Source organism: Vulpes vulpes, chromosome 5 (genome assembly GCF_048418805.1).
Source record: "Vulpes vulpes isolate BD-2025 chromosome 5, VulVul3, whole genome shotgun sequence".
In the NCBI taxonomy this organism is placed as follows: Eukaryota; Metazoa; Chordata; class Mammalia; order Carnivora; family Canidae; genus Vulpes; species Vulpes vulpes.
The window spans coordinates 91336645-91408299 of record NC_132784.1 but is presented as its reverse complement, the minus strand read 5'-3'; the positions used below and the strand labels follow the sequence as shown (position 1 = coordinate 91408299).

The 71655-nt window shown below is 47.3% G+C and overlaps 1 protein-coding gene across 1 annotated transcript; it reads left to right on the top strand.

Moving 5' to 3' along the window:
* Window positions 1-47683: 47683 nt before the first annotated feature.
* Window positions 47684-58007, top strand: FMOD (fibromodulin). Its single transcript, XM_025991471.2, has 3 exons — window positions 47684-48018; window positions 50709-51696; window positions 56179-58007. The coding sequence occupies exons 2-3, from the start codon at window positions 50718-50720 to the stop codon at window positions 56328-56330; spliced, it is 1131 nt and encodes a 376-aa protein (XP_025847256.1). The 5' UTR covers window positions 47684-48018; window positions 50709-50717; the 3' UTR covers window positions 56331-58007.
* Window positions 58008-71655: the final 13648 nt, after the last annotated feature.

Below are 71655 nucleotides of genomic sequence, written 5' to 3'. Positions count from 1 at the left end.
AACATACAATGAGGATTTAGGGTAGAAAAAAGGGTAATGAGGGCTGAATGAAGAGGCATCTGGGCTTCTCAAAGGAAAAGATGGCTGATGTGGGCTGCTCCTGATAACGGAGTCAAGGAGAAGAAGGAAGGAAGGAAGGAAGGAAGGAAGGAAGGAAGGAAGGAAGGAAGGAAGGAAGGAAGGAAGGAAAGAAGGAAGGAAGGAAGGAAGGAAGGAAGGAAGGAAGGAAGGAAGGAAGAAGGGAGGGAGGGAGGGAGGGAGGGAGGGAGGAAGGAAGGAAGTTCCTCATTTTATCTAACCAAGTCTCCTTACAGCTGATGCTCAGCAGCAGAGAGCTGCCAGCATGGCAAAAAGCCTAGAAACCACAGTGTATCAGGAAAAGAAGGAGCTTTGGAGTCTGCCCTAGAGAGGAGGTTTGGAGATAAGGAAGCACGTCATCGTTATTTGGACTGATGGGTGATATAAAGACAGAGTGGTTGCTCTGTGTGACTGCAGCAGGGAGAACCAGGCCAGTGGGTGGAAGGGAAATAGTTGAGCCCAGCAGAGAGAAAATAGGTGAAGCAGTGCAGACAGCTCAACCACAGGTGCTGCCCCTTCCCCCAGGAGAACATTTGGCAACGTCTGGAGGTGATTTCAGTTGTCATGACTGAAGGAGGAGGTGTTAACTGGCATCCAGTGGGTGGAGGTCAGGGATGCTGCTACATATAACCTACAATGTTCAAGGAAGGTCCCTCGACAAAGAATTCTCCATCCCCAAATCCTAATAGTTTAGATCAATGTAGTGGAAAGAACACAGGCTTGGATTTTAATTTCAAATGCCAGCCTTGAGACCTTGGGCAAGGGATTCAAGCTATCTTGTTGGCAGTACCCTCATCTGTGAAATGGGGTAATAAAGCTGAATTTGCTGGCCAGAGTGCCATGCAGTGGAGTCTTTCTGTACAGTACCTGCTATAGAGAAGGTGCCTTGGGATCCTGTTTTTGTTTGGTTTTTTTTTAAGATTTTATTTATTTACTGATGAGAGACACAGAGAGAGAGAGGCAGAGACACAGGCAAAGGAAGAAACAGGCTCCACACAGGGAGCCCGACGTGGGACTTGATCCTGGGACTCCAGGATCATGCTCTGGGCCGAAGGTGGCACCAAACCACTGAGCCACCCAGGCTGTCCCAGATCCCTGTTATTATAATATGAGGGAGATGCTTCCTTTAACCAGTAATACTGCCCACTACTGGATCAGAGCCCCAGAGAGGCCTGAATTGTAAAGAATTTTCTGTCCCTGGGAATGCCCAACTTCTAGCAGGGGTATTGTCAAGGGTTTTCTCAAAAAGGGGGGGAATTAGGTTACATCATGTGGCAATGACTTGGTCCTTCCATTCTGGCATTTCTCTGGAGGGGAATCCTGACATCTGCCCTATAGTCCAACACACCCACGGATCAGAGAAATGTACTGTTCTGGAAACCAAAGAACTGATGTATAAGTCTGATAAAAGTCTTTATCAGAGCCTTGCTCCCCACATCCTCAACAATGCCTCTCCCCAACCCTAGCCCACCCGCTGAGTTCTGGCATTTATTTATTTATTTATTTATTTATTTATTTATTTATTTATTTTTAGATTTTTATTTGTTTACTCATGAGAGAAGACACACAGAGAGAGGCAGAGACATAGGCAGAGGGAGAAGCAGGCTCCCCGCAGGGATCCCAATGCGGGACTTGATCCCAGGACCCTGCAATCACCACCTGAGCCAAAGGCAGATACTCAACCCCTGAGCCACCCAGGCACCCTGGTTCTGGCCTTTAATAGAAGGTGGAAAATTGAACAGCGTTCCCAAAACGGAATGCAAAGGATGCAAAGTTCAGAAGAGGATCCAGGAAGATGGGGAAGAGCTCTTTTTGGGAAGAGGGAGGTCGAGGGGAGCATGGGGAGTCTCAGTTGAGGCAATTGAGGCATCAAGTGGGATATTAGCCACTGTTCTCTGCCTCCTCAGAGGCCAGAAGGAGGAAAGAGCTTCCCCTGTAACAAGAGGAAGGTGAGACTCAAGTGCCTCCTTGTCAAAAAAAGCCAGGATCTATGACCTGGGTACACAAAGACAGCTGCATCTGGCCATACCCTGTGCTGTGCAGGGATACTGTCTCACTGTCTCACTGTCTCAGGAACCTCTAGGGAAAGTCCAGCAAATGGCTAAACCACCTCCTAGAGCTGGTGTCAGCATCCCCATGCTGATCCCTCCATGCAGCCTGGGAGGGCCAGACTGGGAGGAGGGATGGGGAGAGAAAGAGTGGCAGAACTCCACAGACCCTAGGCAGGAGGCTGATGCATTTAATTGTACAGTTTATTCAGGGAGCAATGAGAGCTATAGAATTTTCTTACCTGAAGGCCAGAGACTGGACCGGATGACCCCTTGTGTTCCTTGAGTCTATAGTCTAGAGAGGATCAAATGAAGCCTCTAAAGCCACCCTTCCCTCACACAGCAGTCTTGTGAGGGCTCACAAGGAGGAGACTCCCAGGAGGCCATCTGCTCTCCTAATCCTGCTCCGTAGAAGGGGTGTGTGGGGTGGACCTCTCCCTCCCCACCCTTGCCTCACTTCCCTGGAGGAGTCCTGGCCTGGAGATAAGTTGAAGGCCACGTTCAGGGAGCATGGGCAGTTAGTGGAGAGGCCCTATAGCTTCCAGAGCAGAGACGATGCAAGGTATCTCTTCAAGCAAGACAGGCAGACACTAGCCTATAAGAGGGGCCTGGTGTTAAGAGTGGTTGAGGTGGTTCTGAGGCTTGGTGGCATGCTGCCCAATGTCATGAGGGGTCCGGTCAGATTCTGGTCTGGAGTTTAGAGGATGTCACCTTGAAGGTACTTCCCCTCCTATGGGACTAGGAGCTAGAACAAATCTTACGTTTGTCTCCCTACTAATCCTTAAGCTCCTTCAAGACAGGGCACATCTTAGTCCTATTTTGTTTCTACCACATAACAGGGTACTTTGTACAAATAAGATGCCTGATAAATACTGGTGGGGGGAAGGGAGGGAAGGGAGAAAGGGAAAGTGGAGGGGAAGGGAAGAATGCCTTAGATGAAGTCATCATGAGTAGCTGACCAGCATGCAAGCCTTCCCTTCCCCATCTGTGCCCAACCTTCCTTTGTGGTGCTTGTCTTCAGATGTTGCCCTGATTCTTCCTCTATTCCTCATGTCCTGGCCCATGTAGAACCTCCTTTCCCTGAGCTGCCCCCCATCCATCCTGTGCTCCAACAGCATGTTGGATACTACACTACAGCATTTAACCCACTGAACTGGGAGTCTCTGCTCTTCCTCTCTAGCCATGGATGGAGCTTCCTGGGGTTAAGGATGAGGGCCTGTCCCTCAGGCTGGCTGAGAGGGTGTCCAAGTCCCTCAGGTCAGAAGGCAGCACAGCAGGGCAGCTAAGATGAAGATTTAGGTGAGACAGCTCCCTCCTAGGATGAGGAGGGACATGTGATGGGGTGGAAGAAGGCTGCCTTGGAGGAGGTTCTGGCAGCAGCATTTGTATATGAAGGGCCCTCAGGCCAGCAGGACTGTGCCATTTGGATAGGCTTGTGTTTCATAAAGGAAATGAGGTAGTTTCTGGTATTGGAAATTAGAACCTGGCCTGGGAGCAGGATGGAAAAAACAGCTCCACTGGTTGCTAAGGGGTATCATGGAAGACAGGATTGGACCCTGGTCATCTCCTAGCCAGTGGCTCTTACAGGGAATCCCTGGATTGCTACGTGCCCTCAAAGATAATGTAAATCTCTTTGTTTCTTCCAATCTTCCCAAGTTGGCCACCCAACAAAAGCCTTGTGAGTGTTTCTACCACAGTCTCCATCTGTAGGGAGGTGGTGGGGAGCACGGATAGTCATGAGGAATGGCCATGGGACCCTGGACTGAATGATTCACCCAAAGCAGGAGCACCCTCTGGAAGTTTGCAGAAAGCTTGAAATGGTCATTAGGCTTTGCAAAATCCAAGGCATTGTAATGGTTCACATGGCACTTGCTCTGATCTTCAAGGTCAGTATGACTGTCTGGTCTCCATGAACAAGTTCATGTGTGTTTCAGTTGCAGTATTCCTAAAAGAAGCGTGAGCTTTCCTTGCAGAGTTGATGGCTGTGTTTGCAGCTATAATGAAGGTGTGTGTGTTTATGCATTTATTTTATTTTTTATTTTTTTAAAGATTATTTATTTATTTATTCATGAGAGACCCAGAGAGAGGGGCAGAGACATAGGCAGAAGGAGAAGCAGACTCCTCGCAGGGAGCCCAATGTGGGGCTCAATCCCAGAACCCCACGATCACACCATGAGCCAAAGGCAGATGCTCAACCACTGAGCCACCCAGGCGTCCCTATGCACTTCTTTGAGATTTATGTATGGATATGATTGCATGTTGTACCTTTTTGGGAGATGCTGTTAAATTTCATGCAATCATACTTGTTAAAATTTTTGAGTAGAGTTGACACACAATGTTACATTAATTTCAGGTGTACAACATAATGATTCGATAAGTTTATGCTATGCTCACCACAAGTGTAGCCACCATCTCATGAGATCATACTTTTCTTCCTCATTGAATCTTTGCACAGGGGAACAGAGTCCCCTCACACCCTATGAGGAGCAGAGGCCTTCCCAGGATCCATCCATCTGTCTCTGAGCCCAGCCAAGTAACATGTATTCCGGGTCCCCATCTTCCCTTCTCCTGCCCCTGCCCCATTTCCCTGACTTCTGTTTCCAGCCCTAAGCACAGCCAAGGTCCTTAACCGAGAATAGGAAAACAAAAATCAGGTCACCAGATGTTTCCATTCCATCCTCTCCCTCCCCATCTCTCCTTACCACAGGGCAGTAAATTCTGACTATATATATAGCAAGCACCTGGCATCTCCCAAACCCAGTTGTGGCTGCCTAGTGACAGACCCAACAGATGGAGCCGGGGGGTGACCACATGAGCCACCACACAGCCCACCCATGTCTCTAGCACCATGGTGCAGCTCATCTGCTTTGTCTAGGCAGCTCCAGCCGACCCCAGAATGATTTTCCTGTCTGACCGAAGGGTGGTACATCTGAGGCGCCAGGTCTCCTTCTCCCTGTGTAGACACTGCCCATCAGTGCAGAAGGACACTGAGCTCTCCCAGGCAAGAGCCCTGTCTGGATCCTGGAGGAATGAGAGACAAGCAGCACAGGGGAACTTGTGCACAGGGCTCCCTGGAGCTGGCCCCACCTGGAGGCCAGAATGAGTGTCTGGGTCTCTGGAATGAACCAAGCATCTGGGATTCTCATTGGAGACTGTTTACTTGTCTATTTGCATGGCTAACAGCCCACAGCTGCCCCCTTCCTGCCAGGGACTTTTAGGAACAATGTCTCCAAGCCAGCGTGGCCTAGCCTGGGCATGAGCCCTTCCCACCTCTCTCTCCCTCCCTCTCCACACCAGCCACGTGGATGTGACTCACACAGGCTCTTGGAGCCTCTGCCAATAGCAGACAGAAGATTGCTCGGATAAAGTCGGATGGGTTATTTCAGGAGCAGGGACTAGTCCAGAGTGCCTTTGGAATCCCGTGGGCCTCTGTATCATCCTCCCATCGCGGTTCCTCAAGCAGCCCTCCACCCCAAATCTACCACTCTGGAGTAAGATCACCCACCCCATCTGGTTCTCTCTTTCCTCCAATAGCATGCAAGACAATCAGGAATCACTGCAGGAGTGCTCTTTGCCTTTCACTGGAATATTACATAAATAACACACCTAAAGCAAAATACTCATATAAAGTATCTCATTTTGTCCTCACAATCTCCCTGTGAGACAGTTATTTCTCCCATTTCAAAGAAGAAATTGAGGATAAGAAGATTAGATGAAGACAGAAGGCAGAGCACAAAGGATTTTTATTATTTTTTAAAGATTTATGTATGTATGTATGTATGTATGTATTTGAGAGAGAGAGAGAATGGAGAGTAGGGAGCAGAGGGAGAGGGAGAGAGAAGTCCCAGATTCCATGTTGGGCAGAGAGCCCTATACAGGGCTCGATCTCACAACCCTGAGATCATGACCTGACCCAAAATCAAGAGTCAGATGCTTAACAGACTGCGTCACCCAGGTGCCCCCAGAGGATTTTTAGGGTAGTGAAATTATTCTGAATTATATTGTGATGATAGATACAGGTCATTAAATATTTATCAAAACCCATGGAATGTACATTACTGAGAGTGAACCTGAAGGTAAACTATGGACTTTGGCTTGTAGTGACATGCCAGTGTAGGGTTGAGGACCATAGAAAATGGACTGCACTGGTGCAGAACGTTGATGGTCGGCGAGGCTGTGCATGTTAGGGGTGGGAGGAATGGGGGAGCTCTTTCTACTTTCTGTTCAATTTTGCTGTGAACCTAAAAGTGCTCTTCAAAAAGGTCTATTTTATAAATAACCAATAATAATAAAGCAGTTACATGACTTGTTATGATCACACAGAAAAGGGTAGACCTGGGATCTGAGGATGGGCAGCCTGCTCCCACAGTCTGTGTTCTCTCCCACTGAGATACTCTCCCTCAGTTGGGACAGGAGAGGTTATGAGTGAGGCTGCCCTGGAGGTTGTCTAAGGCTAATCTCCTCGGTCCCACGTCCTAGACATGCTGCCTGCACCACTAAAGGTACTTGGAGACTTACCAGTTAACTCTTTGCCAATTGTCACTCCTCGCCCCAGCCTGTCATCTGTGCACAGCCCTCTCCCCGAGCCCTAGACTATAAGAGCCTCAAGCTTAACTTTGTCTGTGTTCTTAGCTTGTAGCACAGTGTTGGACACACGGCAGCTGCTAAAGCAGCGGCTGCTGAAAAATTGCATGAATGCAGGAGCAAAGAGGAAGGAGGGGGAGAGGAGATGAAAGGCAAGAAAGAGTGGGAAGGAGTAAGGTGCAGGCTGGAGTAGGGAGGAGAAGAGGCTTGGCCTCCCTGGTTTGATCTTACGCCCTCTGTCCTCTGGGGGGCTAGAGAGCCCTCTGATGTTATTCCTCCTCCCCTCCCTCCCAACAGGAGAAGGACTTCGGCCTGAGCCCCGTCCATCCCTCCCTCCCCCCACTCACGTGTTCCTTATAAAGTCTTTAACCCTTGGAAGGAGGACTGCCCCGTCCCCTTGCCACAGAATGAACGTGTCATTTGGGCAAAAGAGAAAAGGAGAGAAGTTGAAGTGGAAAAAGCTCTGATTTGGAAATTCAGCTGACTGCCCTCATTTGAAATAAAAGCTCCTGCAGGCTCTGGCTGCATGGCAGGCGGGCTGAGCCAACAGTAACAGTGGCTGCCGGGACACTGGGAGGAGGCCTGGGGCTCTGCGGAGCGGCCGCCAGAGCAGTATGAGCTCTGAGGCCAGGAAGACCATGAGGGGCTCTGCTCTGGAGGCCGAACCTCCACCCTCTGCTTCAGGAGGGCTGGTGGTCAGTCATCCTGAGGGACCAGTGGAGTGCTGTGCTGGGGGCAGGAAAAGGAGCAGAAGAGGCAGACAGTGAGGGAGGGCAGGGAATGGGTCTGCCTTGCATCCTCAGTACCTACCTCAGCGCCTGATACATAGAAGTTGCCCCCAAACATACCAGCTGGGGAGATAAAAAGTAACCTTTGTCCAGAGGTTGACAGGATACCCAGCCCATCCTTTCAGGTTGCTCCCAGCCTAATGGTGGAGGAAAAACATATATAAAGAAAACATGGGATCCAAAGTTTGGATATGTAGAAACCAGGGTCTTATTTTCAGAGTAGTACTGTGGACTGCCTGGCTTGGAGCCTGGCGATGTTAACTGAGAGCCTCCTTAGAGCCGATCTTAAATAACCTTCAAAGGAGCAGATGGAAATTCTTTGGCTGCAACAAACAGGATAGGTGTCTAAGTGGAGGTGGGGGGACAATCCAGAGGCAAACTGGGGGAAGGAGAATAGGAGGCTGAGGAGGAGGGGCGGGGTGGTGCTCCCTGGCTGGGGTAGGTATCTGACAGGTATCTGCGGGTTGGCCATGTGCAAACAGGGCTGGCGTTACACTGGCTCGATTGTAACCTGGGCAGCAGGGGACATAGTAGAAGACAATTTATACACCTTAATGTCATCCTCCAGATTCTTTGTTTTCAGTCTTGGTTGTGCTTAGAGGGGAGATATATGGAGGCCTAGATGTGTGAAAGCCCAGGGCTCAAACTGATTTCCACAAGAAGGGCACATGAATGAATGAGGGAAAGCATGGAAACACATGAGAGGAGGTTGGGAGGCTGAGGCCAGGCTGTGCTTGATCTTTTTTTTTGTTTTGTTTTGTTTTTGCAAAAGAGGGATATTGGGACAGCTATTGAGAGGAGGCAGAGGAAAATATAAAGAGACTTGTAAAAAAAGGTTGGCTGGACAACGTGTGCTGTACTCCATCACACACATGAACAGCCCCCTTCAGTAAAGGGCTGCCATTGAGGCTTCTGGAGCTGGGCCAATTGTCCTGTCATGTGGGAGCCTGCTTTGGAGCAAGGGGGAACCAAAAAGCCTCCAGTCGATTCTGGTTATACCTTTCTGGTAGACAATGGTTTCTATCCAATATCCATTCTTTTCTTCCTTATTAATGAAACCTCACTTTGCCCCCCAGACACAAGATGACACCTCTCAGCCTCCCTTGCAGCTAGAAGCAGCCATGTGACACAATGAGTTGTCTGTAGAAGCTGCTGGAGGGTTTGCGGGAAAGTTTAGATTTCCTCCTAGAGACCACTCCCACTTTGAGTATCATTTTCTTTTTCCTTCTTCCTGCCTGGAGTGTGTGATCAGAAAGCAAAGGTGAGATTGGAAATCACATGTGACAGGTGGCGGAGCAGGTAGGGGGAGGAACCTGGCTCAGGCAGCTGATTCCTGCTTGGTGAAGTCATTAAGCAGCCACAGGAATGTGGGGCTGTTTAGTGGCCATGGAGTACAATCCTACCTGATTCAGGGGCCTCCCTCGAGGCCGCATAGGAAGAGAGGAGCAGCCCCCAGGCCACAGCAGCCAAAAGGTGCATCAAAGCATTGGGGCATTCATTATTCCAGCCTTGGCCACTGCTGAGTGGTGACAGGGAGGGCAGGACCTCACCCAATGGACTCTGCATCCAGAGGCGGCCCAGCCACCAGGTGGACAGGAGGCAGGACCGGGACTCAATGGGGCCAGTGTGGGGAGGGGAGTGTCCCATGGCTGGACCAAAGGCAGGAGGAAGGAGTGCAAAGTGCTTTGCTACTTCCCCACTCCCTTCCTACATGGGGACTCCCATGCCATTCCCCTAGCCCCAGGCTGTAACCTACTCATTTTCATCTTCTCCCTGGTTGAAGGACAAAGGGGAGCCGTAGAGGCCAGATTCCCTGGTCATCATGCCCTGCTACAGTGTGGGCTTTTGCGCTCCCACGGAAACGACCTGCACACTTGCCCACAGATTCCGGCCCCACCCCCAGCCCTTGGCTACCTTCATGGAGAAAAGGGTTGCTCTACTGGTGGCTCCCAAGGACCAGTTTATGAAGGCTTTGCTAGTCCCTGCCTATATGATAACAATGGCTATCACTTACTGGCTGGTTCCTGTGTGATAAGCGTTTTTCACATATCAGCTCATTTAATCCTCACAACTACTTAGGGAAAGTATGTACTACTATTATGACCTTCACTTCATAGATGATAAAACCAAGGCTGAGAAGTTAAGTGATTTATCTGAGGTTCTTCAGATTGTAAGTGGCAGAGCCCAGATTTGAACTCACTATTGTGGTCCAAAGTCCATGCACCAAATCGCTCCACTACAGCTGCCTATATGATATGGAAAAGCCAAGGAGAAGGAGGATAAACATATGTGCATATTTATACACGTGCGTGCACACACATATTTTTAAAAATCTTATAATGTTGGTATAAATTTAACACCAACTTGCTGGGGAAGGACTGGGATATAAATTCTTTACGTTTAGAGTGAGAGAATAAATCTTTCTTTTTTTTAAGATTTTATTTATTCATTCATGAGAGATGCAGAGACAGAGAGAGAGGCAGAGACACAGGCAGAGGGAGAAGCAGGCCCCATGCAGGGAGCTCCATGTGGGACTCGATCCCAGGTCTCCAGGATCACACCCTGGGCTGAAGGCAGCACTAAACTGCTGAGCCACCCAGGCTGCTTCAGAATAAGTCTTTCATATTTTGTACGTTAAAATGTCCTTTTTCTGAGATGACAGAAGAGGAATATTTTATTTGGTCAACTGGCAAAATGATGACTGACAGCTTGCTATTTTTTAAAGTTATTTCTCCGCCCTGAGTTGTGATAGACCATGGAATTAAAAGTCTGGGGGTTCCTGGATTATAGGAACTCAAAGTCCTTTCTAGGTTGAATTGTCCCAGGTCTTCAGCTTCCAGATGATGTGATTTAGGCCATATACTGCCCCCACCGCTGCTGGTTTGGGGCCACACCAGCCTGGTGCCCTGGATAACTTAGCAGGTGAGCAATCGCCCAGAGGAGCCTGTTGTACCATGCCTGTTGGAGGCTCAGCAAATATTTTGATCTAAAAAGAAAGTGTACTTTCCTGTCCTGGCCTCAACTTCAGCTCCAGCTCCTCTGCACTTGTCCACCTCTCGGGACAGATGCCACAGAAAGTGTTAAATTACTCTTTAGCTAGGTGGAAATATTTTATTTGAGGTCAGGCTTTAGACATAACTTCCCTGCACCAGATCCTGTATACCAATGTACCACAGAAGACCTCGCTCGAACCTGAGTGCTGTAGGAGAGGAAGCAAAAGGCAAAATTATGGATTATCTTGGGACTGTCTGTTCAAAGTACCTGTTCTCCATGTCTATGGATTCTGTCAAAACCAGAAATAGAACAAGCAGTACTGGGGGCAGTCCACTGGTGTTTTCTTGAAAAGAAAGCTGGCAAACATTGGTGTAAATTGTATAAAAATTTTATTTTTATTTTATTTATTTTTTAAAGATTTTATTTATTTGAGAGTGAGAGAGAGCATGAGTGGGGAGGAGGGGACAGAAGAACAGAGGGAGAAGGAGAAGTTCTGCAGGGAGTAGGACACAGGGCTCCCTCCCAGGACCCCAGGATAGTGACCTGAGCCCAAGGCAGACGCTTACCCGACTGAGCTACCCAGGTGCCCCAGTATACACTTGTTTTGAAGCTAATATACAACAAACAATTTGGGAGAAAAGGAGTTGGGACAGCCCTGTGCTGTCATCTTTTTCTTACTAAAAGTTTCACAGTCCCTTATGAAGGAAGGAAGACATTTGCTAATGTCTATATAGCAGCTGGAGACATTCCTAGGAGGGGCAGCTGAAGCCACAGAACTGCTTCTGCTGTGGGGTCTACATAACTATAACCCAGTAAAGAATTAGACGAGGTGAATTGGACTCTGTCACAAACAAACTAAAACAAAACAGATTTAGGGTATTTGTGGAAAGTGGAGGGGGTCTTTTTCTTTCTGTCACACAAACACAGCCAACAGAAGATTGACAAAGGCTACCAGTCTGGCAGAAATCTCAGGAATTAGAGGAACAGGATATCTGCATTCCAGTTTTCAAACCAGATGTGAACTGGAATTGGGTGTAATGAGGAAGAGAAACAGTTGTTGATGATGCCATGTGGTGCACCCAATGATGGCATTCTTCCATCATCCAAAGAGCTTTGACAGCTTCACTACTCACTGTGAGATTAAAATACAGAAAGAGGAAAGAGCGGCTGGATCACAGCACTCATCTGATTTATTTGCTTTGAAAGATCCAGGCTGAGGGCCCAAATCTCAGCCATGGAAACTAGCTATTAAAACTGGTTCTCTTGGGATGCCTGGGGGGCTCAGCAGTTGAGCATCTGCCTTTGGCTCAGGTCATGATGCTGGGGTCCTGGGATGGAGTCCCACATTGGGCTCCCTGCAGGAAGCCTGCTTCTCCCTCTGCCTGTGTCTCTCTGTCTGTATGTCTCTCATGAATGAATAAATAAAATCTTAAAAAAAAAAAAAAAACTGGTTCTCTCTGGAGGTAGCGTTTTAAGAAATGGAGAAGTTGGCAAAGTAGATTGCTCTATTTAGAGAATGTTTGCAGCTATGGTGGTCCATTAGAATACCATGAAAAAGAACAAAAGAGAAAACATTTACTGGCAGGAGAGCTCTTAGGAAATCCACAATCCCAGTGTCAGGGGAGCAGCAACCGACTTGTAAATTGAAATTGGCAATTTGTGTTTTCTGAGCTTTTTGTGGGATGGAAGGTCAGGGAGGGGCTGTCTGCTTTTTATGGGTGGGCCCAAGGAAATGATTTCTGGTCTGGCTAGAAGCCCAGAGTTTAAATAGTCAATTACTCCCCCACGGTGCCTAGCCTCTGCCACTATAGGCTTTTCCCTTCAGCCTCACAGCGGCGACAGAAAGCAATGCCATGTGCTCTGCATGCTCGGTTGATCCCAGCCTAGACACAACTTTTTGTTGACCCGGGTGCCCTTCCAGCAATGGCTCTTAGCACTCATCTTTTCTTCCCACCTGTGCTCGAAAGAGAAGTCCACATGTTATGCTGTCAGGACTGTCCCCTAAGATATAGGACACCAAGTTAAACTGAATTGCAGATAAGCAATGAATAAATGAGACATGCTTATTTAAAATTTTTGTTTATCAGGGGGCCCCTGGGTGGCTCAGCCAGTTAAGCATCTGACTCTTGATTTTGGCTCAGGTCACGATCTCAGGGTGGTGAGATCAAGCCCCTCTATGATGGGCATGGAGCCTGCCTGAGATTCTCCCTCTCCCTCTGCTCCTCCTCCCACCCCCACACTCTCTCCCTCAATAAACAAACAAACAAACAAACATTTTTAATCTAAAATTTCGAGTTAATTCAGGTTTAACAGGACATCCTATATTTTCATCTGCTACATCTGGCAATCCCACTGACCTCAGATCCTCTTCCTTACTTTCCATTCGTGGCCCAGCCCATTAAAACCTGGATTCTCTGCCTCCTCTCCACTGCTCTTCCCAGCTTCCCCAAGGATCCCCTCATGGCCAAACCCAAAGGAGGTATTTCCCAGGTGTTACAGCAGGGACCTCTCTGGAGCAGTCGGCTATCACTGTTGGTGTTCCCTCTCTTATGGTGAAGCTGTCCGCTGTCTTGGCTTCTTGTTTTCTCCAGCTTTCACTGACAGCCCTTCTTTGCTTTCTTCATGCATCCCCCTTGTTAAGCCCTCTCTTACGTGCTTAGTGCTCCACAGGGTTCTGTCCTTTGATCTTCAGCGCTCTCTACACACAGAGCTGTTTGCTCCCATATTTCTCTCTCTGCTCAGGCTGCCTTGAACAGCCCTCGCCTGCTCATCCATCATCTTGGCTACAGGGCACCTGAGTACATCTGGAGGAGAAACCTTCCTGCCCTAGGCCTCCAAGGAGATGGGTTCAGCTGTCAGAGAAGAGAGGTGTTTCTGAAAAGGTCAGAGCACCAGACCCTGCAGGATTGATAGGCTATGAATTATGGATGTCATATCCCACTGGGTCCTAGTGCTCCAGAGCCAGAGAGGGATGTCCTTGCCTCCTTCCTTCCCTGAGTCAGCCCCTTCTCCCTGGCATCGCTTTAGCATGTACCTGTTTGCCAGCAGGTGCATTCCTGCTTTGCTTTTTTATCTTGTTGTTTTTAAATGATTATTATTTCTATGCCACCACCACCACCCCCACATCTGACTAGGAGCTCCTTGAGCTGAGCTCTCTTCCCCCATCAGACTGTGCCCTCCTAGAGATTAAGGACTGACAATGCCTCATGGGGAATGGTTAGCACATAGGTATAACTGTGTGATTATAAGGATTGAAAGGTGGGAAGGATGACATAGGGTTTTTTTGAGGGAAGAACTGGGAGACCGTGAGGGAGAGGATGTACTCAATCTACTGTAATATGACATCTCCACCCAACAACCTGAAAAGCTGCTCTCTAGGTTGCCAGTTCTCTCAATTGCCCACTCTAATAGACTAGTTTGGACATCTCTAATGCATTGGATTCTGTTGGTCATTCTCTTATGCTACTTTTTTTTTCTTTTAAAAATAATTTTATTGCATAACCAATGGCAATAGTTCTTAGTCATGCTTCCATGACACATTCTAGTAGAGATAGGAGGTGTGGATGAAGGAATGAAACAATAACATGGTAAATGGTTATAAATGTTTAAAAATGAATAGAATGAGAAAAGTGATAGAATCTCTTCTATAAGTTGACATTTCTAAGGTGACTCAAATGAAGAGAGGGAAGAAATCATGGGGCTAGCCAGGGGAAGGGTGTTCCAGAAAGAAGAAACAGCAGGTGCAAATGAATGAGGAAGGAGTGTGCAAGGGGGCCAGGGTGGTAGAATCAGAGATGGGATAGAGGAGTAGGTAATGATGACAAAGAATCAGTAGGAGTGACTGATCATGAATGGCCTCATGAGCCATGGCAAAGACTGCTCTGTGTGAGCTAAGAAGCTGTTGGAGAATTTGGTGGTGGCTCTGCCAGGCGTGTACTGGTAGAGATGGTGACAAATGGTTAGACTTGAATATATAGCTGACAGGATTTGCTGATGGGCTGCATGTGAAATGTAACAGAAGGAAAGACTAACTCCAAAATGTTTTTGACCTGCATGATTGGCACGCGAGGTGGAGATGCCATTTGTGGAGAAAGAAAAGACTACAGGGTACTTAGATTTGAGAGGGAAGACCAAGTTTAGTTTGAGACTTCAGTTCATAATACCCACTGAATATCCAGTGGAGATATGTGATAAATTGACAGTTGAGTTAAATGCAGGACAGGGGTTAGAGATGGGGAGGTAGATATGGAAGTCATCAACATATAAATGATATCTAAAAGCATGGACTTGGTGTATCTAAGGGGCTAAGTGTAGATAGAAAAGAGGTCAGAAAGAGGAGGAGGAACTAGGGAAAGAGATGGAGAAGGAGCTTCCAGAGAGATAGCAGGAGAGTGATGAGAGTGACTTCCAGAAGCCAAGGGAAAAGAACGTTCCTAAAGGAGGGCATGATCAGTCATGTCACATCTTAAGGAGCTACATCACATGAGGAATGGCTGTGGGGCCCAACAGTGTGGAGGACACTAGGGCCCCTGAAAAAAAACTGTTTCAGTGAAATGGTGAAATGCAAGCCCAACCAGACAGGAGTAAATGAGAGAGAAGATGAGATCAAGTTTAGGTAACTCTTAGTAGTTCAGGTGTACAGAACAGAGCCATGGGGCAATAGTTCAAAGTGGAATATGAAACCAAGGGAGAGATTTTGTGTTTTGTTTTTTAAATGGGAAATATTATAGGGTTTGGGACCATCTCAAGACTACCTCAGTGATACCATTACAACACTCAATTACGTATATAGTCAGGTAGGATCTTCTGAGTAGAAAGAAGGCAGGAGTTTCTCCCTCACTGTAGCTTATCCCGTGTGCTGCATACCTTATCTGGTCCTCTCCATAGGAGGCGCCACCCCCAAGAACTTAGTCAATAGAGTGGGTCACAGAAGTAATGTTAGCTCATATATTAATGGATTAGAATTTTGTCACATCTACTTCTGCAAATACATATTGTGTTATCTTAAAATATTTCCTAAGCAGTTGGGGTTTTAGACATGCAGGGAAGAAAAGAGAGCAAAGACTTCCATTTCTGTCTATAAAGGAGTAATGGGGACTAGATTTATCTTCTTGTCTTAAACAAATTAAAAAAAAAAACAAAACACCACAGACAGAATATATGAAATACATGGTTTTCAGACTTTGGAAAAGGACTTCTAAAAGAAGGGAAACAAAGTGATCTCTGAATTAAGGACCAGAGTTCAGAGTTTTGGAAGTCCAAGTTGGCCAGGCTCTGCAGGGCAGAGTGCTGCATCAACAGACAGCTTCTGAGCCTTCACCTGTCTTCAGCTGAGACTGATTAGCGAATGCATGTGAGGAAACAACCAGGCAGGACTATCCCTGGCGTTCACACAGCTCAAGGAAGTAGTTCCTGCTCTCACCAGCCAGAAGCGAAAGATCTCTTTTGCCATCCTCAGAGGGGCATCACCTCAGTAGTAGGGCCAAATTAGCCTTAGACTAAGGGATGTTCTGGACTGGCTCGGAGCTTGAAAGCAAGTCAAAGAATCAAGCTATTTCCACGCAACTTAACTGTATCTTAGAACAAAGCTCAAAATTATTTAAATACAGTTTTCTTTTTAAATCCAGCAACCAACAGTCTAAAGTTTACAATGTCTGGCAGCCAAAGAAACCTTAGCAGGCATGCAAAGAGGCAGGAAAATACAACCCTTAATGAAAAGAAAAATAATTGAAACAGACTCAGCAATGACAGAGTTGATAGAATCAAGTAGACAAGAACCAAGCTACCACAGGGCTACTACAAGCAAAGCCGCTTCTAAATGTTCATGTTCAAGGGGCACCTGAGTGGGTCAGTGGCTGAGCGTCTGTCTTTGACTCAAGTTGTGATCCCTGGGTCCTGGGATCCAGTTGTTCCACATCGGGCTCCCCATGGGAAGCCTGCTTCTCCCTCTGCCTGTGCCTCTGCCGGTCTCTGTGTGTCTGTCATGAATAAAATAAAATCTTTTTAAAAAATAAATAAAAGTAAATGTTCATGTTCAAGTCTTCATGAGAGGGAGTTCTCAGAGCCTCTTTTTGTCAGGGTACAAATCTCATTCCTGAGGACTCCACCCTTATCACCTATTCACATCTCAAAGGTTCCATCTTCTTTCTTTTTTTTTTTTTTTTTTAATTTATGTATTCATGAGAGATACAGAGAGAGGCAGAGACACAGGCAGAAAGAGAAGCAGGGTCCCTGCAGGGAACGGATGTGGGACTCAATCCCAGGAGTTCGGGATCATGCCCTGAAGCTGAAGGCAGACACTAAATCCCTGAGCCACCCAGGCGTCCTTCAAAGTTTCCGTCTTCTGGGGATCCCTGGGTGGCTCAGTGGTTTAGCGCCTGCCTTTGGTCCCAGGGCACAATCCTGGAGTCCTGCGATCCTGGAGTCCCGAGATCGAGTCCCGGGATCGAGTCCCGCGTCCGGCTCCCGGCGTGGAGCCTGCTTCTCCCTCCTGTGTCTCTGCCTCTCTCTCTCTCTATGGCTATCATAAATAAATAAATAAGTAAATGAATGAATAAATGAATAAATGAATAAATAAATAAATATTTTTAGAAAAAAGGTTCCATCTTCTAACACCATTACTTTGGGCATTAATATTTCAGCAGGTGAATTGGGGGCAGCGGGGGTGAGGAGTACAGAGCAGGGTTACATGAGGGCTGACAGGGGGCAGGGACAATCGAGGGCCATCTCAGAGTCTGTCTGCTACAAGAAGTTTGCTTGATTGTGCTGAGGACTTATGGGTATATACGTATTTTGAAACACACCAAATTTTACATGTTAAAAATGTGTAGTTTTTGTACATCAACTATACTTCAATAAAGTTGCAAAAAGCTAACAAACAAAAAACTTGACAAGCCAAATATAAAATTAATATGAAAAGGCAAAGAGCCAAGTTCAGCCCCAGCAGAAGGAAAGTCTTCCTCTAACAGATAGGAGGATTTGTTTTAAAAAAAAAAAAACTACCATAATTAAGACAGTATGGTGTTCGTATTGCTAGAGACAGTCTAGTGGAACAGATTAGAGAATTCGAAAACAGACGCACACATGTGGGAGCTTGATGAATAACAGAGATACCATTATAAATCAACAGGGACAAGATGGACTTCTATATAAATGACGCAGAGACAACTGGATATCCATATGGAAAAAAATAAAATTAAATATTCACTTCATAAACAGTCACAAAAATCAATTTCAGGTGGAGTAAATATCTAGATGTTTCAAGAGCAAAACTTTAAAACTTTGAAAGGAAAATATAGGTATATATCTCTATGCCTTTTGTGTAGAGAAGACTTTTGAAACAATAGAAACAATGGAAAATGTAATCATTTTGATTGCCTGGTAATTATAATCTTTTATATAACAAAAATATAATCTGTTAAATGAAAAACAAGCCACACAATAGGAGAAATTATTTTCAATATATATAACTGAACAAAGGATTTGTACCCATATTATATATATTTTTTAAAATGTCTGAGAATCAGTAAGAAAATTATAAACCCAATAGACAAATAATATGAACAGATAATTCACCAAAGAGAAAACCTCAAATTCTGTATGTTTGTGAAAATATTCTCAACTTCCACTAGTAATCAGGCAATGCAAATTAGAATTTTCTTTTTTTTTTTTAAATTCATGAGGGACACAGAGAGAGAAGCAAAGACATAGGCAGAGGGAGAAGCAGGCTTCCTCTGGGGAGCGCAATGTGGGACTCGATGCCAGGACCCCAGGATCACAGCCTAAGCCAAAGGCAGACACTCAACCACTGAGCCAACCAGGTGTCCCGCAAATTAGAAAATTAATAAGGATATTCACACCCATCAGACTAGAAAAATGTAAAAGTCTCACAACACCGGGCGCTGCCAAAGAAATGAAAAAATATGAACTTGTATTCTCCTAGTTGGAATGTAAACTGGTAAAACCATTTTGGAAAAATATTTTGGCAAAGTTGAAGGTGCACATCACTTATTTCACTGCTATGAACATATCCTAAAGAAACTTGCACAATTGCATAAAAAAATGTTTATTATAGCAATGATTTTCCTTCCTATGAAGCATAGTTGTATCTGTTGAGTTTTGTTTGCAATATGCATACGATACAGCACGGTGTTTAACAGCACAGACTCTAGGAACTGATTTGCCCTAGTCCTGGTTCCATCACTTATGAGCTGTGTGACCTCAGACAAGTTACTAAACCGTTCTGTGCTCAATTTCCTCTTCTCTAAACTAAAGATTATAATTATACAACCTCCTATAGAAACTCTGAGGATTACATGGATTTCAAGCACAGTGTTTAGAACACCTAGCCCTTAGTAAGCACTATGAGCGTTAGTTATCGCTGGTTTTTTTTTTTAACCTGAATAACTTTGTAAAGCATTTTGAAAGCAACCTTACTCCTTCCCCTTCCTGCACAATTCAGTCTTAAAGCAATTAGGTAAAGTAGAGCAAGGTAGGCATCCATGGAGAGGGGCGACCTAGCATGAGGTGTCGGAGCCAGAACAGAGTGAGGAAAGGATTCACCTGTGCTATGTGAAGGCCCAGCACTGGGTGTCTGAGCCCAAACAAGGTAAGGAGGGCATTCGCATAGCAGGGGAGGACGAGGACTGGCATGGAGTGTTTGAGCCTGAGCAGAGCAGGAAGGTGTCCACATTAGTAGGAGGAACAGTGGTGTGGGGAGTTAGCACCCAAGTAGGGTATGCAGCGTATGCATGTGAGAACAGCCCAAAAAAGTCTGGGGAGGAGGGCATGAAGAGTGCAGGGGAGGGGGCATTTGTGAGTAGAGGGTGGTATCTATCATGAGGTGTCTGTCCAAACAGGGAAAGTAGAGGTACCATGTAAAAGAGCAGCTTGCATGGAGAGTCAGAGCCCATGCATGGTGACCAGATGTCCACACACAAGGATGGCCCAGAAAAGAGCATCAGAGCCCAAACAGGATGAATGAGTGTCAGTAAGGGGCAGGGTTGGCAACAGGGATGGGAAATTGGTTACAGGGATAATTGATGGAATGAAATAGTCTTTTAATTATAGTGAGAGCCAGGGTTTTCTTCTTTGGAAAAAGGAGTTACAAATACAGGAAAGGAGAAGAGTGGAAACTGTCCTGCAGTATTAGATTAGAATCAAGGGCATTGTAAACACACACACATGTTCTAGCTCTGTCCATTGAGAGGGTCTGGGAAGAACAACACTCCAGCAGCTACAAGTACATGTGGCACTCAGATCCCAGCTTCTGAATATCACTCTCCACTGAAAGACATGAGGGCTCTTGGAAGAAATGTCTGCTTTCAAGGCTGAAACAGAGACAGTACAAAATGAGCCTGGAACAAGAAAGAGTTCAAAGAATGATGGAAGTCAAAGGGCACAAAAGCTGGCTTGAAGGGGCTTGTACAGTTGAATCAGGGATAATTTGAATATCCAAATACATGCTAGTAGCAGATTACAACCCACTGCATAAAGGCAAATCTATGAGTCAGCAGACTATGGCCTATGAGCCAAATCCAGCCCACTGTCTGTTATGTATAGCCCACAAGAGTGGTTTTAACAGGGGAACACTTGCAATCAGTTCAATAATAGGGAATGCTAATTTTGAGCCCCAATTAAGTCTAATCTTCTCCTAACCAAAAACAGAATTCCATCCTTATTAGGAGACCTGCATTATTTAAAAAAAATGTACTCAAGGGATCCCTGGGTGGCTCAGTGGTTTAGCTCCTGCCTTCAGCCCAAGGCATGATCCTGGAGTCCCAGGATCAAGTCTCACATCAGGCTCCCTGCATGGAGCCTGCTTCTCCCTCTGCCTGTGTCTCTGCCTCTGTGTGTGTGTATGTGTCTCTCATGAATAAATAAATAAAATCTTTTAAGAAAATGTACTCAATAATTATATTTTTAATTTTGTCACTGAAAATCTGTGGAGAATTTTTTCCCTTCTTGTTATAATAGTACCTATATAAGAGGATTTAGTTTTTGGCGAAAGCTGTAGGAGTGTTGCAAAGGAGGGAAAGAGAAGCTTGCCTCTCAAACCAAGTGATGAGGACATTAAGTGACCATATGGAGAATATAATGGGATAACAGAGTGGTGCAGTACCCATGCCTATAAAGATATTAAAGGCAAGATACTGTGTGTGGCTGGCTAGTGCTTTGGCATTGGGTAGCAGAGAGAGCTGTGTCGGGAAGTTTCTGTTCTCCATGATGATAGGACCAATATCTTGATAGGAGTCTGGAATAGGGATGGTGGCCTGGGGGCTCTCTATAATGGGACCTTGCCCAAGAAGACTGCTTGAAGGAACTTTAGGGCCCCCCAACAAGAATCTGTGTGGTTTGGACCCCAGGACACCCATGAGCTAAGGAAGGAATGGTAAGTGGGCAGCTAGAGGAAAGTCATGGTCTGTATCAAGGAAGCTGTCATCAGGGATCCCTGGGTGGCGCAGCGATTTGGCGCCTGCCTTTGGCCCAGGGCGCGATCCTGGAGACCCGGGATCGAATCCCACATCAGGCTCCCGGTGCATGGAGCCTGCTTCTCCCTCTGCCTACGTCTCTGCCTCTCTCTCTCTCTCTCTGTGTGACTATCATAAATAAATAAATAAAAATTAGAAAAAAAAAAGGAAGCTGTCATCAGAGGAACCCAACAGGAGCATCACCAAGAAACATGTGATCCAGGAGAAGAATGTCCATTTTTAATATGCACCAAGGCTAGAAAATACCAGCATGCTTACAGCTCACTACAATGGTCAGGTGAGACCTTTCTGTTTTGTAAATCTTTTCCCTATCTAAGCAATGGTCTTGAGTAGACAGGAGGAGAAGGGATCAGCCCAATGTTTCAGGGGAGGGACGTGTCTCAATAGAATAGAGGCTGTTCATCTTGTAGCTGGGGATGGTGGGGGTGGGGTGGGGGATCAACTAGGAAAGTGTAGCTGGATTTCCCAGCAGTACTGAGCTTCATTTAGAGATGAGTCATCTCACATTTAGGAGAAGACCAGGCCATGCAGGGGTGGCTTTCTTCTGACCATGTCTGCTTGCTTGGAAATGGTACAGAACAGAAAGCTGGATTGACCAAAGTTTGGGTTTTGCTGGGTAAATACACTGGAGGAAGACAAGTATGTGCTGTGTGTGAGTACCCTGAAGGGCCATGATATCTACCATGGGGCAGGAGGGAGGTGAAGACAAGAGGGGGATGAAGGGCACTAAATCACAGGGCCAGCATCACAAAGTGCTCATGAGTATGAAGAATTGTGGGGTTGGTTGTGTCTATAAGCAGCCATCACAGACAACCCTAAACTGGAAGACATAAATCTGTTAACACCACTCATACCCACCTCTCTGCCCTTTCAACCCTTCAGAGGCTTCCCACTGTCTGTCATCCGACCCTCCTGTCTTTGGTGTGCTCTGTATATCCTTCAAAAAAATGCAGGAGCTGTGAATCTAGCTCAGTTCTTAGCCCTGCAAAGCCACTAAAAGGATTTTTCCCCCAAGTTTCAGTCCCTATACTCTGTTTTTCTGCACACTGCTATTTCTGGATCTGCATACCTTGGATAAAGCTCAGTCATTTTTCAGAAAGAAAAATCTACTCAGAGCTGGAGTAGATGCCCAGGGCCCCCTCCACCCCAGCTGGGTGAAATGCCCTCCCTTTCATCTACAAATGTTTCCCATAAGAGAGCTTTGGGAAAGAAGTGGTATTCCAACTCCTTTAAGTGGGGTCCAAGAAATAGTAGGAGACACAATAGCCACAGACCCTCCAGGACCCTCCAGGTAAAATGGCAAGGGCCAGAGACCCAGATAACGTCAGGGAACTCCAGCCAGAGAACTGTCCTTTGAGCACAAGGCGCTCAAGAAGCTGTCACATCATCTTGACTCTATAAGCTGAAGTGTGTACAATTTGGAGCTGGCTGGGGAAGGTAGAAACTCCTGACGTGTGTGTTGAGCTGTTCTGGTCAAGTACACGTGGTAGGTAGACCACCATCCCACTCCCCACCAAAAATTGTTTTTCAACCTCTTTTCTCTCCCAGGCTGTTTCACCTTGGGAACACAGAATCTCCTTAAAGAAATGGAGCCCACTCTAAACCTCCCTTGGTGACGTGGCCATGGCTTCTAATGAGAGCGGTTCTAACACCAATGCATTTATTATCCTCAGACTCGAAGTAAAAGAGGAACTCCCACAGCATGCTCTGGAGCCAGCCCTCACTGGCTCACAAGAATGAACTGTCCAACTTTCCAGAACCTTGTGAGCTGCTCGTTAAAGTCACACAACATTCGGAATTCACTTATATAAACTGACAACGTCACATTAAAGACAAAGATAACAGATATTGAAAACTCATCACGTGCTAATTGTTCTACTGTATTTTATTATTATCCATGCTCTTGATGTTATGTACCTCTGTTGTATCTATATGGCAGAAATATTGTAAAATTAAGCTCTGATGAGCATCTCTTCCTAACTCCGCGTTCAGTGACTTCAGTTTTGGTAGCTCCAAATAGCCTGTGGGGATCAGCAACCACACTCCTACTTCCCAGAGAGTGGGGCACACTGCTGGACCCTGGGGACCCAAGGGAGTGCAGTTAGAATGCCTGCAGCATCACCCTGCCATGTTCTCTGGCCTCCCCCCACAGCCTCCTCTCTGTGGGGAGGGCACAATGCTGCATTTACTTGAAGGGTATCTTGGCCAGATGGTCTCCCTCAGACAGCGGTGCTGAGGAGCTGGCTGAGGAAATATTTTCCCAGCTCTGCCTGGTTTCCTTTCAAATGGGAACAAAATCAGTTCTAAGGAATGCAGCTGGTAGGTAAGTAAATAGGGCAGCTGTGATGTGAGTTCCAGCTGAAGTAAAACAAACTTATGAGTCTGGTTTGTATAAAACGCAAGCTTATAGATTCAGATTTTCCTCCTATCCTGCCCTCTCGTCTCTCTCCTATAACAGGACTTAGTCTGTGGCTGCACTGCCCTCCCCCTTCCCCAGGGATACAATCGGCACCTGGCTGTTCCTTGGCTCTAGGACAGGATAAACTTGCTGTTTTCTGGACACTTGTTTCCAGTGGTGGAGCTATTTATTTCTCCTTTCATAGTGGACATTGCTTAGGCACCATGGGACTCTCAAGGGCCCACATTCAAGGATCCGCTGTTCTGAATTAGAATAACCCTCCAGCCCCAATTCCCTTGGGGAATTTCACTGGAGCTCAGTCATTTCACTCGAGGGCCAAGTACAGGACAGGGAGGAGTGGGGGAACCTAGCAGCTTTGGGAATTCAGCTAGATTTCTGATCCTCCCTAAAAATACACAATTTTCTTTTTTATGCCAAAACCTGTTGGTGAATTAGCCACTCTAAAGATGCACTGTGGACATGTATTCCATGCTAGTACGTGCCAATGCTGCTCCAGAAATGGCTGCATCTACCAGCTTCTACTTGTTCATATGTATGTGTTAGTATGTAGTGGAATCATCTATCATGAATCCAAATGTCTAGAGATGTATATGTGTGTAGACAAGCTTATGTGGGTGCCATATTGTAGATATCTGGCGTTTGAATGTGTACAGGAGGACGTATGCAGCTGTGTGTGTTCCCTCTGCCTGCCCCTTTGTGTATGCAGACATGACAATGTGTGTGCAGGAGGAAGCCCAGTGACTTCCACAAAACTGATTCAAATGCTTGGAGAATGTCACAATCTTCTAAAAATAGAAGAACTGAAATATTTTGAAGAAAGGATTTCTTTTAATAGAAACACACCCAAACATATTTCTTTTTAAAGACTCCCCATGTGTAATGAGAAAATACCAAATATTTGCATTTTTCTATCCTGATAAGGATTGTTGATTTTCTCCAGGGACATATTTCATCATTCAATTTAGGCTAAAAGTTCTTTAGAGGGAAGGTCCTAAGGGGAAGGGGGAGAGGTCACAGGCCCTGAAGGGATAGGTTTGAATGTATCAAGCTTCCCTTGCTTCTTTCCAGCTGCTACCATCTGCCTCTAAAACATCTTGGCCCTCTTCCCACTGTTCAAAGGGAAGGAGCTTGTCTCTTGCTGTGGATCCATTTGGTACATGGGCAAGGGCCTAGGGGGCCATGACCTTCTTTCTTTTGAGGACAAGAAGACACAAAGATGACATAAAATTGTGTTGTAGCAGAATGAGATTAGAACCAGGGGGGAAATGTCTACTTCTTTACGGGCCAAGGATTTTCTGTGATGCTCGTGGAGTCTCCTCCAGGAGATTCTAAGAAGAGACTCATTGCTCTCTGATGTAGATTGAAAGTAGGGTCATGGAGAGGCATACAATTAGCAGGATGACCTCTGGAAGTTTTGACAGTACAATAACTTATATCTATTGGGCCTTTGTTATGGTGGCATGGATTGAAGGTTTTGTGTGTATCAACTCAATCTCCACAATTGTGTAAGGAGACCTCTACTTCACACATAAGGAAAATGAGACACAAAGAGGTAGGCACTTGGCCAAGGTCATGAAGTTGATAATAGATTATACGATGGGTCCAGGGTTCACACTCAGGTGGTCTGGCTCCATAGTCCATGCTGTTAGCCATTGGGCGACCCAAGTCCTGCCAATTTGGCTTCATGTTTCTGTGTTGCTTCAGAGAAGTCGATGCCTCTTCTTTAGGGCTTACATACAGAAGTTTAAGGTTAAAACAGGTAGACAGCAAAGGTTCCCAACCACCAGGAGTGCTTTTAGATGTGTGTGTTCATGCCATGAAAACCCTAAGCTGGAAAGGAATCTGAGGAGGTCACCTGTCCTCATGGGTCAAGGTTGAAAAGTTTCTGCAGGAAGGAAGCTAACAGTCATTGAGCACCTGGTATCTAACAGCTGCTGAGCTCCTTGCCTGTCTCAATGACTAGCATTTCTCAAGTCACCAGGTCTTGACACAAACCTTTTGTAACAAACCCTTTGCTCTGTATTTTCCCTGACTGTTGTAAAGTGTATCTTAAGTAAAAGCCTGCCAAGCACACAAACTTCTTCTAAGGAAGATTTCCTTGCTTACAGCCCCTGTAACCTTGTGATTCTGTCTCTCTGGATACAGTTGCCTAGAGGCAAAGAACCCAATGGCAGCCAATTCACAGGCTGGCCAGTCCAGGCTAACAAGGTGAACTGAGATAATCCTATATGGTTGTTCTCAGGAATCCAAGCTAGGAACTATTGGAAAAAGGAGATAGATAACAGTGGAAGTTAAGGTGGAAAGATATACAAAGAAGAGAACGGCCATGATGGTCATGCGCAAAATGAGGTTATAAGGGAGCAGAACTGGGAGTGAACAGAGGCTATGAGGAGAGAGAGAGAAAGAGAGAGAGAGAGAGAAATGTGGAAAGAGAGATAAAGAGACAAAGACCGAGAGAATGTGGCTGAATCCCAATGGCCTTCTGGTTTCAGAACAACCACAAGGCCCTGTACACCCTAAAGAGGCTTGAGTGAGCTCCTTGCAACCAAAAGGCCTGCTTAGAATTCCAAAGTTTTCAAATCATTTATTTTTTTATATTGTTAGAATTCAGACTTGATGTTATCCCATAATCAGTCTTTTGTTGATTTGTGTGTGTGTGTGTTTTAAGATTTCATTTATTTATTCATGAGAGACACAGAGAGAAAGGCAGAGAGACACAGGCTCCTCACAGAGAGCCCGATGCAGGACTCAGTCCTGGATCCCGGGATCATGCCTTAAGCCAAAGGCAGACACTCAACCTCTGAGCCACCCAGGAGTCCCTAATTTGTGTTTCAAAATGCCATTTTGATGGGTAGCCCTGGTGGCTCAGCGTTTTAGCGCCGCCTTCGGCCCAGGGTGTGATCCTGGAGACCTGGCATCGAGTCCCACATTGGGCTCCCCATATGGAGCCTGCTTCTCCCTCTACCTGTGTCTCTGTGCCTCTCTCTCTCTCTCTCTCTCATGAATAAGTAAATAAAATATTTAAAAAATAAAAATAAAAAATAAAAGGCCTTAAAAACCATGAACTAAAACCAGTACTGGGAACAGTGAGTAGAAGTTAAAGACGAAGGTTGTCCAGAGGACAAATGCTCATATCAGGGCTGCCCTTAAGAGACCAAACCTTGGTCCTTCAGCAAAGTGGGGAGCTGAACCCAATACTCTGAGGTTAAGCCAAGGACACATGGGGATAAAGCAGTCCTTGCTCAGGACTGCCCCTTGCTTCCAGCAGAAACTAATGCTAATTCTCACTGAGGAAACATTTTCACGTTCATTCTCCAGGTTTTTCAGAAATTCAATCAACCAACTAGGAGATCACAATCACAGATCACCAAATACTCAAGAGATAAACCACCACAGCACACATAGCCCCCTGTCTCCTCATAAGGGCTTCAGATATCGAAATGATCAGATACAGAATAGAAAGTCATGATATAGAAAATGTTTAAAGAAATTTGAAACAGGGTGACAAATATGAGCAGGGAACTACATATCACCAGAAGTGACCAGGCATGTTTGAGAAAAGAACCAAAAAGACATTTCACAGATGAAATACCATATTTTGGGGGGAACGTTTTTATTTTTAATAATCTCTCCTCTCAACATGGGGCTCGAACCCACATACCCAAGATAAAAAGTCACACACTCTACTGACTGGAGCCAGCCAGGCACCCCTTGGTGAAACACCATAAGAAGCTTAGACAGAAGATGAGTCATAGCTCAGGAGAGAATAAGCAAAGTATAAAATAAGACAGAGAGAGAACATATGAAAAGCATTAAGCAAGAATGGAGGATAGAATAAAAAAAACTGAATAAACATCTAATGAGAATCCCAGGAGACAAGAGAGTGAATGGAGGAGAGATAATATTTGAAGAGAATTTTCCAGAACTGAGGAAAGACATGAATCTAGAGAGGAATACAACATATACCATGAGGAATGAACACACAGAAATTCACAACTAGACACATCTCGAGGAATGTGAAGAATAATAAAGTCAAGGAGAGGATCTTGCCATCACTAAAAGAGTAAAGCAAAATCACCAGCAAAGGCATGAAATGTAGACAACCGCAGACTTCCCAACAGCAGTGATGGAAACCAGAAGTTGTGGAATCATATTGAGGGGAAAAGAAACCTCTCATCTGGCAATTGCATAAACAGAAATGTTATTATTCCTAATAGAGGGTGAAATAAAGACATTTTCAGGACTCAGACTCTAGAGTTCATGCTTCCTCCTCTGTCTCATTATGCAGCTACTGACAGTTCCCAGCTATGTCTAGATCTGCCATTATATTACAAGAATTCCCTTCAAGGAGATTGTTCTGGATTCTTCTATGTCTTCCTGCCTTAGCTAATTCTCCTAAGGTCAGAGCACATTGGTGAAGAAAACATGCTGTTTGCTTATTTTTGAGAGAGTTCCAGGCCTAAATCCTGGGAAGTTCTCTGTCAGGTTAAGGCCCTGAGGAAGTCAAGGCTTCCCCTGCTATACCCTAGGGACAGTCTGAGCCAAGGGAGGTAATCACAGAACATATCATGAAGGCCCCCAAGTCCTTCTAGAAAGCTTCCGGGCTCCCTTGGAGGCCACAGCTTGGTAAACCCTGAACCTTTAAATACCATCTTATTGAGTAAACAGACCCTGCAGGCATTGCAATAATCAGTTCAGTGTTCGCTGTAATCCTGGGGGCTGGTTTGCCTTCTATTTTCCCAAGGTCAGAAATTACTTCTGTAGTTCACTTGGCTCAATTTCCTTTCGGATCAGCACTAGGCTTTTAACTAAAAGTTTTCTCCCCCTTGAAATGCTCTGGACCCTCAGCTAAAACTCCTGTCCCTAGATCACAAACCCCCTCCTGCCTGTCCCCTGCGGAGCAACCCCAAGGGTGATTAATGTGCTTAACATTAGTTGGTCCAAATATTTGAATCAGCTAACATTTGAATCCAGTATATTATTTGCTTTCTAGGAGCTGGCATTTCTTGAAGGTCTTCTCTGGCTCTCACAGAAGAGGCAAGACCTTCCTCTAGCAGAAAATGGAAGGAAACGCAGGAGCCAAACAAGGGGGACAAATGGAGAGGTTGCAGAGGCAAAGGGAGATCAGAGAAGTTAGTGGAAGGGCTGCTCTGTCCCTCTCACAACCTGTATCTTGGCTTACCCAGGTGTGCTTGCTCTCTCTGTCTTCTTCCTGCTTGCTCCCCTGCCCTGCCCTGAGCTGACCTAACCCCTACTCCATTCCTGCCCTAACATTCCCACTCCTCCCCTTCTTCCAGCATGCCTGGATCAGGAAGGACTTTTCCCCTGTAACCTAGACCTTGCTGCACCTTCTTTTTACCCTTAAGTCTCTCAGATGTGGGCTCCTGGAATCCTACCCTCACTCCCTCTATTTGGTAAGATAATACTAACTGCTATAACAAATAAGCCTAAAAATACATACAGCTCAAATTTGATGGAAATATTTTTCTTATTCATGAAAAGTTCAAAATGGGTCTTACTTGCCTAGCAGGCAACCCTCCCTCCTCTGAGCTGTGGCTGGCATCCAGGGTCTTTCCCTCCTAAGGCTCCACCACCTCCACCCCTGCCACTCAGGGTGCTAGGATGGAGAGAGTCACACAGGCCTAGGTACCAGAGACCTTTATAGGCCAGGCCCCTAAATAGCGCTTAGCTCTTCCTCATTGCATTGGCTGGAACCCAGTCACATGGCCATGGGGCCTCCCCAGAGAGGCTGGCATAGGTAGGGTAGCTGATTCCCACCCCTGACCCTCTCAGTCTACTATTTTGCCTGCCACATCTTCACTGGGTACTAGTTAAGGCAGGGTCTACTGTTCAGAGAAGCTCAGATGCTTCACTCACTGTTCTAGACAGGGATGGTCCACTAGATGTACTCTCCATGTTGTGTTTCTGAGCACATGGGCAAGCCCCCCCCCCCCCCTCCCTTGAGAAGCATTCTGGGGCCTCACTGGCTCTTGAGTGCTGGGATTGATTCACACAGCGCAGGTGTGGTGGCACTGGTTCCGTTTATTCACTGTCCCCGCCCCCACAGCATCATTTTATGTTTATTTCCCCAGTGGCCTTGCATCTCACTGGCCGGTGCCATCATCCTCAAATACCACTCCCCCTTCCTGGTCCACTTTACCCCTCTGTACTCAGCCTCAACCTACCTAGCTGATATCAGTTGAGTTGCAGAGCAGAGCCATCCTATGTAAGATCAGGGACAAGGAACAGACCATGAAAAGCTTTAAAGGGCAGCCCTGTGATCTAGGCAATGCTGAGCAGTGGAGGGCACATGGGAGACAGCTGAGTCTTAGGAAGCAGCCTGGTGGGATGCCTGGTTGGCTCAGGTTGTGATCCCAGGGTCCTGGGATCGAGTCCAACATTAGACTTCCCTCAGGGAGCCTGCTTCTCCCTCTGCCTGTGTCTCTGCCCCTCTCTGTGTATCTCTCATGAATAAATAAATAAAATCTTAATTTAAAAAAAAAGAAGGAAGGAAAGAGAAAGGCCTATGTCCTCCAAGTTTGGAAGACGAGGCGGGAGCCAGGGAGGAGGTGCTGGTAAGGTCACTTCCCAGCTGCACTGCAGTAGGGTAGGTGGTGGTGAGAAAACTTGACAGGGCCCTGAGCCCCTGGTGAAGAAATGAAGAGCTTCTCAGGGAACCAGTTTGGGAAGAGGCAATGCTCCCAGTGGGTGATTTTCATGTGTGGGTGGAGGTCTAAGGCCACTCTCCATAGCCTATTTGCAGAGGACGGGGTGAGGGGGTTGCTGTGAATGGAAGGGGCTGCCTTTCTACTGCCGCCTCTCCCCAGCCAGCTCCACTCAGAGCCCAGGAGCCCTGAGACCAGATGTGTCCTCCAGGCTGCCACACGCTATTCATTTGGGTCCTCCATGCTGACTGGCTCCACGCTGAAGCTCTAGGACTAAACTGTGGGCCCATCACGACCCCTTCTGTCCTCAGATAGGAATGTGCATGCACCTATAGCAGCAGCCAGCGTTGCGCAGGAACCAGATGCCTCAGAGTGGCATGGATGGGAGGTCTCAGTGTTGAGCTTCGCCTGAATGGAGGCACACCGTCTTCTAAAGGATGAGATGAGGCAACAAGGTCAGGAGGCCTAGCCAGGGCCACAGAGGTCAAGAAGGAGGCAGAGGCATGGCATTAAATTTCCTCTATGGAAAAACTGATTTCAGGACGCAGAGTGGAAAAGTTAATGTATCTCCCAGATCCTGGCTATTTTATTTTTCTTCTGCTCTCAGGCTCTTCCCAAATGACTTGGCCAGACCTGGCCAGGCCCTCAGCAGAACCTAAGCAGATGAGGTTAGGGCCCAGAGGTCAGCACTGCCAGCAGGACTCGGAAACCCTGAGGAGCCCATTTGTCTTCTTTCTGGAATGAGTCAGTCCAGGTTGGCCCAGCAGGTGGCCTTGCCTAGTTCCCACTCCAGCAAGGGCCACAACGCAGTCTTGTGTCCCAGGCCTGGTTCTGGTCATGATGGATTAAAGCTGCTGGAGCCCAGTGCCTGGATCTGTGCATCAAGCCCCTGGTCATTAGTCCCCCTCTGACTGCAGGCTGGAGTTGTGACAACCAGCTTTCTACCTTTTTTTTTTTTTTTTTAAGGATTTTATTTATTTACTTGAGAGAGATAACACAAGTGGGGGCAGGGGGAACAGTGGAGGGAGGAGAAGCAGGCTCTTCACTGAGCAAGGAGCCCAATGTGGGGTTCAATCCCAGGACCCTGGGATCATGACCTGAGCTGAAGTCAGATGCCCAATCAACTGAGCCACCTAGGTGCCCCTCTACCTTGCTCTTGAGACCCCCTTTCTTCTACCCTGAGGACCTAGGTCTCTCCACCAGTCTTCTGGTGAATTCCTTCCTCTGGGAGCTGTGTGTTCTTGCCCAGGGATCACAAATCTTCCCCAGGGTCCTCCATGGTAGTTGTTGTTAATCAATCACACGACTCTTGCCTACTTTTTCTGCAGAAGCCAGACTCCAGACAGCCCCTACCAGTCCATTAGAGCAGATATCAATATATCCTCTCTGCTTTTTCCATTTCCTCCTCCTGACCTGGAGGCCTAACAGTGGTGAAGACCCCTAACAGACTGGTTCCACAGCAACAATGGACCCACCTGTGTATCCTATGACTCCTGTGCTGTGCCCTACTTGCAGGGGCAACCTGGCCATTTTGCTGTGGGACCCCCAGCTCTAAGGGTTCCCTGGGCCATCACCTGCTGTATCCCCTCTCCCACACTGTGTTCTCGGCTCCTGCTGGCCCCTCCAGCTCGCTCCCCTAACAAGTGCCTGGGCCACCCCAGGGGCAGACCCCAGTTCATTTCTGTCCCCTCTACCCTACAGAATTTCACCAGGCCAGGTAGGGTAAGAAGCTTAAAGCTGATAACTAAGAGTCCAGCTCCTTTTCCCTCCTAATCTCAGAGGGAAGTTGACATTATCCATTATAGGAAGAGGGCAATTGGGGAGGGGGAGAAGGAAGATACTAGAGTCTTACCTGGTTCTGACCTCAAAGCAGGGAAACATCCCTTAATCAAGCTGAGTGACATCCCCGCATGGAACCAGGGCCCCCAGCTCTATCCCATGTCAGTCCCTGTTAAAAAAACAAAGCACCTGGTTGCCACTTACCTCAGGGGGCCCCTGTTGGCACTGAGCAATAAACTCTCATTTCACAACTCTTTTGTACACTTGCTGTCAAATACAGAGATATATCTCCCTACACCACTGTCCTTGCCCTAAGTGGGCTCAAAGCCCATCTCCTCAGCATCCCCTGAGTGTGTTCTTAGAGGTCCTAGGGCCCCAACTTAACAATGCATATCTGAGGTGTAGGTTTCCCAAATTTTGAGCTTCAGCATCAACTGTAAGCCTGTTAAACAAGCAGAGTTGGGCCCCACTCTATTCTGATTAAGAATCCCCTGGATGGGGGCCTGAGACTCTGGCCCTAGACCTGTGTCCCTAACATGTGGTTTGCAGACTACCAAGTTTCCATTAGCACCTGGAAACTTCTTATTAATGCAAATTCTCCCTCTACCCCAGACTCACTCAATTAGAGATGCTGGAATGGGACCATGCAATCTTGTTGGGTTTTTTTGTCCCAAAGATTTAGTCATTTATTTGAGAGAGAGAGAGAGAGAGAGAGAGAGAGAGAGAGAGAGAGAGGAGGGGCAGAGGGAGACAAGCAGACTCTCTGCTCAGCCTGGAGCATGACATGGGGCTCGATCTCACAACCCTGAGATCACTACCTGAGCCAAAATCAAGAGTCTGACACTTAACCGACTGAGCTCCCCCAGGCGCCCCCATGCAATCTTATTTTAACAGCCTTCCAGGTGATACTGAAGCACATAGAAGTGGGCCCTGCCCTAGGTGATTCTGAGACAGATTTAAGTTTGGGAGCCATTGATCCATGAAGGCCTCTGCAATTCTGATTCCAGCTGTGGCTCCTTTGGGCACATCCAGGGCAGCCCAAGCAGTGGGAGCAAAGACCAGGACCTCTAGTCTTCCCTTGGAGAACGAGCTGTTAAAAGGGAGAGGGAGCTGCCATGGACAACTTCTCCAAGGCTGTTGATATACCTGGCAGTGGTTTCTACTGGCTGGCTGGCCAAAGGCCCTTCTGAAAGGTTCTATTCAGAGTTGGTGGATGAGTAAACATCACCACTTTTTTCCTTTCTCCGGAGCCTGGGGCTGTGACCAGAACTCTTGGCAACTAACTATAGCTGTGGCCCTAGGAAAGGGTCAGGGTAAGAGAAGATCAATTCTCACCTGCTGTGGAGCTGGGCCCCAGGGAAGGAGCTGGCCAGTGGGTTGGGAAGAGGAAACGTCTCCCGGAAATAGAGAGTGGGAAAACCAATCTCTTCTACATCCCTAGCACAGTGCTTACATTTAGAAAGTGCCAGAAAAGTGAGCTGTGCTGAATGCTCACCAGATGGTCTCTGAGGGTATCTCAGTCTGAGGGGGGGACACCTGGACAGGCTGACCACCCACAGATAATCCAACGGCAACATTAAAAACCAGGATGGGAACCGATGTCATAGACCTCAAGGGTCAGAGCACTTTGGGGCTGGAGTTGGGGACCTCTATAGTTGGTGACAGAGTAGAGATTTGACTCTGTCTTGTTCTTGGTGTCCATGTCACATAACCAAACAGGGTTCTGAGCTGAACTGGCCACTGCACAGAGGGCAGTACATCACTGGGCATCCTGTCTCAGGGTTTAGCACACTTCATTATTTCCAGAAGGCAGTAATGTGTCCTGGTTTCTGGTTTCAACTGCAGTGTATTTGTTTTAACCTCCTATCCTTTCATTCCCTAGGGAATAGGAATCAACTCTCCAGTATTTTATGAAATGATAAGACTTTAACTGTATTGAACTTGAACACTCCATCACCTCTCATATTCCTGGAAACCATTCTTATTAGAGTCGGATTGGGTAACCATCATGTCTTTTCCCAGCCTCAATCTCCTTTCCTGCAAAGTAAGGATGACACCAACAACCTCACCATGCCCTTATATCACGTCACAGGCATTCAACAAATTCTGATTTCTTACTGACACTCTCTCTTGAGAAGCCAGCCCTCATGGCCACAACATGGTAGATTCTCTGTCTCTCCACTCAGAATACTCATTACAGAGTCAGCTGAATTGTGTTCCCTAAAAATATATGTTGAAGTCCTAACTCCTAGTGCCTGTGAATGTGCCCTTATTTGGAAATCATATCTTTGCACCTATAACTAAGTTAAAATAAAGTCATTGGACCAGAGTGGGTCCTAAAGCCAATGACTTACGTCTTTATTTTTTATTATTTTTTTTTGCTTTATCTTTTTTAAAAAATATTTTCTTTTAATTCAATTTGCCAACATATAGTATAACACCCAGTGCTCATCTCATCAAGTGCCCTCTGACTCATGTCTTTATGTAAAGAAAGGAGGAGACTTGGATCTAGAGAAACACAAAAAAGAAGCCATGGGAAATGGAGGCAAAGATGGGAGTGATGAAACTGTAAGCCAAGGAGTGCCAAGGAATGCTGAGGGCCATCAGAATGGAGGCAAAGGTTTTAAAAAAGAGAAAGATATAGAAAGGAGGCAGAGGCAAGGAAAAATCCTTCTCTGAAGCCTGCAGAGAAAGTGTGGCCCTACTGATACCCTGATTTCAGACTTCCAGCCTCTAGCACTGTGGAAGAAGAAATCTCTGTTGTTTTAAGCCACCCAGTTTTTGGTCATTTGTACATGCAGCCTTGAGAAACTAGTACCCCATCCCCCCCTAAATCCAGAGCATGGCCATTGACCTTTCCTTGGTCCTGTTCCCATTAGCAGCCCCAGCTTTCCAGGGACATCCACCTTTATACAGCTCTCTCTAAAACAAAATAATATTTTACATGGAAATCATGATTTACAGCCTATAAGGCACCAACAACATCCAAGTTTTCACTCTATCCTCCCAGCCTTCCCGGGAGAGTTTTGGTCTGTTGACCCCATTTTGTAGATGTGGAGACTGAAGACCAGAGAGATTAGTTTAATCTGATCATCCTGTGATGTCATGACAAACAAGTAGAAGAGCCAAGACTGAACCAGATATTCTGACTCTTAGGCCAGGATTCTTTTTCTTTAAACTTTTTTACTGTAAAGTGTTATACATATATAAAAATGCACAAAACACAAATGTGAAAGCTTGAGGAAAGCAACACCCCCATAACCACCATCCAGCTCAAGGACTAGAGCATTGCCCACCTCCCAGGAGCCGCCTGCCAACTTCTCTTCCTTCCTTCTTCCCCAAGGTAGTCACTGGCTGTTGTTAGGCCACTGCTGTTTTCACCAGACCACACATTCCATTCCGATGACATTCATGTCCTTCAAGATCAGTGGAGCTGTAGTAAAAAGTTAGAAGCCTCTGTCCTTGGGAAGTCCTCTAGACTTCTTCCTTAAGGGTCAGGATTTCCTGAAGCTATGCCTCTCTGAGGCTCTTCTCCATCCTTCTCTTCAGGAGAAAAACAAAAACAAAAACAAAAAAACAACTCCCAACTGGTCTTGACATTTTCAGAACCATAAAATCTGGGAGTAGCTGCCACTTTTTTGAAGCAGTCAAACCACAGACTTTTTAACTAGAGGGGAAGGAGGAGGGAGGGCAGAAGCATAGGCCCAGCGCTGGAATCAAGGATAGGTTAAAGAAACAAAACAATTACCAAGTTGCCCAAGACAGGCTGTCTGCCACTTCTCTCTCCCTTCCTCCCTCCGGTCAGAGATGTCTGCTAGAGTGGCAGGAGTCAGCCTGATCCTCGGGATTTGGGTCTAATCTTGCCCCAGGCACTGGTAAACCACATGGCTCCTTGGATCCTTCCGGCCTGAGTTTGTGACCTCTCTCTTCTCCAAGAGCTTGTGCTCCTGTTCTTGGTATCTCAGAGCAGGGCAGGATCAGGCGAATGTAAGAGAATGGGGTCCAGTCAGAAAACTTCAGCCAGGAAATTGAGCTGTTATTCCCGTACCTGACTTCTGGAAAGTCACAGAAGTCCTCTGGGTTGCAGATCCAGCCCTCTGAAGCAAGGACACCGGTCAAGGCCCTTCGGGATGGTAGTGAGTTAACACCGATGCAGATATGAGGTGTTCACTTGAACTCCCAGATGAGAAGAGACAAGCAGTTGGATCTTTCTGTTGTGGACAAGCCTCTGGGTTGCACATTCCCCTGGAGGAGGCTCAACGCAGCTACTTTTGCAGATGGGCCAGGAGGCAGGAAAATGAGGGGCTCTGCAGAGACAGCAAGAGCTCAGGGGAAATGACAGCTCAGCCAGTTGTTGGTTACAATCATTGCCACTCCCCACCTGCTGTCCGAGCTGGCACCGTGTGGCCGAGGCCCAAGGAGAAGGCAGGACAGTGTGGTGGGCTGGTGGGTTTGGAGAGCTAACTACAAGTGTCCTGTCTCTTCTTGGGTTGGGGGGGCAGGACCCTGAGCTCATGGGGGCTATTCATACTCCTGGGGTTGTTTTCTGGGCAAAAGTTCTGGCCTGAGTTCCTGAAATCTGCTCTAAGAAGATAGGCTCTATAGACTAGAGACCAGAAGGCCTCAGTTTTGTTCTGACTCTACCAACTTTAGTGTGCTTGAGCAAGTCATGTCCACTCTCTGAGAAGTTTCCACATCTGATAATAATATTTTTAAATTTACCAAGCACATATTATATGCAGGGTAATAAGAAGGATGCTTAATATACATCCTCTCTGATATCTACCCTGTGGAGCATGCAGGGATGCTGTGAGGGCCAAATAAAACGCATTTCCTTAAAAAGTGAAACATAGATTTACCACATGACCCAGCAATTCCACCCCTAGGGATATACTCCGAAGAATTGAAAACAGGCACTCAAACAAATACTGATTCACAGATGTTCACAGCTATTCACAATAGCTAAAAGGTGGAAACAACCCAAAGTCCCCCACTGGATGGGTGGATAAACAAAATGCCGTACATCCATACAATGTAATATTACTCAGCCTTAAAAAGAAATGAAGTCTTGATGTTGCTACAACACAGATGCACCATAAGGACATGATGCTAAGTGAAAGCCAGACACATAATCATATATTGTATCATGTCTTCTATATGAAATATTCAGAATAGGCAGATCCACAGAGATAGAAAGCAGATTTGTGGTTGCCAGGGAATGGGAGGAGGGGAGAGGGGGAAGAGATTGCTTAATGGGTAAAGGGTATTCTTCTGCGGGGAAAAAGTCTTCTTGAGACTAGGGTGTGGAGCTGCACAATACTTGAAATGGGCCAATGACCCTGAAATGTACATGTTAAAATGGCTAATTGTGTATCATGTGACTTTCATCTAATAAAACATTCATACATACATACATACATATATATGGAAGTGGTTGCCATGTGTAAAGTTACTCCTCTAAAATGGCTAGCTTACTCCTCTAAAATGAGAAGGGATAAAAGCAGCTTGCCTTGGCTCTCTTCTAAAGCATGATGCAGCCACCCTCCTCGGCATGTGGTTGAATTCAGCCTCCCGGGCTAGTGGTGCTGCCAAACTGCACGGGCTTATGGTATCCACGCGTGGCCTGATGTATCCGAGGGCGGTGTTGCTCCTCAGGGTATACAGTTCCCACACAGAGCGTCCATCCCTCTGCAGGGAGTGAATGTGCCCAGAGCTTCCCCACGTACCCATCTCATCAGGTGGCAGGGAATTATCAGCAAATACAGTGGGTCCCTATTAGCACGGAGCCTCCTCCTATACAACAGTGTCCTTCAAGGTTCACTGAAAGGTGAGACAGGCTCCAGCTTCAGAGACAGTAGCAAGTGGCAGGCCAGTGGGCTGTGGGAGGCTGCGGGGGAGGAGGGTGGGTAGCAGCCAGAATGCATTGCTTTTAGCTAATGAGCAAAGCACCACACTCCCTTAGTGCCTCCTCCCCCTCTGATCTCCAAGCACTTAAAGGGCACTGCTTTCCTTTGGGAAAGTCCACAGAGAGGCAGGGGCCAGGAGGGGAGGTGGGGCTGCACAAGCACCATAGGGAAGGAGGGGGCAGCATTCCAGATTGGTACCCAGACCACCTCTGCTAATTGCCCTGGGTTTATCACTTTGCATGGAGATCCCAGAAGGGCTGTGTGGACAGAGCAGTATGTGTGGTGGGAAGAGAAGAGTCTCAGGTGCTGTGAGCTCAACAGGAAAAGGCCAACTTTCTTAGACTGCCAAGCAGGAGGGACACCGGCTCTCCTCCATCCATGCCCTGCTCTGACCTCCAGAGGATGCCAAGGTCCCACAGGCCCCAAATTACCAACCTCTGGATGAGCCACCTGCTGCCCCTGAGGCCACCCTCCTAAGGACCCTAGATGACTGGAGCCAGGTGACCTCTCTGAGCCGCAAAACCTTAAGTGGAAGTGGGCTCAAGCTGCTGGGCTCCTTGGCCCCAGGTTGGTGCTGCAGTTACCATGGGAGCTGCCAGGGGCCCTACCAGCAGTGCTTAAGTCCCTGATGGACTTAGGTAATGGCTCCTTAGCATTCCCTTGCATTTCGCCCAGGCCTGGCTGGTGCTGGCACTTCAGGAGGAAATGCTGGCTGCCCCGAGGACTGGGCCCAACCTGAGAACGCCATGTGGTTGGCCCTCTGCAGGGGTGCAGACAGCAATCTGAGTAAGGTTTTATGGGAAGGGAAAGGGGGTCAGCGCATGTGCCCATCGCACCATCTGCGCCCACCCCCCTCCTCAGCCCCATGCACACATGCTCACACCACGGGTGGCAAACACTGGTGCTCAACAAAGGAGGGACAATAATGCAGAAGGGGGTAAGGGCTTTTTTTTTAATTAATTAATTAATTAATTAATTTTTAATTGGCGTTCAATTTGCCAACATATAGCATAACACCCAGTGTTTATCCAGCCAAGTGCCCCCTCACTGCCCATCACCAAGTCACCCCAACCCCCCACCCACCTCCCTTTCCACTACCCCTTGTTTCTTTCCCAGAGTTAGGTGTCTCTCATGTTTTGTCACCCTCACTGATATTTTCACTCATTTTTTTCTCCTTTCCCTTTATTCCCTTTCATTAATTTCTATCTTCCCCAAATAAATGAGACCATATAATGCTTGTCCTTCTCCGATTGACTTATTTCACTCAGCTATATGCCAATAAATTAGGCAATCTAGAAGAAATGGACACATTTCTAGAAAACCACAAACTACAAAAACGGGAACAGGAAGAAATAGAGAACCTGAACAGGCCGATAACCAGGGAGGAAATTAAAGCAGTCATCAAAAACCTCCCAAGACACAAAAGTCCAGGGCCAGATGGCTTCCCAGGGGAATTCTATCAAACATTTAAAGAAGAAACCATACCTATTCTACTAAAGCTGTTCAGAAAGATAGAAAGAGGGATCCCTGGGTGGCGCAGCGGTTTGGCGCCTGCCTTTGGCCCAGGGCGCGATCCTGGAGACCCGGGATCGAATCCCACGTCGGGCTCCCGGTGCATGGAGCCTGCTTCTCCCTCTGCCTGTGTCTCTGCCTCTCTCTCTATCTCTCTGTGACTATCATAAATAGATAAAAATTAAAAAAAAAAAAAGAAAGAAAGATAGAAAGAGATGGAGTACTTCCAAACTGGTTCTATGAGACCAGCATCACCTTAATTCCAAAACCAGACAAAGACCCCACCAAAAAGGAGAATTATAGACCAATATCCCTGATGAACAGATGCAAAAATTCTCAACAAGACACTAGCCAATAAGATTCAACAATACTTTTTTCTTTTTAAGATTTTATTTATTTATTCATAGAGACAGAGAGAGAGAGGCAGAGACACAAGCAGGCATCATACAGAGAGCCTGATGTGGGACTCGATCCAGGGTCTCCAGAATCACGCCCTGGGCTGCAGGCGGCGCTAAACCGCTGCTCCACTGGGGCTGCCCAGGATCCAACAATACATTAAGAAGATTATTCACCAGGACCAAGTGGGATTTTTCCCTGGGATGCAAGGCTAGTTCAATATTCATAAAGTAAAGCAATTAATGTGATTGATCATATCGCAAGAGAAAAAACAAGAACCATATGATCCTCTCAATAGATGCAGAGAAAGCATTTGACAAAATACAGCATCCATTCCTGATCAAAACTCTTCAGAGTGTAGGAACAGAGGGAACATTCCTCAACATCTTAAAAGCCATCTACAAAAAGCCAACAGCAAATTTCATTCTCAATGGGGAAACACTGGGAACCTTTCCCCTAAGATCAGGAACAAGACAGGGATGTCCACTCTCACCACTGCTAGTCAACATAGTACTAGAAGTCTTAGCCTCAGCAATCAGGCAACAAAAAGAAACAAAAGGCATTCAAATTGGCAAAGAAGTCAAACTCTCCCTCTTCACAGATGACATGATACTCTACATAGAAAACCCAAAAGACTCCACCCCAAGATTGCTAGAACTCATACAGCAATTCAACAGTGTGGCAGGATACAAAATCAATGCCCAGAAGTCAGTGGCATTTCTATACACTGAGACTGAAGAAAGAGAAATTAAGGAGTCAATCCCATTTACAATTGCACCCAAAAGCATAAGATACCTAGGAATAAACCTAACCAAAGGGGGTGAGGGCTTTTTAGAAGTGGGCCTCTAGCCGGCAGAACAACAGAATCTGAATCCCCTTGATCTACAGCCAGCAGTCACTCTCCCCCATCCCTCCTGCTACAGTTGATTAGCAGAGAGTCTCACACCACAGAGGAGAGGACTCTAATTAAAGCATCAACCTTGGGCCTGAACCCAAGTTGCTTTTCCCATTCACTTTAAGTGACACCCAATGACACCCCACACACAGCTCTGAGCCTCCAAGGGGCTCTCAGGCCGGGGTTGCTGACATGGGGTCTGAGAACAAACAGCAAGACTAGACAAGAATATCTCCGAGCTCCTGAGCTTTCCGTTCTTTCCCTGCCAAGGAATAGCACTTTTTCACATCAAATCCCAGTAATTGGGGGCAGCCCAGGTGGCTCAATGGTTTAGCACCTGCCTTCAGCCCAGGGCGTGATCCTGGAGACCCCGGATAGAGTTCCACGTCAGGCTCCCTGCATGGAGCCTGCTTCTCCCTCTGCCTGTGTCTCTGCCTCTCTCTCTCTATCTATCTCTATCTCTCATGAATAAATAAATAAAATCTTTAAAAAAAAATCCCAGTAATTGGTGATGCTGGTACCTCTCCCTTGACTAACCCACAGCAGCCAACTAAGACCAAGCTTTGGGTGGCTCAGCAGTTGAGCATCTGCCTTTGGCTCAGGGTGTGATCCCAGGATCCAGAATTGAGTCCCACATCGGGCTCCCTATGAGGAGCCTGCTTCTCCATCTGCCTGTGTTTCTGCCTCTCTCTGTGTCTCTCATGAATAAATAAAATCTTTTTTAAAGATTAAAAAAAAAAAAAAGACCAAGCCTTCTACCTCGGGGTCCTCTTCCCACTTCCCTCCTCCCCCCACCGTTGCCCTCCCTTCTTCCCTCCTGTGGAGGCAAGATTGTGTGGCTGCCAGCTGTCAATTCAATGTGACTTATCAAACCTTACCAAATATCCACAATGTCTTAGGCGTGGGTGTGGGGTTGTGAGGGAGCTGTTCCTTCAGCAATGTCAGTATATGCCAGGACCAAAGTCAAAGAAAACTAGGCATGAATACAGAAAAAGAAAGAAAGAATAAAAGAAGGCCTCATTCACTTCCATTTCCTGTGGGCTTGGTTTTCTCATGGAAACCTGGTTCTGGAATAGAACAGACAGGGTAAAGAGGGCGTGTTTCAGAAGGTGATGTGACATCCCAGACTCCAGGGCAGAGACCTCAGAAACAGATCTCCCAGAGCTGGGGCATTCCAAGAAAGCTTTTATTTATTTATTTTTTAAGATTTTATTATTCATGAGAGACACAGAGAGGCAGTTAGCCCAAAGAAGTCAGACTTCGCTTCCCAGTTGACTTGACCTACTCATTGATTCGCTTGCCTAGGCAACCTTTCCTTCACACTGTACACTGATGCTAGGCTGATGCTAAAATCCCAGTTGACCTCTTTATACCTCAGTTTACCGTACATGTTAAATGGAAATAATTGCAATTGTGTATCAGGGTTTTACAAAGATTAAATGTTGTATGTAGAAGACCTAGTCTAGAGCCTTCAAAAATATCAGTTCCCTTCGTCTTCCTTTTTCTGGTTCTCCAGAAAGAAGGCACACTCTTCTAATCCTGCCCCCTACACCCCGGTCCTCCCCTCAAAGCACAACACATGACTCCTGGAAGATGCTGTTTTGTTGAAGAGGATGAAAAAGGGCGCTAGAGGAAGAGAGGGTCAGGTCCATAGAAACATCACAGGTCAGATAGAAATGCTTCAGGGGACGAAGTTGGAGACTAGGCTGCCCTGTGGGGCTGGCTACAGGCAGGGAGGTGGGGGGGGGCATAAACTTTCCCCCAAGGGTGCATTACTTAACATGGCTGGCGATCTCAGAAGTGGGAGTTAGAGAAGGGAGAGAATCTTTCTGTGTCTTGATTGAAGATCAAAACAATTTCTATTCTTACAAATTCCCTTAGAAATATAGCCCCATGGGGATGAGAAAAGGAATTCAGCTCTTTGCAAAGCTTAACCAAGCAGCCTGGCTGGGAGCCATTTGGCAGTTTCTCCAAAAGGAAAAGTGGTGAAGAAGCAACAGTGCCACCTCTTCATGCTCCAGCAACAGATGGAGGGAGCTGGTCTGTCAGTTCCCGCCCCGGGGGGAATTCAACAGCTGGGGTGTATCCCTGCATCCCATGAGATGCGAGATGTGAAGATGCACAAGCAATGTGTAGGGGCAGCTCCCCCAGCTGTCCTTCCAGTGACCAGGGAACTCGCCAGCCAAGGTGAATGGCTGCTCAGTCTGTGAATGCCCGGGTCCAGAGAGCCTCTGGAGAATGGTGTATCTAGGGCACCGTTTTTACCCAAGGATTTTTCATGGGGAGGAGGAGGACTGCTATGGAAATAAACATGGGTGTTTTATGGGACAAAATGCAAAAATCACATGACTTTTTAACATCAAATGTGAGGTTTGATCCTGAAGTTTTCCATGCCTCCTCCCCCAAGAGTGTTCTACACTGACCTTGCAGGCACCTCTCTAGTTATTCCATGGTGGGGTGGGGAAGGGGGGGTGAAAATTCTAGGCACTGAAATTTCCACTTCTATCCTTGGTTAGCTTCTCTCTGATTGGTTTAAGTTACCAAAGTAGATTTACTACTATTCAGTAAAATCCAACTTTCGTTTATTCAACCAATGTTTAGAAAGGGCCTAATAAGTGTCAGGCACTTGGCCAAGCATTATGCCAACTAATGACATTGCCCTCTCTCCCAAAGAATTTGCAATTTACTAAAATAAACAACAGAGGCTGCCATTTATTGAAGGACCACCACATGCAGTCTCCCTACCAGGCACCTCTATTTTTTTAATCTCATTTAGTCCTTCCAAGATTTCATGAAGTTAAGTTTATTGTCTCCATTTTATAAATGAAGTCTTATTGATGCTTAAGCAATTAGCCCAATGTCATGGGGACAAGAAGTGGTAGAGCTAGAATCCAAACGGATATGTATATGTTCCAAATCCATGCTTTTTCTTTTACGCTGGAGATTGTATATGCATAGCAGTCAGGAATTCAGACTCTAGAAGCAGATAGACAAGTTTAAAATCCCAGCTCTGCCGCTTAATTACTAGGCAGTCTTATACAAATGTATCAGCCTTTCTAAGATTCTGTTTCCTCATTTGTAAAAGTAAGATATGATAATACTTATTTGATAGGGTTGTAGTGAGAATCTCAGAAATGGTAGCTGGTATTTTAGAGTTAATATCTAGTCCTGGTCATACCTAGAGCCAGGTAAGCATAGGCAGTGCCAGAATCCTGGGAATTGGTCCATCGTATATGATTCTCTCCCCCAGCACAGTCTCAGGAACATCATTAGTTCTTGGCTCATTTGTAAAACAAAGAAGGATGTCCTATACTGAGTGGCCTCTAGACTTTAGATTTCAGGTTACCTCCTTTGCCTCCTCCCTCATGTAGGTGTCTCTCCCTAAACCAACCCTGATCTCCTAATTCAAGGACATTCAACTTTCTAGAAGATGATCTGGAATCCATCAGGTCATCATCAGGTTAATGATACCAAGCATGTAGTAAATACACAGTCAAAATAAGACATGCTATCCATTAAAAGAAGAAAATTGTTGTCTTGTTTTCTTTTTAAGGAGCTTATTAAAAGAAAATTCTGAAGCCCTCAATGCATTTTCCAGAACTCCGAAATTGAGGTCTTCCTCCTATTGATTGATTGCATTTGAAAGAAAACAAATCTTTTCCCCAGCTCCAATATCTTTGTCTTGTCCTTCTGGAAAGAAGAGACTCTCCATGGTGAGTTCTAATGACCCTTCAATGCCAAGGGAATAAGGAGAAGCATCTCCCTTTGAAACTTTGGGACACTACTATTGGGTGCCAGGGTAGCTCAAACTTTCCATCAAAGCATCAGACTAGTAAATAATCCCTCACTGGCATCAGGAGTTTTCAGGATGGGCCAGGAGTAGAGCCTGGATTTTATTCACCATGATCATCTTTCTACTGACCTCTTTATATTCAATTTACTAATCCTGTTTGGGTGGATTTCCACTCTTTTTTTTTTTTTAAGATTTTATTTATTCATGACAGACACACAGAGAGAGAGACAGAGACAGAGACAGAGACAGAGAGGCAGAGGGAGAAGCTGACTCCATGCACAGAACCCAATATGGGACTCGATCCCGGTTCTCCAGGATCACAACCCCGGGCCGAAGGTGGCACTAAACCTCTGGGCCACCGGGGCTACCCCTGGATTTCCACTCTTATCGCCACCATCCCTGGTTGTTTAGGATCAGAGGCTGTGTTATAAAAATCAGGGGTATTGGGTCCTAAGGGAGAGAAAGAGGAAGGGGTGGTGACCACCAAAGCGTCACTGTGTCTTTGAATTCCAGTAGGAATTTGAGTCAGAAGACATCTCATCCTTTCCAGACAGGGTGGGTCCAACATCAGAGACAATCAGCTTTGCCTAGTGGTTCTGGTCTAACCTGTACTTTTTGGGGTGGGGAGGAAATACCAGTGGCTTGCACCCCTGGAAAGTCAAATAGGCTTGAAGGCCAAATGGTTTTCCTGGCCTTGTTGGTGCTGGTTATGCCCTGGGGCTTTGGGTACTGAAGACAGGCTGACTCTGTAGGGAGCCCAAAATACCATTCATTCCAGAATACTTTACTGATTACCTACTAAGCACAAAGCATTGAATGCCCAGCTGGGGTTAGGGGTTACATAAATGAATAACAGAGCGTCTCTTTTTAGTTTGTTTGTAGTCTGGTGACTGGGCAGTGCTGGCTTGACACCTCCCGAAAAGCACCCGTGTCCCAAATGAACCCCTTTCACATGTGGACTCCCTCAGCAATCTGGAGAACATCAGTATCCCCTACTTGGTTTTCCATATTTCAGCCAAGCTCTGAGGGCCTGGATCCAGGACCCAGACAAACAGAGCAGTAGTAGTCAAAATGGAGATTAGAGTCCATAGACGGTGGGATCTCTGAACAGTGGGTCATCCCCTGGAAGTTGCCCCCTGGCCTGGTCCCAGTCATCCCTTCTTTATTCCTTCCAAGCCTACCTTGAAACAGGATAGATAATTAAAGATGTGGTACAATCTCTGCTTTAGAAATGATCAACAAAACACATGGAGATACTGCCTTTTGGGGTGGAGCTGCTTTAGGAAGGATCCCAGTCAATGGTTGGTCCTCAGCCTCCCCTGACTTTCACTGTTAGTAAATTCAGTATAATTCAGCATGTTGCAATTAAAAAAAAAAAATATATATATATATATATATATATATATATATATACATCTGCACCCGGTGGGCAGATGTGTCTGGCTATCTAGGGCCCATCTATCTTGGGCCCTATTGCCAAAACCAGTGTCTTCCTTTGAAAAGTGACTACTTTCTGGACTCAAAATGATGAGAAGGTTATCTGTGCGTTATTGACAACCATCTTCACATTGAGACCACTCTGTCTCACTCATGGAATCAGAGTGTGCTGCAAAGGCTTCTGCTTTATTTTGAGCAGGCATTATACTGGAACCTTCTTTGCATCCCTTATACTAAAGATCATGCCAGGCACAAAGTAGATGCTCACATTTATTAAACTGAAATAAAATATGTCTGGGTTTGGAAAGAGAAGTCCTGTATCTCAGCTCCCTCTCACTGTTACCATGCCCTGTCCCCAGATTCCTGCAGATTGGGCCACTCTAATTAGTTGGGTTCAGTATGAATTGAATCCAAGTGCATTATCAGGATAGTCATCGCCCTCTCCACTCCATCAGTCCTCTGGTCTTTTGTTGTGAGAAAGTCTTTAGAGTTATGCAGCTCAAGATTCAAATTCTTGTTTTAGGGGATACCTGGGTGGCTTAGCAGTTTAGTGCCTGCCTTCTGCCCAGGGCGTGATCCTGGAGTCCTGGCATTGAGTCCCACATCAGGGTCCCTGCATGGAGCCTGCTTCTCCCTCTGCCTGAGTCTCTGCCTCTCTCTCTCTCTCTCTCTCTCTCTCTTTCTCTGTGTCTCTCATGAATAAATAAATAAAATCTTAACAACAACAACAAACCCTAAAAACCAAAACCAAAAAACCAAATCCTTGTTTTACCACTTTCTGGCTAGTCACACCATATCTTTGTGCCTCTATTTTTAATGCAAAGTACCTACTGTGGCCATTAAATGAGATAACATGAGTTAAACCACTTAGTTTATAGCAAGTGGTCAGCAAATACCCATTCATTATGTTTAATCTTTTAAAAGACTCTTCAGAAGTCCTGAGAAGAATGGATTTCTAACAAGGACCTTTCTGATGGCCTACACAGTTCAGAACTTTTGGAGCAACCAAAAGTTGCATCTGCCTTCACACCTCTAAATTCTTCAGATTCAAATCTGAGCCTTTCTCAGTTGTTTTGTTTTGTTTTGTTTTTAAATAAGGAGTGTTTCAAACTTGAACCTTTGTGCCCTGTTGGCATTCTCACCTACTATGGAAAATAGTATGGTGGTTTAAAAAATTAAACATAGAATTACTGTATGATCCAGCAATTCCACTTTTGAGCATATATCCAAAACAATTAAAAGCAGGGTCTCAAAATGACATTTGTACACTCATGTTCATAGCGGTGTTATTTACGACAGCCAAGAGGTGAAAACAACCCAAATGTCCGTCAGCAGATGAACAGATAAACAAAATGTGGTCTACACATACAGTAGAATGTTGTAGGAAGGGAATTCTGCTGCACGCTACAACAGATGGATTTGAAGAACATTATGCTAAGTACCAGTCACAAAAAGACAAACGCTGTACAACTCCATTTATGCGAGGTTTCTAGAGGAGTCAAATTCATAAAGACAATAGAATGGTTGCCAGGGGATTATATGAAAGTGTGTGGTGGTAGTGCATAATAGGTGATCACAAACGTGAGCTCCCCTTCCTTTCCATTAATTCCAGTGAAGGAAAGAAACCTTGCCCAGATGAGTCTACACCGATAAGGGATGCAACCAGAGCCAGAGCCAGCTGTCCTGTGTCATGCCCTCTCATGCAGTAACCACTGGCATGGAGGGGGAGCCAAAAAGGCCAGAGTAGTCCTGGGTCTCTGGGGAGGACACAGGGGGTTGCTGAAAGAATTAAGATGGCTCTTCCCAAATCCTGGGCCTCCCCAGCCCTGCATCTGCCTTTGTGGGTTAAATGAGAAATCCAGGCACTTGGTAAGAAGCTGTGCAAATACCTTCTAGGATGCCACTAACCCATTCAGCAGAAAGACACTCAGAGCTGCCAATGCTTTAGGGAAGATCAGTGAGTGGAAAGAAGGTGGTTTTTCTAAGTCAGGACTGAAGGATTTTGCCTGGTGGAGTGTGAGCTCCGCCCCTGCAGCAGAGCCGAAAAAGTCTCCTCGGTCCCTCTCTTCACAATATTTGATCAGGAATTTGGGGGCGGGACCCTGGCCTGGCACAGACCCGCACACTCTCAGTAGACACTCTGTCTCTGTCTCTCTCTCTCTCTCTCACACGTTCTCCAACCCAAGGAGGCCAGACAGAGGGACGTGGTCACTCTCTGAAAGGTTCAACTGGAGGTAAGTTTAGTCATTTTACTTAAATTTTTAGTCCCTTGTAGTTCCATAACGGGAGAAAAAGAAAGAGCTCGAGCATGGGGAGAGGGGCTGGCAGGGGGGAGTCATTCCTCATGCTCCCATCTGGGCCATGACGCCAGGATACTGCAGACAGGCATGGGGGAGGAGGGAATGTGTTAGCCCTGTCCTACAGTTCCTTTCTGGTTGTTGTGGGAAGGGGGGACCTCCACTTCTCAGGCATGAGAAAGGGAAGGACCAGGTATCTAGAGAAGCCAGCTCGGTTCTGCTAATACTCATAATCCCACCACCCCAGCCCTGCAGTGTGTCCAGTAGGCAGACTATGGTATCTGAGTGCTGTTATAGGGGAAGGATGGGGGGGCAGTGAGAGAGAGAAAGAGAGAGAGAGTGTGTGTGTGCTGGGATGAAAGGGAGAGAATAAAGAGAAATGTTGAGAATCAACCACATTTAGGGAGCCATGAAGGAGGGTCCAGCCCAGCTGAGAGGATGACTTCTGGTCTGATGTCCTCGACTGTGGTAAGAGGCAAAGATCATTCTCCAGAGTGGGGGAATGAGAGAACAGCATTAAATCCTGAGTCAGCTCCCTAAGACTCATGGAGTACCAGGAAGGTCTCTACTATTAGGGTGGGCAGGGGGATTTAAAAGTATACAACCCTGGAGCAACACTGCTAAGAGACAGAAGGGAAGAGAGGCAGAAGCTCCCCACCCAGCTCTCTTAGCAGCCATGGCTCCTAAGGAGAGGCCAAAGTGGGTAGGATGCACAGCCCCTGGAAAGCTAGATCTTGAAGAGGAAGGTGGATCTCGTCTGCCAAGATGCTCAGTCTGGAAGGAAAAATGGAGACAGAGGCTCACTGTGCCAGCCTCCAGACAGCTACCTTGGCCCTGCAGCAGCCTAAGGCTGTGCATGGAAAAATGCGCTGTTGGCAGTGGGCTGCTCCATCTATCTTTTCTCCTGGCCAGAGCCAGTGCCCAGCCAGGGTGCCCAGGCAGTGGGCAGTTGGGTTGGCTTCTCAGAAACACTGTGGGCTCTTTGTCCAAGGCCTGAGGCTGCTTGAGGATGAGCCAGGTGGCTCTCCTCTGCAGCCCAGAGGCTAATGGAATGAAGGAGGCCTATGGGCATCACTTTTAGGAAATAGAGAGGTCTGGGGCCTGGGAGGGATGGTTGCAGAAGGTGACTAGATTGAGTGACACAGTCAGGGTCTTTCCCATCAGTTCATTGGATTTGATGCTGACTTTTAGATTTCTTTCTTCTGTCTCCAGTTGCCAACTTGAGGAGGCCTAATAGCAGTGTGAGGGATATTTGTGACCCTTCCAGGACCAAGAAAGGTTCTAAGGTTCCTCTGCCCAAGGGTGAATCTCTTACCTCTGGAAAGTTCCCATTGCTTACAAGGGCTATCCAGTGCATTGGCTATAGGTATTCAGAGTAGGGTGACCAGTAGGGTCCCTCATCTTCCATATCTTCAGTTTCCCTCCCAGAACACACCAAACCCACATTTCTCTCCAAGCCTGCCCTGTTCTCATCTCGCTAGCATACAAGCTCAAGGCAACAGGTTGCCTGGCACTGGCGGAGAGAGGGGGGTAGTCATGGGGGCTGGTAATCCAGATGTCATCATAGATAGCTCAGAATGAGAGATGCCAGAAGCCCATTCCAAAGCCACATTCTCTTAGATATACACAACTTTCTTCAATCCCTATTCCATTTTTCAGCATTCTTCATTCATTTCTCTGGGCTCCACATGGCTCTAGCATAATGTCTATGGTGGAGCATGAGGGAAGCTAACACACTTTAGTAGATACTATACAAGAGATCCCGAGTGCATGGACTCAGATTCCACACACTCAGAACCCATCCTAGAAGACCAGTGTCGTACCTGGTGCCAGTGTCCCCAATCTGGAGAGGACTGTAGCTATGACATGAAGACCCTGTGCCAGCCAGGTTGCATGCATAGTCACAAACTGCCAATCGGAGAGTTTTCTCACCCAGCAGACTGCTATGGACACTGGCACTTTGAAAGGTCACCCAAGCCTTGTGGGGACTGCAGACAGCCCACACCCCTCCCCAGAGACCAGAAACCAGAAACCCCCAGCTTGCCCAAGAGACCAAAAGATCTTCTAGGTGTAGTTCAGATCCTCCCCCTTTGAGGTCTCAAAATGCTTCTGGAGGTTTCCCACAAACATGGAGAGAACCAGAGAGCTTTTTCTTTGGACTCTTGGAAAATATTATATCCCTGGGGAGTTCAAACTGAATGTGAATTCAGGCCTGAAGAGCACCCACCACCGCCACGGGCATGATTGTGGTGGACTCACCAGGTCCCTCCACAGAACCTTTAGGTTGCTAGAGGCTCCTAAGGACCTGCCTCTTGAAAGAAATGCAGTGCCCCCCATTCAAGTTCCTTCTAGTCTGGAAGGCTCTGTTTCTGTGACTCTATGAGCAAGGTAGAATGCACCTGCCTCCCCCAGGTAGACACAGTCCAGCCGGATCAAGTGAGCTGAGCCGGTGCTGGGGGAAGGCGGGTAGGAAGTGAGAGCAGAGTCGCCCCGCCCCCCAGGGGCTTACTGCAGATGTTAGAGCTGATTGCTCACAGCCCAAGGCTGGCCTCCCCGTTTCCCTGCCTCCCTGCCTCCCTACTGTCTCACTCATGCCTGCTTGCTCTGTTCTCTCTCCCTTCTTGCAGAGAGACAAAATGCAGTGGGCCTCCCTCCTGCTGCTGGCCGGGCTCTGCACCCTGTCCTGGGCCCAGTATGATGAAGACCCCCTTTGGTGGTTCCACTACCTCCGCAGCCAGCAGTCCTCCTATTATGATCCCTATGACCCTTACCCCTATGAGCCATATGAGCCTTACCCCTATGGGGTGGAGGAAGGCCCTGCCTATGCCTATGGCTCTCCACCCCCGCCAGAGCCCCGAGATTGCCCCCAGGAATGCGACTGTCCACCCAACTTCCCCACAGCCATGTACTGTGACAACCGCAACCTCAAGTATCTGCCCTTCGTCCCTTCCCGCATAAAGTACGCCTACTTCCAGAACAACCAGATCTCGTCTATCCAGGAAGGTGTCTTCGACAATGCCACGGGGCTGCTCTGGATTGCTCTCCACGGCAACCAGATCACCAGTGATAAGGTGGGCAGGAAGATCTTCTCCAAGCTGAGGCACCTGGAGAGGCTGTACCTAGACCACAACAACCTGACCCGGATGCCTGGCCCGCTGCCGCGATCGCTGAAGGAGCTCCATCTCGACCACAACCAGATCTCGAGGGTCCCCAACAATGCTCTAGAGGGTCTGGAGAACCTCACAGCATTGTACCTCCAACACAATGAGATCCAGGAGGTGGGCAGTGCAATGAGGGGCCTCCGGTCCCTGATCTTGCTGGATCTGAGTTACAACCACCTGCGGAAGGTGCCTGATGGCCTGCCCTCAGCCCTGGAGCAGCTGTACTTGGAGCACAACAATGTCTACTCGGTCCCTGACAGCTACTTCCGGGGGTCACCCAAGCTGCTGTATGTGCGGCTGTCCCACAACAGTCTCACCAACAATGGCCTGGCCTCTAACACCTTCAACTCCAGCAGTCTCCTGGAGCTTGACCTCTCCTATAACCAGCTGCAGAAGATCCCCCCAGTCAACACCAACCTGGAGAATCTCTACCTCCAAGGCAATAGGATCAATGGTGAGACACTGACAAAGGAAAGTGGGGAGTAGCTGTCAGTTTCATTGGGAAAAAAAAAAACAAAACCCTATTCTGAGTGCTAGCAGCAATACAAAAGCCATAGACATAGGGAACCAAAGAGCACTGATGAAGCAATCTGCAACCCAAGCTCTCCCCCTGTACAAGAGGTACTAAGTGGCATGTCCCTAGACCAAACAGCAGTGCTGGGAAAATTCAGTAGGGGGTGGGGTGGCCTGGAAGAAGTCATTCCAGAAGAGGTAAGCCTTGAGAGATAAGTGAGTGTGGGCCAAAGGAAAGGGAAAGGGACAAAGCCATTCTAGGGATTGGAAGTGCCACACAGGAACCAGTCACTGAATAGGTCAGTAGGGGACAGCCCCTGTCCCTGTGTGTCATATGTTGAGAGCAACAAGAGGGAAGTGTGCAGAGGTTTGGATGAGAGCAGTTCATGGAGAGGGGGATTTAGGACTTCTAGGGTCCATCTTGGGAGGAAGGTGGGCTGTGAAGAAACCATAGCATTTGTACTACTGATCCAGACGAGGATGAGCTCTCTGCTTCCACATGTGCTTTACGCCTGCCTCCACAGCCCATCTTGTTTTTGGCTGTTTATTTTTTGAACATAACAACTGTTGGATAAGAACATGTGACCTCTGTGAGCTGAATGAGGTACTTGTTCTGGTCAGTTCTCCCTGGAGTACAAGGAACCCCTGGTGGGGGAGCAAAGGTTCCCCTAGGGTCACAGGGGCCCTATCACCACAAGCTCCAGGGTGGGAGTGGGGGTAGAAGGCTCAAGGACACAGGCCTCTTGTTTTCCAAGCACTTCCCAGTAAATGCCTACAGGAATCCAAAGGGCTACATCTCTCCCTCTTATGACTAAAATATTCATTTCAGATAGAATTATCTAGTTGCTCTTCAGGATCCGTGTCAGGATCTCAGGTTCAGAAAGTGCTTACATTATCCCAGGGCCTCTGATGTTGGAATCCCAGCTCATAGGTCCCGAGGCTTCCTCCAGTCAGCAAAGTACCCCCTTCCTTGGGAAAGGACTCACTACCCACCATTGGCAAAGGGCTTTGAAGCAGAGCCTGCTGTGAGCAAACCAGCCATCAAAGCCCAGATAGGGACTGAGCTTTCATCCCTCTCTCTCTGTCCTTTTGCTCCCCATGCTCAGGGAACAGATTAGTCATTTGGCAACATGCTAATGGGCTGGATAGCCCTGTGAGGGAAAGAGGCACCCAGGCCCAGAGGTCGACAGCAGGCCAGGCGAGGTGAGGAGCTATCTGGTCCTCTGCTTTGAAGCCCAAGACACCATCATGGGCACACGACTGTTTAATTTGTAAAGTGTCTCTCTTTGGGGGAGGGAGGATTCTTCTTTTCCTGAGTAGGCCAGCTCTCTGAGACGTCTCTGAGATGTCGCGTGCTACAAAAGGTTTGACATTTACTCGTGGCTGTCCATCATCCCACCCAGAAGTCACTTGCCACCCCACTCTGAATCCAGAAGGACTGCCACATCAGAAATGTCATATTATGTGTCATGTTTGACCCTGAAAATGTGACAGCAAAGAGCAGCTGCCAAGGGAGAGAACCCATTAGTTATTGCCTGATTATATGTAGTCTGAGAAAGTTGGGGTGGAAAGGGCTCCATCACAGCACCCTGTCACCCTCTGCCTTCCACAGAGCACATCTGCCATTCAGATACAAGCTGGTCCACCCATTCCCAAAGCTCTGTGGAAGATCAAACCACTTCAGTTAAGTGGACCAAGGTCTGATGAGAAAGCTCTCTATTAAGTCAAACAACTTAAAAATGTTCAGTGTCTCCCTCAAATCCCTTCTTGTATCATTTAAGCCAAATCCCCTAATCTAGTTATCATTTAGTCTCTCTGCCAGTCTTCTTTTGAGGGAAAATAATACCAATTCTTGCATTTAATTTGTCTTAAATTAGCAAACTAAGACATGTGAGGTGCTTGGTCTAGGGCTGGGCACATAACTGAAAAGCAGTAGATGATAACAGTTACCAGCTTCTTCCTCTCATTGCCACTTGGAAGTTGACAGTCATACTTTCGTTTTGCTTTACTCTTTGCATTGCGGAGATGGAGACACTGAAAGGGAGCAGTCATCTCTCCAGGTACCTACCTGTGTAGGTAGAACCCTGAATACAAGCCTTCAACGTGTGAGGACCTGGCACCAGGTGTTTCTGGCTGAGAACATGAGGAATACCTCTCTGATTCAGACTATCAGCAGGAAGGACAGTGCCCTGAGTTTGACCCCCCTCTCCCAGGGCACCCTCCCACAGTCAGTTGCAGGGATGGGGGTGGGGGTGGGTGGGACCCAAGTAAATCTGGGGGAGGAGCTACATGGAGGACAGAAACTAAAGGGTGTGCTGGGGAATAAAGCCCTCCCTCCCCCTTCCCTCTTCCATTAGGATCTCCCTCAGATTTTCCAGCCTGGCAACAGCAAGGGAAGACAGCTCAGAATGTTATTCATTCAAGGGAGCAGGGTGGGTACTCCAGGAGGAATTTGGAAAGACTTATGTCAGTATTTAATCTGGCCTGGAAAATGTCCTCCAGAGTCTCCAAGCAGAAGCCCTGTCCTTTCCTTGAGCTTGGGGAAGACAAACTCGGGGCACCGTGCATCTGCTGTGTGGATAGACTCCACGTACTTGGTGTGTCTGGCAGTCCTTAGGTATTCCCTGTATTTATATAAGTGTGCAGGGATCCAGGATTTTAGCAGATGCTCTGAGAGCCCGAGGCTGGGGTAGAGAATCAATCTGGTACAGTCCCCAGTAGATTTGGAAGTGATCTCTAAGCCAAACTACCTGACTTCTCCCCAGCCCATTCCACTCTATCCTTCTCTGTGGCCACCCCAGGTGCACCCCCAGCCTAAACTCTGCGCCCAATCTGACCATTCAGAGTCCACTTAATCTACTTCCTGGGACCAGAAAGGAGATGTCCAAAAGTGTCCACAAGATCTCCACCACCCCCACCACACCCCACCCCTGTCCCCACGTGTCTCCCTTCCTACCCTTCCCACCCTGCAACTGAATGCCATCCACAGAAGGGCATTTCCCAGCCTCTCCCCTCTCCCCAGCCCTGTATCTTATTATTCTTCAGGGCTGGACTTTGTGTCTTTGTTGCAGTACAAGTTAATGGGTTGCAGCCTTGCCGCATTTCCTCTTGGTCAGTTCTTGGGAGAGACTGAAAACAAGTGTTAGTGCTATGGCAAAGCACTTTCCTGGCCAGCCTATTTAAGCTCCCCACACCGTCTTCCTCGCAACCTTCCCTTTCACAGGTAACCGCAACCTCATTGAGGCCAGACATAGTGCTCCCAGGAAAAGAGTCAGAAAACCATCCTCCTCCCGCTCCTCTTAGTCCTCCCGACCACCCGGGTAGGCTGAGGAATGCCTCCGGTGGAACCAAATGCAAGCTCTGGGTCTGCCCAATGTAGTGACAGCCCTCAAAGTATATCCCACCAAGACCCAACAGGTGACTTCACCTGGAGCCCCCGCCCCCCCCCCTCCCCCCCAGGCAGAGGCCAGTTTTCTGGCGGCCCTCAGGCACCCCTTCGTGGTGACTTGCGGCATCCCTGCTGGAGTTTTAGCTGAATTCTTGGTTTGTTCCCTTCAAGTTCCTAACCCAGTAGACCCGAGACAGAAGTGGTTGATATGTCCAAGAGGACAACCAGAGGGAAAAGAGGATTTATGTTAAACCCCAAAAGAACTATTTTGTTCATTAAGATCATGTGTTTTGGGGAGAGGGGGAGAACAGCTTCAAAAAATCTTTTGAGATTTAAAAAAGGGGAGGAGTCAGGTAAGCCATCTCACATTAAATGCAGGAGGCAAGGGAACTATCTGTTTGACTGTTGAGGTCCACAGCAGCTCTTTTCCAGCTTCTCCGATCTGCGGGCCTTGCTCATTCCTTCGGCAGTACTGAGAATGGAGACATGCACCTCCTCAAAGCTCCTGCACGCAGAGGTACTTGTCTCCCTGCCCAGGCTTTCTCTCTTTCATTTCCTGCCACCCTCTCTATCTGCCAGAGTGTCAGGAGATATTCCAGATCTAAGTCCCTCCACGTCCCCAGTCTTCCTTCTCAGAGAAGTTCAGCAAGCCCTCCTTCTCCAAAGGCCATCAAGTCCTTCGAAGCTGCAACGTTGGTCTCTGACTACCTTCTGCTCCCCACTGCTGCCCACAGAAGGGAAACTATCAATGGGATCCTGGCTGGAAGGACACTCAAGGACATCCCAGGGTCTGCAGAGCACCGTGCAGATAAAGGCGTGGTGGTTCGGGGGCCAGGGCTGCAGACGCAGGCAGCGATCCCCCTCTGGCCCTGGTGTTACCCCCTCGCGGTGCCGGCGGGCATATGGCCCCACCCAGCCAAGTCCCGCTGCTCCCCCCCAGAAGGGTTGAAGCCGCTTCACAGAGGCTGACCTGCCTCCCTGTGGATCCGGGTCTCTGATCCAGGCTTCTGCACCCCTTCCCCCTTGTCCCCACAGAGTTCTCCATCAGCAGCTTCTGCACCGTGGTGGACGTCATGAACTTCTCCAAGCTGCAGGTGCTTCGCCTGGACGGCAACGAGATTAAGCGCAGCGCGATGCCGGTGGACGCGCCCCTCTGTCTGCGCCTTGCCAGCCTCATCGAGATCTGAGCGGCCCTTGCATAGGGCAGGGGCCGAGGGCCCCCACGCCCCACTGCATTTGGCTTGATGGTTTGGTTTGGCTTTTGCTGGAAGGTCTGGGACAGATCATGTGACAGAAGTCCACGGGCTCCCTCTGTAGTCTTCTTCCCTGTAGTCAGGGTCAGGTGGGATCAGGGGACAGGCAGCCTTTTACTGAGGGACATAGCTGTGGCTCTCTTTTCAGGACAGACGTGGTGGCAGAGGATGTAATCCCTGGAAATCTCACTACCCCTAGGTTCTTCCCAATGATCCGGTGTCATGAACTTGACAAGTCCCTTGGGCAACAGCACATAGCGTGCTTTCCCCACAATCCCTGGCTCTCTCTGTGAGCAGCGCTAGACAGCTCTCCTGCGTGCTGGGCTGGTGGTGCAGTTACTCTGGGCTCCCTCTCAGTGCTCCTCGGAATATATACCTCTTACCCAACTGCCTCCTCCTTACCCTCCTCATCTGCTCAGCCTCGCTCCACAGACTCCTCTTCTGTGCCTTAGGCAGAAGCATGAGAGCCCAAGGCATGTGGGCATGTGTCCCACGGCCTGTGCAGAGAACTCACACTAGTGTCCGGGGGTAGAAGAAACCCAAGAGTCATCTCTAGACCTCCCTAACCTCACTCCTTGAAAGCTACCAGGTTGGAAGTCACCAGCGTGATGGCAATATTCAGGGACTGATGAGAGAAGACACAACCAACTTTAGGCTTTGATAAGTGGATAGGGCTGTATTTTAACTGGGCAGTTCTTTGAAGGTGGATCAGACTTCTAAACAGGAAAGGCCATATCTTGCTTACATCAGCATCCATAATAGTGGCAAACATCCCGAATCAGCTGAACTGAGGAAGTAGCCCCCAGAGTTCCACCCTTGCCCCAAACACCCTCTGTGTGTCCCCAGCAGCTCTTTACTTTATCCTCCAAGGCACGTGGTTCTCAAAGCATGAGAAAGGTAGTTGGTCCTCTTCTCTTGTCCAAGCAGAAAGGTTTACATCCTGATGGGAGAAATGGTCTCCAAGCAGGCCTGGGCATGTCTGGCTAGCCCAAAGGAGGATGCTGTGGTTCGGCTGTTATTAATTGATTTGTGCTGAGGCCATAGTTCATAGTGAAAGCTCTGGCTGGAGATGCTTGTTGGGTCTGTGAAGCCTGGGCCAGGCAGCCAAATCTGGCCTGTGCTGAGGAAGAACCCCTCTGCTTTCACATCTCTGAGCTGCACCCTCATTACTGAAGATGCCTTTTGCTTTATAGCTTTGCTGGAGAGCAATTCATTCTTCCCATGTCTGAAAGGTAATGTTGCCTGGGGCCTAAGCGTCCTGCTCCTTTGGGCACCATTGGAATGGAGCCATCTGGGAGGTCAGGGACGGGGACTGCCTGAGGAGAGCTAGCCCTAGCCTGGCCCCTGCCCAGATGCCATTCCATCACTGATATTTAAGTGAAGGGGAGGATCCCTAGACTATGTTCTTGGCTCCAGACTCAAAAATCCACAAAAGCCAAACCAGCTCATTTCAACAAAGGAGAGCTGATGTGAAGGGCGAGGCTGCCTCTGCTCCAGGCTCTTCAGAAAGCATCTGCATGTGAACACCATCATGCCTCTATAAAGGATCCCTATTACAGGAACAGCATGAGTGGTGGCTAACCTGACCAATAAAGTTATTTTATGATTGCATCTGCAAGAATGGAGTCATTTAAGGCACACACAGAAGGGTTACTTTAAGGGGACCTAATGGGTCACATTGGCCTTGGACTGGACGAACCACCTTTCTTGTCTATTCTGCTTGGGGCAGATGTGGGGGGGTGTTAAAAAAAAAAGTCACCTGTATGAAATTTCTAGTTAGCAAACTTGGTGTTCTGGAAGTTCTTCCATAAGTCTAACTTCAATCCCGCTAGTTACACATTTCCTTCCATTTGATCCCCAGGAGAGAAAAAAACAACTGGGCTGTTTTTCCAGTCATAGTTAACATTTTTCTTCCACCACCAATCTTGGCTCCTCAAGCCAGGAATTCTGGGGCTGGCGGGTCCTGAGTATTGTTGCCTTACCTGCTTCTGCCCTCTACTGGCCACTGTGCAGAACTGAGGGTAGTAGAAGGCGGTGCAGCGCCACTGGGCCAGGACGAGGAAAAGATACAGCCTTCAGCAGAGCGCTCCTTCATTCAATCTCTCCGGAAAGCCTGGAGGTGCCATATGCTTAGCAGATGTCACATGAGTTAGGAGGGCGGACCAGACTGGCGCTTTGGGGGACAATCCATTGTTTTCTAATAGGGAAATCACTGTGGGACGCCTGGGTGGCTCAGAGGTTGAGTGTCAGTTCAGGGCATGACCCCAGGGTCCTGGGATGGAGTCCCACCCACATTGGGCTGCCTGCCGGGACCCTGCTTTTCCCTCTGCCTGTGGCTCTGCTTCTTTCTGTGTCTCTCATGAATAAATAAATAAAATCTTAAAAAAAAAAAGGGGGAAATCCCTGCAACTGATGTTTATTGAGCTGAATATATTACTTGCTGAATACATTCACTAATACATTCTGTGAAGTTCTTTGCTGAGACGATTTCAAATGTTACAACTCCATCTTAAGCAGGAGTAAACTAACTTGATTATTCTTCTCTGGAGCAAGAGATAGGCAGGAAGGGGTATGGAGTGCCGGAGGATAAAAAGATGCAAAGGAAATCACAACTTCAACCACTCTTGAGGGGCAGTGGCACACCTGCTTTGGTGACCCAGCACAGAGATGCCTCATGCAGCAGGCGGAGAAACACACAGAGCCAAAGGCTTCTCATAGCCAAGCTACCAAAGAGAATCCTCTGCCTCTCTCTTTGGCTTCTGAGCAGCCCCTGGGAACAGCCCAGCCAAGATAGAGCAGCGGGAGAATCCAAAGCCAGGCTTGGCCCTGTTTGCAAGGATCCTCTGGTTTCTAAATCTGATGCTTCTCAAGAGAATAGCAAGAGTGGGCGATCCATCAGGCTTGGTTGGCTTTCCTTTGGGTCACCATTAGGCGGATTCTTATTAGGTGCTCGGTACTTTACTTACCTTACGTCCTTAGCATTCCTAAGCATTCTGTGCCATAGGTACTAGTATTTTCACTGTTTTACAGATGGGAAAACTGAGGCTCAGGGAAGCTGAGATCACCCCAAGAGGAAGCATTGAGGCCAGGATCTAACCTCTGACTGTGGAGACCGAGAAAATGAAGGCCATTCCCCTTTACATTCAGCGTTAGCACAAGTACAGCCGTCCCAGGCCCCTGTGAAGAGCTGGATTTTACATTACATCAGTTACAGGAAAAAAACAGCTTACAGCTTAACGCCCTATAAAGCCCCATATTAGAATAAGAACAGAGCCCAAGCCAAGGGCTGGAAGCCCCATATTAGAATAAGAATAGAGCTCAATGCCCTTGAAGGCCCCATATCAAAATGTAAACAGAACTTGAGGAATTGCTCCAGCCCTTCTGGAGGTTCCCGAGACCAGCCCTTAAAATTAAGCTGAAACCCTGCTCCACTGTGCAGGGTGTACTTGGCCCCAAGCTTGAGCTTGTAAATAAACCCTCGTGTGTTTGCATCGGTGTCGGCACCTTGGTGGTTTCTCGGATTCGCGATCTTGGGCACAACGTGACCTGTCAATTTTGCTCTCCTGTTTCTCCTGGGCTGGGCCTGAAGTCTCCATGTCACTGGTGTAAGTAGGTCTGCCAGGAACGCAGAGGGGCCATGGTGGTAGATGGAGTGCCATAGGGGAAGGAGGGCCATCTGACTTGATTTGTGATGTGCCTAAATCCATCCTGCTAGTATTCACAATCCCTTTATGAGTTTCCCAACTGAAATGTACTCTTCATCTGTAAATAAGGAAGGATCTTTGCGCACGCAGTGTGTGTATTACAGAGAAGGAAAGCAGGCAGCCCTGCCTCGCAGGCTTTATTGTCTAGTTCAGAGACAAACATGGCACCAAAAAAATTGTGGGGCGGTGGGAGGGAAGAGGGTTGGTACCATGTAGTTACAAACTGAGAAAGGGCTGTGAAGGACATAAGCACGGGTCTGCATGAGGGTGACCAAGGAGGCTGGCCTAGACTGGCAGTTCAGGGGCAGATAGTAGCTGGATGCAGGGCACCATTATCTAGATGAAGAGGTGGGAGGAGCAGTCCAGGAGCCCTCACAGCCTCTGTCAACTTCCTAAGTGGGAGGAAGCTGACAGCGAAGAGGGCTGGAGCAGCGAACGAGGAAGAGGGTTTCAAGCGATAGGGATGGATATGTGAGTGGGGATCAAACTGCCCACTGCCTCCGTGTCTCTTATTTCAGACCCAAGTACCAGGAAACTTACCAACACCCCAAATCCCCTAAAGGTCCCTAAAGGCGTGCATTATATTTAATCTCGCAGTTCCGAATTTCAACCACTAGAGGGAAGCATCTCACTTTGCACCATCAGAGCTTTTCCTGAAATCCTTACAGGCCGCAGTCCCCTCAACTTTCTCCCAACCGCTTTGATCCTCTGATCAAAGTCCTCAGCCACACTGGACACTGACCAAAAAAATTTAGGCACCAAAAGTCACTGTTGTAACCAAGGAGCCTTGACCTTTGTGTGCTGGTGACCCCTTTGGCAGGCTAGTGAAACTATGGACCTCTTCTCAAAATGTTTTTAAAGACATACATAGGGTTCCAAGGAAACCCAACTACATTGAATACAGTTATCAAAATAGAAAATATATGTTTTTATATAGTATAATGTTTGCATATTAATGCAAAAAAATGGCAAGATCTAGCAATTAGTCTAACTACAGTCATTTGGAAGTACTGTTGAGCATAATGGCACTTTGAACTATTTTCAATAATTGTGATATGACATAAAAATACCTGCAATCTCAGTTGGTGACAAAGCCTCAGTTACCATTAATACCGCAGTTGTTTGTTATCTTTGTAATTGGAAGATATGTTAAACTTCAGTTAGCTGTGTGAAAAATGAAGATATAGGGACGCCTGAGTGGCTCAATGGTTGAGTATCTGCTTTTGGCTCAGGGCGTGATCCTGGGATCCGGGATTGAGTCCCACATCCGGCTCCCTACTGGGAGCCTGCCTCTCCCTCTGCCTATGTCTCTGCCTCTCTCTCTGTGTCTCTCATGAATAAATAAATGAAATAGTTTTTTAAAAATCAAGATATAGTATTTTCGGGGCACCTGGGTGTCTCACTCGGTTGAGAGTCTGCGTTTGGCTCAGGTCATTATCCTGGGGCTCTGGGATGGAGCCCTGAGCCCTGAGTTGGGCTCCCTGCTCAGTTGGGAGTCTACTTCTCCCCCTCTATCTGCTTCTCCCCAATCCCCACCTCCCACACCCTGCTCATCATGCTCATGTTCTCTCTGTTTGTGAAATAAATAAATAAAATATTTTTTTAAAAAAGATATAGTATTTTCTCATCCAAGTTCCCAGACTCCCTCTAAGTTAAGCCATGGAAAGATAGGCAAAAAGGATGGATCATAGAAGAAAGGCAAGAAAAGAAAATACGTGTGGTCTTTTCTCTCCATGAGCATAGCTCAATCGAATGTTTATCAAGCAAACTCAAACTCAATCTAATCAAAGTCTACAAATGTTTATTGTGTGCAAAACCCAAAGCCATTGAATGTCAATAGTTAGTGCATTCAGGATTTGAAAGAATGGATATAAAGCTCTCCTGGTACTTGCTGTGGAGTTTGGTGAAGATGATAGTAACTAACATGTATTTTGCCTTAGCCTTTGGAAAGACAGTTCATTTGAGGGGCGCCTGGGTGGCTCAGTGGGTTAAGCTTCTGCCTTCAACTCAGTTCATGATCCTGGAACTCTGGAATTGAGCCTTATGTTGAGCTCCCTGCTGAGCGGGGAGCCTGCTTCTCCCTCTCTCTCTGTTGCTCCCTACCTCTCATGCCCCACTGCTTGTGTGCTCTCTCTTCCTGTCTCTATCAAATAAATAAAGTCTTGTGGGTTTTTTTTTTAAGATTTTATTTATTTATTTATTTATGAGAGATACAGAGAGAGACAGAGACACAGGCAGAAGGAGAAACAGACTCCTCACAGGGAGCCCAATGTGGGACTCGATCCTAGGACCCTGGGGTCACTTCCTGAGCTAAAGGCAGACAATCAACCATTGAGCCACCCAGGTGCCCCATAAATAAAATCTTAAAAAAAAAAAAAAAAAAAGAATAGTTAATTTGAGAACCCTTGAGGCAGTCTGACTTAAGTGCTGAATGAAGTATATGGACAAATGTCTCCTTATTTGTTTTAAAAGAGGAAGAAATGATTAAGGCTGAATGGCCAGGAAAGCTGTAGGCGCAACCCCTAGCACCTTCTCCCCCCAGGGAGTGGGTGGGCTGGAAGTTCTTTCTTCACTAGCTCAGCCGTCAGATCACGAGCAGTCCTGGGGAGTGTCCACAACTGAAAGTGTGTCATCGAAGCTTCTTCATGCTGAGTGGACCTCAGACAGTCCAGAAGGTCCTCTGGCTCAGACAGATGGAAGCTGGCAGACCCAGCCCCCACCACTGGCTGAGCCTGGGGGATGCCCTGGGCCACCATGTTGGATCCAAAGCCAGCAAACACGTTGCTCACTCCCAAGGCAGCCTGAGTTTCCAGAGCACCAATCCTTCCTGGAAACTAGACAATGCCCTGGGGACAGAGCCCCTGGATGGTTTGATGACTATGAGAGACTGAACCCTGTTGTTGGCTGCCCCATGTGGCCCAGAAAGGCTGAAAGGGGCAAAAGGACCAAGTCTACTCTGCCCAGTCATGCTGGGGCCCAAAAGGAGCAGCAGATGTTACACTTAAACAAGCAGTTCCACCTATGTGTGCGGGTTGCCAGTAGCACGTAGAGTAGAAGGAACAGAATTACACTTGACCTCGTTTTAGAGATAATAACAGGAAATGGGTCACAGTCCCAAGAGCAAGTAAGAAGACCTACCTACATAAACAAAAGCATCAGAAAGCAGGTGAGGGTGTACAGGTGGCTCAGTTGGTTAAGTGGTTAAGTGTCTGCCTTCAGCTCAGGTAATGATCTCGAGGTCCTAGGATCGAGCCCCTCATCGGGCTCCTTGCTCAGCAGGGAGTCTGCTTCTCCCTCTGGCTCTGCCTCTCCCCTTACTTGTGCTCTCTAGCTGTCTCTAAAATAAATAAACCAAATCTTAAAAAGAAAGAAAGCCAGCAAGCCAGTGGAGTTAGTGTTGAATGAACCCTCGTAAAGCCCACCAGCAGTAAATATTCTATTCCAATAGTCCCTATGTCTCATCTACTGGTCATACAGAGCCATGACCCCTGGCAAAATAAGACTTTGAAGATAGGCTGGAACAATAACAGATGCATACCAGGCTTAGCGGCCAGTTCTGGAAGGTGGCCTGAGTCAGATACTAGAGCCAACAAGGCCAGTTGGTACAGGAAAGTGGGGGGAAAGCTATTCCAAGGAAGGAGCCACAAAGCCCAAGTCTCAAAACAGAACCAGATTTATGTGGCAGGGGCACAAGCAGCTCCAAGCCCAGGAATAAAGATGACCCAGAAAGATGGGGGATAACATTATGGCCAATGGGCAAGGGCTCAGTGCACGTGGAGGCTCTCAGCCCACAGGCACCTTGAAAGTATGAAAAACATTTCTCATTGGCTTCAATGATCACATTTTCATTTATTATTATTTATTTATTTATTTATTTATTTATTTATTTGAGAGAGCAGAGTGAGCAAGAACACGAGATGGGGGAGGGGCAGAGGGAGAGGGAGAGGGTGAAGCAGACACCCCGCTGAGCACAGAGCCCTACTCAGGACCAGATCCCAGTACCCTGGGATCATGACTTGAGATGAAGGCTGACACTTAACCAACTGAGCCACTCAGGCGCCCCTAGAAATTGAATTTAGCTGATTTAAGCAGAAAAGGAATTCAGGTGGCATATCAGGTAGCTGCCAGAATCTCTGGGAGGGTTCTAGAACCAGGCTTGAAGGGCATGCAGCCAGAAACAATGCCTGAGGTCATGCCCATGAAGGCCCCACAGCCACCACCCCCGGGGGAACAGACACTGAAGCTGGCTCCTCCAGCACCACCCACAAAGGATAACAGATGCTCCTCGGCACCACTGCTGCTGCTGTCTGTGGGCAATGGGTGCAGCTGCCCCCATGCCCGCCCGCCCCTCGCCCCCCCCCCCACCCCGCCACACTCCCACTTTTACACACCACTGACTTTCAATTCCAGGTGAAATTGGCAGAACCAAGCTCTGTGCTCGTGCACTGACGCTGCAGGAGCCTGGCAATCTCATCTCCAACAGCAGGAGTCAGGCATCTCCTGTGGTGGAGAATGACCCATCATAAATAAGGGCTCCAATGCTGAGTGGCCAAATAAATGGCAGGGTCTCCTTTCTGGAAATCTGTGGAAGGAGGCTTGTGAGGTGCATCAGTCCCCCTAGCTTGCTGCCATGGTAACTCTGTGGACTGGAGTAACAAACACCAGCACGGGCATGGAGTGTCCTTATGTAACTCGGGACTGCCACATACACATGCCTCCTTCCTCTTAACGCAGAAATACTTCCTCTGGCCAGCACTGCTCTGAGTCTGTTTTCAAATCTGCAGATGCGTCTGTATTAGTCTCCTAGGGCTGCTGTAGCAAATACTACAACCAGGTGGCGTGAAACTATTTTTTTTAAGATTTTATTTACTTACCTGAGAGAGAGACTATAAGGGGGGAGGGGGGGCAGAAGGAGAGTGAGAAGCAGACTCTTCGCTGAGCACAGAGCCCAACACAGGGCTCCATCCCAGGACCCTGAGATCACGACTGGAGCTGAAGGCAGACGCTTAACCCACTGAACCACCGAGGCGCCCTGGCGTGAAACAATTTTTTTTTAATTTATTCATTCTTTTGCATTTCAGGAGGCCAGATGATCAAGATCAAAGTATAAAGAGGGCTTTAGGGAAGACTACTTCCTTACTACTTCCAGCTTCTGGTGGCTCCTGAGTTCCTTGGCTTGTGGCAGCATCACTCCCATCTCTACTTACCTCCATCCTCATGTATCTTTCTTCATATCTGTCTCTTTTCCTCCTTATAAGGGCATTAGTCATTAAGTTTAATTCATAACGATCGCATCCCAATCCTTAACTAATTACAAGTTTCCAAATAAGGTCATTTTCTTTTCTTTTATTTTTACATTTTTAAATTTAAATTCAATTTTCCAACATATAACAGCCAGTGCTCATCCCGTCAAGTGCCCTCCTCATTGCCCATCACCCAGTCACCCCACCCCCCCACTCACCTCCCCTTCAGCAACCCTTTGTTTCCCAAGGTTAGGAGTCTTTCATGGTTTGTCTCCCTCTCTAATTTTTCCCAAATAAGATTATTTTCTAAGACCCTGGACAGACATGAATAATTTGGGGGTACACTATCCAACCCATTACTTCATCTGAAGGGGACTTCCCCAGGGCAAACTAAAAGAGCTTCATATAGGCTGTCAGAGAGATGTTTCCAAGGATTTGGGGATGGAATACCAGACAAGCACTAAGACCCAGACACCACAGACCAGGTCCTGTGGATGACATCCTGATGACAGCAAAAATAGTCCAAGGGAGGCATCACGTATGCACCAAACCAAACAGGAAAAGAAGGGGGACATACTTCTGGGTTGGTATAAATAGAAAACAAAGCAATCTAAAATGTCTCTAGGGTTGCCAAATATTCCCGAGGCCAAAAGCACCACCTGTTAAGTACCACTGGTATTCATGCCCAGGAGGAACTGCTGAGTGTGAAGTATGAGCAGTCTACCTCTACTAGATGTTGTCAACCTGCTCTCCAACGGGGGGTACAAGGGCACCAATGGCACCTGAGAGTCCCCTTTGCCCCACATCCCACAATGTCAAATACTACATCAGACTTGAGTCATTTTGATAGTCTGATGGGTGAGACTTGGTATTGATTTTTATTTTAATTAGCATATCCCATCTTTTCTTTTCAAAGATGATAGCGATTACACTAACCCATTCCTCCTCAGAAGTTATACTGAGCCTTTTTTGGGCAATCCCAGAAAAGAAAAAGAGTTAAATTTGCTGGCCTACCACTGGAAATCTGGAGCTGGAATCTGCCTGCTAAGGACGAACAACAGAAATGGTCCTTCACCCCACTGCAGACCAACATCCCCAAACAAGAAAGCTGGGGACAGTCCCAGACAGGGACATAGCTATCCCTCTGTGCTGGGGGAAAGGGTGAACACCTGGCATCTTTTCTAGTCTACTGGGACAAATGCAGAGATTAGAAGGGGGTACACTAGCACCACCCCCCTTGGAAAGGGGAAGGGAAGTGGCCTCTTTTGGCCAACTCAGAAGGGTTGAGGACAAGAGAACTCCAGTGTCTCACCCCAGGTCCACCCTAGAGCAGCTGCTGCAGTCACAGTAGTTGTGATGGCATTTGTAACTAGCATCAACGGTGAGCAGGAGAGGAGGCCCCAGTGAATGCACTAGCAGCTCCCCAAGCCCAAGTCATAAAGCATCAGGCCATGACTCAGGAGCACTGATGAAGGCAGGAGTGAGGAGGTTTTTAAGATCCCTATGCCCTGCCAAGGACAGAAATACAACAGTAAGAGGCCAGCAGCTGTGCTGGTCCAAGTGGGGCCACCTACTGGTTCCATTGTCACATCACCAGATAGTCCTTTCCTTGTAGCACTAAATAGGATAGGGTTAGGAAGCATTGTTGCAAACCCACAGTCAGTGGCACACATCAATGTTTCATATATAGTTGAGCAACCTGGTTAGATTGTAAATTGTTTAAAAGTAGGGATCATGTCATATGATTCCCTCACATACCCCACAAGAGTTAGCACAGAGCTGGTTTCAAATTTTTTTTATTAATACCTATTGGATCATATTATTTTGGGCCCAGTGAAAACAGTGGCATGAAATGGATTTAACAGCCCATTACCTGCCTCCCACCCTCCACCTCACACAAACCTTTTTTATCTTTTCTAAAAATGTAAAGTGTTTTCAACTGTATGACTTCATTTCTTTTCCTAAAATATCTACTGGAAAGGAGACAAGTATGATTTACTCCATTTTGCAGATAGGCTAATTGAGACCTACCACTTCTGATTGATTTGCCTCTGATAGCATAGACTCAACACCGAAATCCAGGTCTACTAGCTCCCATTGAAAAGCACCTCAATACTGTGTGCTCCTTGCCTTCCTCCCTGTACCCATCATCCTGCACCACACACATCATTGCCTTTGTTTTTAACAATGCAAATGTCAACAAAGGGTCACTTCAGGCATCAGCCAGGCCCAGCAAATGGTAGAACCGGATGGTCACCAAAAATCTGTGAGCACTAAATTGCTAGTCTCTGTATTCACTGAAGAAAATCTGTGTACCAGGGTGTAGTATATTGGGGGAAGGCAAAATCTGAAGAAGAGATGGGCCTCTGGGTGGCTCCAGGAGAGGAGTTTGAGAAAAACAATCACAACTTGGTGTTAATGTAGACATATGGGGAGATGAAATAGGGCATTCCACAAGTCCATTAAAAAAAAAAAGGCAATGTCAAATCCTCTTCAAATGACATAGATTGTAAATCCTCAGATGCTGCTTTTGTAAAATTTTTGAGAGAGACGAATTTGAAGAAAAGTCCTTCAGGAAAAGAGGACTGCTGTCTTGCCAAGACATCTCTCCCTTGGTAAAAATCCATGAGCTAAAAGCAGGACCCTAGAGAAAATGCTCTGCATCACTTGCCATCAGGGAAATACAAATCAAAACCACAATGAGATACCACCTCACACCAGTGAGAATGGGGAACATTAACAAGGCAGGAAACAACAAATGTTGGAGAGGATGCGGAGAAAAGGGAACCCTCTTACACTGTTGGTGGGAATGTGAACTGTTGCAGCCACTCTGGAAAACTGTGTGGAGGTTCCTCAAAGAGCTAAAAATAGATCTGCCCTACAACCCAGCAATTGCACTGTTGGGGATTTAGCCCAAAGATTCAGATGCAATGAAACGCAGGGACACCTGCACCCCGATGTTTCTAGCAGCAATGTCCACAATAGCCAAACTGTGGAAGGAGCCTCGGTGTCCATCGAAAGATGATGGATAAAGAAGATGTGGTTTATGTATACAATGGAATATTACTCAGCCATTAGAAACGACAAATACCCACCCTTTGCTTCGCCGTGGATGGAACTGGAGGGTATTATGCTGAGTGAAATAAGTCAATCGGAGAAGGACAAACATTGTATGTTCTCATTCATTTGGGGAATATAAATAATAGTGAAAGGGAATATAAGGGAAGGGAGAAGAAATGTGTGGGAAATATCAGAAAGGGAGACAGAACATGAAGACTCCTAACTCTGGGAAATGACCTAGGGGTGGTGGAAGGGGAGGAGGGGGGGGGTGGGGGTGAATAGGTGACGGGCACCGAGGGGGGCACTTGACAGGATGAGCACTGGGTGTTATTCTGTATGTTGGCAAATTGAACACCAATAAAAAATAAATGTATTATTAAAAAAATAAAAAATAAAAATAAATAAATAAATAAATAAAAGCAGGACCCTATACTATGTTTTAGTCTGTTTTAATTGCTTTACAGATAGAAATTTTTTTTAATTTAGTTAACAATAGTGCAATATTGGTTTCAGGAGTAGAATTCAATGGCTCATCACTTACATACAACACCCAGTGTGCAACACAACAAATGCCCTTTTTAATGCTCATCACCTATCTAGCCCAACCCCCATGCACTTCCCCCTCCAGTGACCCTCAGATTGTTCTCTAATTAACAATCTCTTATGGCTTGTCTTCCTCTCCTTTTTCTCCCCTTTCCCCTACGTTCATCTGTTTTCTTTCTTAAATTCCACATATGAATGAGATCATGTGGTGTCTTTCTCTGATTTATTTCACTTAGCATAATACATTCTAGCTCCATCCTTTTCATTGCAGATTTCATTTTGAGGGCTAATATTCCATTATATATATTGGCATAAAGAAGATATATATTCTTTACTCATCAGTCAATGGACTCTTGCCCTCTGTCCATAGTTTTGCTATTGTTGATAATGCTTCTATCATTATCACCCTGATGCTAACATCAGGGTGCCTGTGTCTCTTCAAATGTATATTTTTGTATTGCTTGGTAAATATCTAGTAGTGCAATTGCTGGATCATAGAGTAGTTCTATTTTTAACTTTTTGAGGACCCTCCATACTATTCTCCAGAGTGGCTGTACCAGTTTCCATTCCCACCAACAGTGCAAGCAGGTTCCCCTTTCTCCACATCATTGCCAACACCTGTTGCTTCTTGTGTTATTAATATTAGCCATTCTGACAGGTGTGAGGTGGTAGCTCATCATGGTTTCGATTTGTATTTCCCTGATGAGGAGTGACGTTGAACATTGTTTCATGTTCTGTTAGCCATCTGTATGTCTTCTTTGGAAAAGTGTCTATTCATATCTTCTGTCCATTTCTTGAATGGATCATTTGGTTTTTGGGCATTGAGTTGGATAAGTTCTTTAAAGATTTTTGGATAGTAGCTTTATGGATAGGAATGTTAAATGTCCCTAGAATCAAAAGTTCTCCACAGCACCCAAACAAAGAATGGAGGGTGGAGATTAAATATGGGAAAAGAATACTCATGCCTCTATTATCAGTACCTGAAATAATAGCATCATTAGTAGGCATTCATGTACCAGATATTTTGTGACAGAGAGAGATGCAGAGACACAGGCAGAGGGAGAGGGAGAAGCAGGCTCCCTTTGGGGAGCCTGATGTGGGACTCAAACCCAGAACCCTGGGATTATGACTGAGGCAAAGGCAGATGGCAGTTGAACCACTGAGTCACCCAGGCGTCCAAATACAGGTGCTACATTATATTAGCATTTTTCATAGAAGGAAACTGAGGCTCAGAGAGGTTGAGTAACCGCTCAAGATCACACAGCCAATAAGTAGAAGTCAACCCCTGGTCCCCTGTCTCTAGCCTTAATCTTATTGCTACCGTGCTGGGTCCTTGAGTCTATATGCGTGTATGTTTGTGTAGGTTGGAATGGGGGAACAAAGTTGTTCAAGATATTTTCTTTTACAACACTTACAATGTGTCCTCGGAAAATATACACTGTACTAGCATATGAGGCTCTAATACAGTGTGTACGTATGAGGCTGCGGGCCAACAGGTACAGTATAATGGAGCGATGGTCCCCTGGGTCTTAGTGGGTGGGTGAGCGCGCGCCGGTGTACAGGACGGAATCGAAGAGGGCCTGAATAATGAACTTGGGGAAGCAGATGCCCCAGTCTACAAGGACTTTGGGAAGAGGACCAAGAGGAATTAGAGAGGTTCAGAGACCCAGAATCTCTAGACTTGCTCAAGAACGACTGCGAGGGTGTCGGCGACAGGGGACACGACCCAAGCTGTAAAGGACCCAGGCGGTCGGGCAGCGGGTGGAGGGGCTGAGGCACCGCAGCCCCCCCCCCCCCCCCCGCCCCCGCGCCGCCCTCCGCCCTCCGCCCTCCGCCTCTCCGTGAACCGCCCCATTCCCCGAAGCCAACGCGCTGAGCAACTGCGCTGGGCACCACCTAGCGCCCCCGCCCGGACTCTCTTATGAAAACTTCTGGGCAGAGACGCCCGGGAGGCTCGAGGGTGAGCGTTTGCGACCAGCCCAGGGCGCGATCCTGGAGTTCCAGACGCGTGGGCACCGGGCTCCCTCGGGAGCCTGCTTCTCTCTCTGCCTGTCTCTGCTTCTGTGTGTGTCTCAGGAATAAATAAAATCCTAAAAACAACAACAACAACAAAACCAAAACTCTGCAGAACCTCGAGAATCAGGGAAGATGTGGACTGGCCCGCCCCGCCCTCCGCCAGCCAAGCAGCAGCTTGTGGCCAAGGTGGGGCTTCCCAGAGCTGGAGGGGCCCGGGGGCTGGCGCGGAGCGAGGAGAGCAGAAGCGAGCGCTTTTGCTCAAGTTTCAAGGCCCCAGCCAGCTGCTCGGTGGGGATTGAGGGCTGTGGTGGGTGGCCCAAGGCCCATATCCGAGAGGGAGGGAGCCAGACACCTGCCTGTCCCCACACCCCGCAGCCTGCCCCCCCCTTTCCTCCCCGCGGCTCCACCCTCGCTGGGCAGGTCTGATTCCCGGCGGCCCCGGTCACCGTCACGTCCCGGGGTGAAAGGCATTGCCAGTGTCCCCACCAGACAGGTTGAGGACGAGAGAACTGCCTCCGCTGGAAGGTGCAGAAAACACACCCCACCTGACACGATTAGGGCCAGACTAAGACGTGAAGATGGGCTAACAAATACGCTGACCTGCAGTGCGTGCCCCACAGTGACCTAGTGACCACCTCATGCCCGGTGACCTTATGGTCTCGGAGGAGCAAAGACGCGAAGGAGGGGGGGAGC

Excerpts from the sequence above, each read along its gene's own strand:
- FMOD (XM_025991471.2), top strand. The coding sequence starts at position 50,718 with ATGCAGTGGGCCTCCCTCCTGCTGCTGGCCGGGCTCTGCACCCTGTCC. Across the intron at positions 51,697-56,178 it reads CCAAGGCAATAGGATCAATG|AGTTCTCCATCAGCAGCTTC; the intron begins GTGAGACACTGA and ends TTGTCCCCACAG.